Source organism: Piliocolobus tephrosceles, chromosome 4 (genome assembly GCF_002776525.5).
Source record: "Piliocolobus tephrosceles isolate RC106 chromosome 4, ASM277652v3, whole genome shotgun sequence".
In the NCBI taxonomy this organism is placed as follows: Eukaryota; Metazoa; Chordata; class Mammalia; order Primates; family Cercopithecidae; genus Piliocolobus; species Piliocolobus tephrosceles.
This window is the reverse complement of record NC_045437.1, coordinates 162328750-162390245: the sequence shown is the minus strand read 5'-3', so window position 1 is coordinate 162390245 and position 61496 is coordinate 162328750. Positions and strand designations below refer to the sequence as shown.

The window sequence follows — 61496 nt, the reverse complement described above, 5'->3', positions numbered from 1 at the left end:
GAAAGAGAAAGAGAAGAAGGAAGTAAGAAAGAAAGGAAGGAAGGAGAAGGGAAGGGAAGGGACGGGAGGGGAGGAAAGGGGAGGGGAGGGAGAAAGAAAGAAAGAAAAAGAAAGAAAGAAAGAAAGAAAGAAAGAAAGAAAGAAAGAAAGAAAGAGAGAGAGAAAGAAAGAGAAATCATATAAGTGAGAAGACAGTGGTGTATAATATTTAAAGTGTTGAAATAAGTAAAACCAACCTAGAATTCTGTACCCAGCAAAATTATTTTTCAAAAGTGAAGTACAAATAAATAATTTCTCAACAAATTTAAAAAATGGGGAATTTGTATCCAGTAGACCTGTTGAGCATGAAATATTTTGAAAGTCTTTCAGAAAGAAGGAAAATCATATAGATCAGTAACTCTGATTTACATAAAGAAAGGAAGAGCATTAGAGAAGAAATAAATGAAAGCAAAAAATATTTTAATTTTCTTAGTTGATTTAACAGATAACAGTTTATTCTAAAGAATAAACTGCAATATTGTACTCAGTTTGGGGATAGGGAAATGAAAAATAGTAATGTTGTAAGGGATGGGAGGAAAACATTGGGAATTTGCATTACTTGTGAAGTGGTGTAGTGTTATTTGAAAGTGTACATGGGTTACTTGTAATTGTAAATCGTTAACTCCAGGATAACCACTAAAAAATTAAAAAATGAAAGCATAATTTATTTGCAAAGACAGGAGAGAAATGGAATTGTATAAAACGTTTATCTAAAATCACATAAGACAGAAAAAGAGTGGAAGACAAAAAAAGGAAACAAAAAATAAGAACACTTAACAAAAAATAAGGGCAACAAACAGAAAACAGTAACAGTTATGGTAGATATTAATACAATTATACCAATAACCATATGAAACATTATTGTCTAAATATATCATTTAGAAATAAGCTCGCTAGAAAGGCAAAAATCAGGCCGGGAGCGGTGGCTCATGCCTGTAATCCCAGCACTTTGGGAGGCTGAGGCGGGTGAATCACGAGGTCAGGAGATCAAGATCATGGTGAAACTCCGTCTCTACTAAAAATACAAAAAATTAGTCAGGTGTGGTGGCAGGCGCCTATAGTACCAGCTGCTCGGGAGGCTGAGGCAGGAGAATAGCATAACCCGGAAGGCGGAGCTTGCAGTGAGCCGAGATCGCACCACTGCACTCCAGCCTGGGCGACAGAGCAAGACTCCGTCTCAAAAAAAAAAGAAAGAAGAAAGACAAAAACCATTTGGTCCTACTTGTATGAGGAATCTAAAATAGTCCAACTCATAGAAGCTAAAAGTAGAATGATGGTTGCCAGGGGCTGGTTTGGGGTGGGGTTGGGCTCTGGTGAGGTATTCATTAAAGGATGCAAGTTTCAGTTATGCAAGATGACTAAGTCCTAGAGATCTACTGTACAATATAGTGCCTATAGTTAATACTGTATTATGTTAAGTGTTCTAATTGCGTGCACGTGCGCGCACACACACACACAAATAATAACAAATAAAACATGGGAGGATAAATGAATGAATAAATAACCATTTAATTTACAGAGTATCACAACAAATTAAAGACAAGACCCAACTATATGTTGTCTACAAGAAACATACTTAAAGATACAGATAGATTAAAAATAAAGAAATAGAGAAAGATAACCGTGCTAATACTAATCATAAGAAAGCCGAAGTAGCTATATTAATGTCATTCAAAGCAGATTTTTAAGAGCAAGAAATGATGTCAGGGATAAAGAGATACATTACATAATGATAAGGGGTCATATGTCCAAGAAGACATAACAATTCTTAATGTATATGCACCTAACAATGCAACATCAAAATATGTGAGCCAAAAACTGACAGAACTGCAAGGAGAAATAAATAAATCTACTATTGCAATTAGAGACTTCAACATCCCTCTATTAGTAATTGGCAGATCCAGCAAGCAGAAAATCGTTAAGGACATAGTTGAACAGAACAGCACCATCAATCAACTGAATCTAAATTGACATTTATAGAATATTTCAGCAACAGCAGAATACAGATTCTTCTCAAGCTCACATGCAACGTTTACCAAGAAAACCCACATTCTGGGCCATAAAATACACCTTAACTAATTTAGAAGAACAGAAGTTATTAAAAGTATACCACAATGGAATTAAGTTAGAAATTAATAACAGAAAAATACTGAGAAAATCCCAAAATGCTTGAGATTAAACAATATATTTCTAAATAATACGAGGGTCACAGAAGTCCTAAGGAATACTGAAAGTATTTTGAACGAAATAAAATAAAAATACAACTTACAAAAATTTGGGGAATGCAGCAAAGGAAGTGCTCAAAGGAAATTTGTAGTATTGAATGCAAACATCAGAAAAGAAGATCTAAAATCAATACAAGGCTTCCACCTTAAGAAAGTAGCAAAAGAAGAGCAAATTTAATCCAAATTAAGCAGAAGAAAAGAAATAATAAACATAAGAGCAGAAATTAATGGAATTCAAAATGGGAAATCAATAAAGAAAAATGATGAAATTAAAAGCTTGTTTTTTGAAAAGATCAATAGAATGATAAAGCTCTAGCCAGGCTAACTAAGGAAAAATGAGAGAAGATACAAATTACTAATACAGAAATGAAAGATAGGGCATCATTCCTGATTTCATGGGCATTAAAAGATAATAAAGGAATATTAGGAACAACTCTATGACCACAAATTGGACAACCTAGATGAAATGGACCAGTTCCTTGAAAGACACAGTCTACTTCTTAAAAGTGTAACTCTCAGGATTCAACAATGAGAAAATACACAACCAAATTAAAAAATAGGCAAAAGGTCTGAACAGACACATCATCAAAGAAGATATATAGGTGGCAAATAAACATCTGAAAAGATGCTCAACATCATATGTTATTAGGGAATTGCAAACTAAAACAATATTGAGATATCACTACACCTACAGAATGGCTAAAATTCACGACATTGACAACACCAAATGCCAGCAAGGATGTGGGGGCAACGGGAACCCTCATTCAAAGTTGGTGAGAATGCAAAATGGCACAACTGCTTTGGAAGACAGTTGGGTAGCTTCTTCCAAAGCTAAACATGCTCTTACCTTTCAATCCAACAGTCATGCTTTTTGATATTTGCCCAGAGAAGGCCGGGTGCGGTGGCTCAAGCCTGTAATCCCAGCACTTTGGGAGGCCGAGACGGGTGGATCACGAGGTCAGGAGATCGAGACCATCCTGGCTAACACGGTGAAACCCCGTCTCTACTAAAAAATACAAAAAACTAGCCGGGCGAGGTTGCGGCGCCTGTAGTCCCAGCTACTCAGGAGGCTGAGGCAGGAGAATGGCGTGAACCCGGGAGGCGGAGCTTGCAGTGAGCTGAGATCCAGCCACTGCACTCCAGCCTGGGCGACAGAGCGAGACTCTGTCTCAAAAAAAAAAAAAAAAAAAAAAATAAGATATTTGCCCAGAGGAACTGAATACTTATATATACACAAAAATGTGTAAATTAATGTTTATAGTAGCTTTATTCGTAATTGTTAAAACTTGGAAGCAACCAAGATGTCCTTCAATAGGCTAATGCATAAGCAAACTGTTACAGAGTTATGCAATGGACTATTTTCCAGTGACATAAAAAACGAGCCATCATGTCATGAGAAGACATAGAGGAACATGAAATGCATACTACCAAGTGAAGGAAACCAGCCTGAAAAGACTACATAGTGTATAATGCCAAGTATACGACATTCTGGAAAAGGCGAAGCTATGGAGACAATAAAAAGAGCAGTGGTTTCCAGTTATTCAGGGTGAGGGAAGGAGGAATGAATGGTTGGAATATAGGGAAATTTGGGGGCAGTGAAACTATTTTGTACCATATTATAATGGTAGATATATGAATCATACCTTTGCAAAAACCTATAGAATTGTACAACACAGAGAGGGAACCTTAATGTAAACCATGTATTTTAGTTAATAATAATGCGTCAACATTAGTTCATTAATTGTAACAAATTTACTACACTAATGCAAGATGTTAATAATATGAGAAACTGTGATTGGGGTGATAAACAGAAATTCTCTGTATCTTCTGATTATTTTTTCTGTAAACCTAAAACAGCTCTAAAAAAAATGAAGTTTATTAATTAAATAAGCAAGAGAGAGAGAGTTTTGGAGCCTAACAAAAATTCAAATCCTGATTCTGTCATTTATAATTTGTGTGGGCTTCTGCCCTTACATTTTAGACATTGATTTTTTTTCTCATCAAAACATAAAGATAAAAATATTTACCTCCCAGAATTATTTTGGATTTGAGTGAGCTAATACACGAGAAGCTCCCAAGAGAGCCTGGTACACGGTAGATACTCAGCATTTATTAACTCTTCCAGCTTTCCCTTTCTTTATGAACATTAGTGCCTGATAGTTACTAAACAATGTAGGAGAAGATGAGCAAGAAATCGCCAGGAGCAGTAGCAGAAGCAAAAGTGTAGTTGAAGATGTCGGAGATTATCTAACAAGATCAACTCTTGGGGCTGCATAACACAAAAAACATTCCTGTCGAGAGACTACTGTGAATAAGAGAATATACTGAGCAAATGAGGCATTGAACTGCATTGACATTTATACACTATGTGGCATTTGAAAAACAGCAGGCAGGTACATCGTGAACTGACACTTTATCTTTGAATATTCCCCTCTCTGAGCGTACTTATGCAGTGCTACCCAACAGAATGTTGTAAAATGGTGGAAAGGTTTTTGTCCACTGTCCAATATAGCAGGCATTCACCAAATGTAGCTAATTAGCACTTGAAATGTGGCTAGTATGACTGAAGAACAAATTTATTTTGTTGTATTATGCTTTAATTTAAATTTAAGTAGTCATATGGGGCTGGTAGCTGTCAAACTGGACAGTTTAGACAGTCTTCAAAAAAATGATAAGCACATAGAAAGGAAAATCAGAAAATAACTTGACATGAAAGAAAATGAGGACACAACATAATGAAACTCACAGGATGCAGCTAAAGCAGTGCTTAGAAGGAAATGTATAGCTGTAAATACCTATATTAAGAAAGAAGAAAGGCCTCAAATCAACAACTTAACATTTCACCTAAGACAGTAGAAAAGAAAACTAAATGCAGTGCAAACATGGAAGAAAATTAGGATTAGAGCAGAAATTAATGAAACAGGGCCTAGAAAAACAACGAAGAAAATCAGCAAAACCAGAACTTTGTTTTTTGAAAGAACAGACAATATTGACAAACCTTTAGCTAAAATCATCAAAGGAAAAAGAGGAAACTTAACTTACTAAAATCGGAAGTGAAACAGAGGACATTACCTTACATAAATAAAAAGGATTATGAAGGAATACTATGAACAGATAATAATAAGTGTTAACAAGGATTTGGAGTAATTGGAACTCTCATATTGCTGGTGGAAACATAAAACGTTGTAGCCATTTATGAAAACAGACCGACAGTTGCTCAAAAGATTTGACATTGAGTTACTCTATGATCCAGCAATTAGACTCTGAAGTGTATACACAAGAGAAATGAAAACACATGTCCACATAAAAACTTGTACATGAATGTTCACAACACCCTTACTCATAATAACTAAAAAGTAGAAACAATGCAAATGCCCAGCAGTTGAGGAATGGATGAGTAAAATGTGTGTCATTCATACAATAGGATATTTTTCATCAATAATAAGAAATAAAGTACCGATACATGAATACATTTTGAAAATATGTTAAGTGATAGATGCCAGTCATAAAGGGCCCCATATTGTCTGATTCCATTCATTTGAAATAGGTAAATTGGAAAGGCAAATCTGTAGCAATGGAAAGCAGATTAATAGTTGCCTAGGACTAGGGGTGAGGTCTGCTAGGGGGATCGGCAGGTGATGACTAAGGGGAATAGGGATTCCTTTTATGGGTGGTGAAAATGTTCTAAAATTGATTACGGTGATGGATGCACAACTCTGAGTATACTAAAGCCATTGGATTGTATACTTCAAATGGATGAGTTGTATGTCAACTGTACATCTTATAGCTATAATTTAAGAAAAGAACAAGCCAAGTGGAGGGAGCAATACTTTAAGCACTAACAATTTACAAAACTGTAGCTTCAGCAGTGGTGGTTGTGCTTTGTTTCTGGGGTTCCTAGAAAACCCAACACCATGTGTTCATAATAAAGTTTCCAGGTTTCCTTGGGCCAGCCCAATTCCACTTTGTTAATTTCCTACTAACCTTCAACCTAATCTCACCCTCAACCATACACGCATACAGGAATTGAACCTGCATATGGAGTCTCATGAAACAGTCAATACTTTTTTCATTTTGAGGAAAAAAATTTCTATTTTCTACTGCTGAAATTAAATTCACATTGCTTAACGTTTTGTCAAATTTGGATTTGATAATCATAATAACACGCTGGCACAATTGAAGTTTTGATTTGATCATTATTCTTCCAAAGATAACATGGATGCAAAATTTCATTTTTTAAATTTGTTTTGACTTTTAAAAATGCTTACACAGTCAAGGTTTTATGTTAGAATTTTGTACAGGTAGGATTTTTTTTTTTTTTTTTTTTTTACTGATTTTTAGTTGATTCTTTAAGGAGAAATAAAATCTCATGGCAAAATCAGACTATTGGAGCGTCTGGCAGGAGTAGTTACAACAGTTGCCAAGATCTTTTTATGTCTGAAAACCAGAACAATTACCCTTAATATTGTAGTTTTATATTCTTACATCTTTGGCTGCTTGATGTGGTTTTCCAGCCAAAACCAGTTGTTGGTGAGTAATGTAAGAAATTTGTTTTTTCCTTCCCTCAAGCACTGTTCCTCTCTGCAGTGGAATGGTAATCAGTCCTAACACCTTATTCATGTTGAATCTATATACGTTCCAGTGAGCACACCATTCCTGTCTATTGTTCTTTCTGATAGAAGTTTCTAGTTATATAGAGCTTTACCTTGCCTATATTCAGGTAGAAGTGTTCTGATACTCATAAATGAAGAAGGCCCACATTATCTCTCTCTCTTTTTTTTTTTTTTGAGACGAAGTCTCGCTCTTGTCCCCCAAGCTGGAGTGCAATGGCGCGATCTTGGCTCACTGTAACCTCCGGCTCCCGGGTTCAAGCAATTCTCTTGCCTTAGCCTCCCGAATAGCTGGGATTACAGGCATTTGCAACTATGCCCTGCTAATTCTTGTATGTTTAGTAGAGATGGGGCTTCACCATGTTGGGCAGGCTAGTCTCATACTCCTGGCCTCAGGTGATCCGCCTGCCTCTGCCTCCCAAAGTGCTGAGATTACAGGCGCGAGCCACCACACTGGGCCATATATTTAGCTTTACAACAGACCTGTCTTCATTAGATAGGACAGCAGAAATCTCCCATTCAGAACATGAACTTCGCTTCACTGACCCCTTCATAGATTCCAACTTCACAAACTCCATATTCATTTCCAAGAGTATTCTTACAAAGTCCATTTTATTTTGCTCCTACAAATGTAATTGAAAATCATTGCTTCCTATAATGCTTCCTTGCTTCTCTTCACCAAAATTTCTGAAAATATAGATCCCAGATTTGCCCATGGCTGCTAATTTTTATAATGCCCTGCTCAGATTTTCTGTCGCAGTGACTTAGTTTTCAGCTTGTCCTAGACTCTGATTTTGACTCTCAGATTAGATGTTTAGATTGGAGATACAGACCAGAAGACTAGGAAGGGTCTTGGGAATCGTATTAAGCCTGCAGGTCAAGTAACGCAAGTGTCTCATTTTGAAATTTAAAGGTAAATACTACCACTGAGGGTGGTAGCTCACACCTGTAATCCCAGCACTTTGGAAGGATGAGGTGGGTAGATGGCTTGAGCTCAGGATTTCAAGACCAACATGAGCAACATAGTGAAACCCCTGTCTCTACAAAAAATACAAAGAAATTAACCAGGTGTGATGGGGTGCACCTGTAGTCCCAGCTACTTGGGAGCCTGAGGTGGGAGGATCACCTGAACCCAGAGAGGTTGAGACTGAAGTGAGCCATGATCGCAATACCACACTCCAGCCTGGGTGACAGAGTGAGACCCTGTCTCAAAAAAGAGAAAAGGTAGATACTACCAAAAATACATAATCAACTGAAGTGAGGTGGTAGCAGTCAGGAGAACCATGAGTGTATACTGTTTTCAACTTTTCTCATAGTAGGGAATCAATAGATGCTAATATATAAGGTCAAATATACAACATAAAGTAGTAGTTGTAAATATAACCATTAGTACAAAAACATGAACTCTCCAAATTACCAGACAATATACACATATACAAAATATTATAGATAATATAACAATTATAAAAAGAAAAAACTGAAGCCACAATATGAAATATAATATGAAATATATCAGATAAAAAGTAAACATATATGCCATATAAATATAGGTAAGTTGATTAATTCCTCATTTTAAAAAGTCTCAAATTAAATCATAAAGCAAAATGTAATTATATTTTCAAATTCAAGATATGTATCTAAGATAAAATAACTCAGAAAAAAAGGAAAACAAAAGAATGAGTAAAGGCCTATCAGACAAATGTAAAGAAAATGGTGAAGGATACAATCCACAACAATGATCTCATCATTATGTATATCTATGAATAAAATAACCTTGTATCAACATACTTAAAGCAAAAATTACAGGAAACACAAGAGGAAATAGAAATACATTAGGTACAGGCAGTTTTAATGCCCATATCTCAGTTCATGACATAGCAAGTAAATAAATAATAAGTTTGTAAATGGAACACATAAATAATGTAAGTAGTAAGTTAAGTTTGCTAACTAATTGCTTTGCATGGAATTAAAATTCCATGACTTCACATTCTTTTCACTTACCCACAAAGCATTGGAGTAAATTGACCATATTTTAGACCACAAATAAAACCTTAGTCAATTTTTCAAAATTAGAAGATGAAAATATGAACGAATAAGAAGTAAAAATATTGTAAAGGAAGAGTAAATAAAAGCAAATCAATTCATAAGCCATTGGAATCAAGCCAGTTCAGTAAGGTGACTGGTTACAAAATTAATATTAAATAAATAGCCTTCCTATACACAAGCAATAATCAATTAGAAAATTTAATAAAAGACTCTATTAATAATGGCAAGAAAAAAAGATTAAACACCTAAGAAAAGCTTATGAAAAATATTTGTCTATATTTTTGCCAGGCACAATGGCATGTGCCAGTAGTTCCAGCTACTTGGGGGCTGAGGTGGGAGGATGACTTGAGTCCAAAAGTCCCAAGCCAGCCTAGTCAATGTAGTGAGATCCTATCTATAAGACAATATAAATTAAAATGAATTTTTTAATCTGTATTTTAAAAATATAGGATCCTTATAAAAATACCATCTGAGTTTTATTTTAATATAGATGAGCTGATTTTAAAGATACAATAAATTTTGCTCTAGAAAAAAATTATATATGGCAACATGCACACACACACAAAGGCAGAATTCATATCTCAAAGAAGGCAAAATATTTGCAACATGCATTGCATATATAGGTCTAATTTTCTTATGGTGTGAAGATCTCCCATAAACTAATTTTTAAAAATCAATAAGATAATGTAAGATGGAGATCACAGAAAAAGAAGCACAAATAACCTTAAACACATTAAATAATTTTACTCTTAATATGATAAATACACCTGTAAATTAGCAAAGATTCAAATCTTTGATAACAAACTGTAGTTGGAGAAGAAGTAGGGAAGCAGGCACTCATACTTCACTGGTGAGAGTATAAACTGGTATGACATCAATGCAGAATGATTTGGCGATATCCACTGAAATTCCAAAGACACATATCATTTGATCAAACAGCTCTACTTTTAAGAACTTATTCTACAGATAATACTTGCACATGTGTAAAGTGAGACATATCTAAGTAGAATCAATATAGCATTGCTGGGATTAGCAAAAGATTAAAATGAACTAAATATTCAGAATTAATACAAGTTAAATAATCGGCAATCTACTCTATCCATGGAAGGTTTAGGTAAGGAGGTAGTAGAGTTGAAAGTTGAATGGGATCATGTTAGTACAATCTGAAATCTAAGCTAAAGGATTTGGACTTTATCTGGTAGTCAAGTGAGGGAAATCAAAGTTTTCAAGCAAGGATCATGTGGTCAGCCTGGTGGTGGTATGCAGAAATCTGAGTTGGGGTCAAGAGTTCCAGCACAGTCCTTAAATTTGCACCAGAGCTGTAGGGATAGTAAAGCCACTGATGCAAGAGGCCATAGAAAGCTTTACAGCTTCGGAATTCTGATGACTGTAGTTGGTGGAGGAGGGAGAGCTGTGGAGTATTATTTCTAATTACTGCATAATAATAACAGTATTAGTAAAATTAAAAAGGCAAAATCTGAAAATAGTTTCATGGATAAGGTAATTAATTTATCTTTTAGCTGATTGCATTTGAGAAGATAGTGAGCTTTCTATGTGGTTAGAAACTGGAACTGGCATTCTAGAGAAAAATTAGAGAGGGAGATGTAGAATCAAGTGTTTCTGTTAAAGCGTTGAATGTAGATTCTTTCTCTTGTATATAAGCAGAGAATGTACAATTGGCTTTGCCATCTTGTAAAGAGATATACCAAGAGTATGACCCTGATATGGTTTGGCTGTGTCCCCACCTAAATCTCATCTTGAATCGTAGCTCCCATAGTTCCCTCATGTTGTGGGAGGGACCCAGTGGCAGATAATTGAATCATGGAGGGCAGTTTCCCCCATACTGTTCTCATGGTAGTGAAAAAGTCTCATGAGATCTAATGGTTTTATAAGAGGAAACCTTTTTTTGCTTGGCTCTCATTCTCTTCTCTTGTCTGCCGCCATGTGAGATGTGCCTTTTGCCTTCTGCCATGACTGTGAGGCCTCCCTAGGCACACGGAACTGTGAGTCCATTAAACCTCTTTCTTTTGTAAATTGCCCAGTCTCAGGTATGTCTTTATCAGCGGCATGAAAACGGACTAATACAGACCCTTTCTGTCTAATGTAGTGGTGGGGCGAAGGGAGATAGATGGGGGCAGTTGGGTAGTGGCTGGTGATAATCTCTTGTGAGCCAAATGCTAAAAGTTAGTTGACTATGTACTGGTTCCTGCCATTCTCGACTGGTGCGGAGGAACGTGGTTTAAGCCCTGGTGTTAGCTCTCATAAGAGTGCGTCTGGGGACAGCAGAAATAAAATGTGACACAGCCATCCCTTGTTAAATGATTCCAGTGCCTGATACCCACGTGAAATAAGTATTTTTCGAATAAGAAGATAGGGAGTCCTAAAATAAAATAAATTTTGGAAGAGATAAGCAGAAGTTAAAAGGAAGTTGGAGAACAGATTAATGCAGCATCAAGAACCCAGAGGAAGAGAGAGTCTTGAAAAGGAATGGCCTTTTTTTTTCCATAAAAGTAATAGCCAGGCCAGGTGCAGTGGTTCACCCCTGTAATCCTAGCACTTTGGGAGGCCGAGGTGGGTGGATTACCTGAGGTCAGGAGTTCGAGACCAGCCTGGCCAACATGGTGAAACCCCGTCTCTAATAAAAATACAAAAAATTAGCCAGGCATGGTGACAGGCATCTGTAATCCCAGTTACTCTGGAAGCTGAGGCAGGAGAATCCCTTGAACCCAGGAGGTGGAGGTTGCAGTGAGCCAAGATCATGCCACTGCACTCCAGCCTGAGAGACAGAGTGAGACTCCTTCTCAAAAAAAAAAGTAATAGTGTATGAACAAATATAGAGAAAAACAAAACCGACACAGATCTGTTTCCTGACTGCCAGTTACAATGACTCTTCTCCCAATTACCCTTCTCTTTTCATACAACACTGTATAGTTATGCCATACAGTTTGTGTTCTCCCCATCATTTTCTGTGTACTTCTGTTATAGTATCTGGCATTTTTTATTCTTACATTTTTTGTGTTTTGATACATATATTTCCTACTGCCTGTAATCTCCTTTAGGGAAGGAATTAGTTCCTGTTATTTCTGGTCTATGGCTTCTAGCACAGTGTTTTACTCAATAAATATTGGTTGTGTGAATACTTTGAAATATTTCCAGGAATTGTAGCTTCTAGAAATTTAAGCTGTGGGCAATGCCACATGCCTATGCATATAAATTACGGAAGGAATCTTAGCTCCTATCTTAGATCATATTTGGAGGTCAAGTTTAATTGACTCACACTAAGTAAAATGAATTTTATGTATGTGAAGGAAACAAAGAACTAAATTATCTCTGGAATAATATTTTTGATATGATGGGAGCAAAATTATGAGCCTTTTGGAAAAGAATGGTAGGAGCACTCTGCAGCATCAGCAACTGCAGCGCACTGATGAAACTTTATGATCCTAGGTGCATTCATTTATTTATTCACTTAACGAAGATTGGCTGAGTGCCTACTAAGTACTTGGGGCTAACATTGGGGATACAGTGGTGAATGAAACGGACAAACTTGCCCTTGAGTTAATAAGCTTGTATTTATGGAAGATGGACAGTAAACAAATAGATTTATATTGTAATATCAGGAAGTGCTCAGTGTTATGAAGAAAAATGAAGCAGGGTTGATATGAGGAAACAGGACTCAATTCAGCAAGAGGGAGCAACTGCAAAGAGCCCAAGGTGTGAGGGGCTGGAAACAGCACTAGGCCAGGGCGATGGAACAGAGGGAGTGAGGGAAAGGGCGGTGGAAAGTGAGGGCAGAGTGGGGGCCAGGGATTGGGTCATGTGGGCCTTGCAGGCCACGGTAAAGCTCTGCAGAAAAGCACCATAGACAGGCAGACGTGGAGCAAGTGGGCCGTTACAATGCTAGTGAGATTTCCAAGTGACACTGGGTGAAGTCGGGGCTAAATGGGAGCAGAAGCATGGCGGGGGCGGTGGGTCAAACACTGTTTCCTCTATGGAACTCACAGAATTTGCTAAAGTACTGGATGTGGAGTGAGAGAGAAAGTGAGGAGTCAAGGAGGTCTCCAAGGTGTGTGTGTGTGTGTGTGTGTGTGTGTGTTTGTGTTTATAATAAACTCATTTTTGGAACAGTTTCAGATTCACAGAAGAATTGAAAGGATAGTACAGAGTTCCCATATACCCCATATCCAGTTTGCTTAGTATTAATAACATCTTACATAAGTATGGCACATTTGTTACAAGTAATGAGCCAATGTTGCTATATTTGTATTAATTAAAGCCCATACTTGTATTCAGTTTCCTTACTTTTTACCTAATGCTTTTTTCTGTTTCAGGATCTCATGCAGGATACCATGGAGAGACTGAATACCCAGTGGGTAATGACAGACCATATATAAAAAGAGAGCTCTGACCCCAAACCTGTAGCAACCGGTCTAGGAAGCTAAGCAACAAGCCCTATAGCAATTGGCCCCACATGGCCAGAATCTAGTAACAAACAGCTTCCCTAATTTTTGCTGCAGCTTCCAACTGAGGAAAAACTAAAGAAAGCCATTTAAGTCCCAGGTACTTAGGAGGCACTTGAGTGGTTGACCAATCTCTGTTGAATGAATGACTGTACCCCTAACCCTGCTTCTGTTTGGCCCACCTACAGCTTCCCCATGATAAAAGCCTCCAATCTGAAGCTTCTCTTTTTCCCACTCTGAAGCTTTTTCAGTGCTCTGAGTCTCTGCCTTTGGGTTTCCACCAAATGCAAGTGATGGTGGCTACTCCTCCGCGATAGCAAGCTCCAAATAGCCTTTTCTAGCTCTAATTTGGGTACTCTTTGTTTCTTCCCATAGCACAGTACATCTAGCTGTCATTGTCTCCTTAGGCTCCTCTTGGCTATGAGAGTTTCTCAGGCTTCTCTTGTTTTTGATGACCATGACAGTTTTGAGGTATACTGGCCAGATATACTATAGAATATCCCTCTATTCTCATGATTACACTGGGATTATGGTTTTGAAGGAGGAAGACCACCGAGGAAAAGTGTCATTTTCATTACTTTTTATCAAAAGTAATAAAACATTCTCTCAACGTGACTTATTACTGGTGATGTTGGACTTGACCCAAGGTGTTTTTTATCAGAGCAACTGGAAAAGTATAGTTGCCATTTACCGAGTAGGAAGAGTACAAGAGGGGCAGGATAGTTTGGGGAAACACTGAGAGTTTTAATTAGTCTCCTGCTTAGACACCAAAGTGAAGCTATTAAACAGTTATAGAGTTTAGGAGAGAAGTTATGGTTGGACATATAGAGATGCAAGTCATTAGCATACAGATGTCGTTTAAGGCTGTGGACTGGTGAAGATCACTGGGAACTTGAAAAGGAGTACAAGTACTACCTACTGGATCATTTCAACAGGAATTTTTACTGCAAATAAGGATAGTTGTGTTTTTTCCATGTTTAATTTTTTTTTAGCTCTTTTTACATTGTTACTTCAAATGAAAGGCTTCTATCTCACTACTTAAGTGTGTTGGCTATGTTATTTTTTACATGTCCATTATCAGGTTAATGATTGCTTCTATTCCTAGTTTAACAAGAGTTATGAATAAGAGTTAATTTTATCAATTGTTTTACCTGCATCTATTAGTATTATCAGATTCCTTTTCTTTATAAATTTGTTAAATCACCAATACGTTTTTCTGAAGTGGGACCACCCTTCTATTCCTGGGGGGAAAACAACGCTACTTAGTCACAATGTGTGTCATCAATCATCCTCGTCGTCACCATTATCATCTATCCCCCAATTCAATTTTCTAACATTTCATCTAGAATTTTTCTTTTCTTTTCTTTTTGTTTGCAGGGCTAGCTCTGAGGTAGTGTGCCCAGAGTCAGCCTTTTAATCTATGTTGATAAGGAAGAATGTCTTATTTTCTTTTGTCTAGTTAGGAAGCTAACCATAATGAATGCTCACTACAGAAATCATTTAACTATCCCTCACTCATCAGGGGAGGAGATTAAAGCTCAGAGAAGGTAACCCTCAGACAAGAGTTGCTTTGTTAATTAGTAGCAGAAGCTGTGCTAGATTCCTAATCTAGTGTATTTTCCACCTGACCCTGCTGACCTGCTTAGAAGCAGGTCTATGAGATAGGAAGCAGAAGGACACCAAATGGCTGTTCCCATGCAGTTGGTTTGATTGGTGAGTTACATAAATTGGACTCATTCACCTCACAGGCTCTCTTGTCAAAATTTCACTTCTAAGCGTTAAAGAAATGCTGAATTGTCAAAAGAAAAAGCACATGGCCCTGAGCTTCAAATATTGCTTGAAAATGAAGGTGCCTGTAGGAACAATTGTGTTATGTTTCCCTTTCTAAACTATCATAAAAATTAAAAGGGAAAAGTGGAATGTTCTGTAATTAAAAGTCTTGAGAAACACTACTACAGATATTAATATTTAGGAGTTATCATGCATTGAGAGTTATTGCTTGAAGTTATGCCAAATTTTAATTTTGTAAAAACACAAAATTCTAGAAAATAATTAGAATACTTTGTAATATGTTATTGCATATTAACAGGGATTCCTTGGCCAGAGAACTAATTTTAGTGGCATGGTTTCTTATTCAAAGGAAATTTCAAATTTTCCAAAAGAAACATTTGTTCTGTCTCCTACAAGAATATTTTTAGTGAACTCATATTTGGAGAAGAAAAAAGATGATTATGAGGATGTTTTGCAATGTGTGTACTGCACATGAATCTTAATAAAAAATTCACCTCAATTCAAAACATGTTTGTAGTATTCACTCATGTAAAAATTTGAATGTAGTGGTATTCTAAACCCCAAGTTCCTACCATCAAGGAACTCAAATGAATAGAGAATATAAGCATGTACAGCCAACAATATTACAATGTAAAAAGATTTTATGAGAGAAGAAAATTTTGAGCAAGTCCTTGAAAACTGAAGAATACCTATTAGTAGAAGGTGGAAAGGGAAAAACATGCTTCAGGTAAAAGGACTGATAGGGGCAAAGGTGCATGGCTTCAGGCTTGGGTAGGGCAGATTCTTGCAATGGGTGCCTGGGAAATACGGAGCAGGATGTAGGAAAAGGAGAAGAGTCTGGAAAGCAAGGGTAAGTTGAGTTTTTAAGATTTTACCATGTGAGCAAGAAGGAGTCATAGATGTTTTTATAAATATGTATTTGAGAAAAATAATTGCGTTTGCTCTTTTTTTTTCTTTTTTTTTTTTTACAATTTAATATTACTGTATTTCCTTGTAAGAGGAACGTTTCAACAAATTTTACAGGTGTCAATCAACACTTGTTCAAATTGGGCACATATCAAATCTAGCATTGTGAGTGTTTTATTTATTTGCAAGTGAATTTTAACTATCATTACAAATGTCAATATACTACACAAAACATCCACAGGAACTTTTTTCATCTTTTTTTTTGAATTGTACATAAACATTTCCTACATAATCCAATATACAACAGAGAAATGGTACATCTTTTTCTTTCAATTTACATACAATGGAAAAACAAGTATATATATCTATTTTACAAAGTGTAATAAGACACTAGAGCAAGTTGACAGTTTATAATTGAGAAATTATCTAATAAAAATATCAATTTTTTTCACCATCAGTCACTTCCATAACCAAGTGTTATTCTGATTAATAAAACTTGCTGCCTATCAGAATTCTGGTATATACTCATACCATTACTCAACTTGTAGTACTGCTCCCCACTTTAGTTCTTCACAACCACTAACATAGAAAATTGTTGAAAAGTAGGGGCAAGCATTTGCAAAAACAAACAAAAAACCGCCAGCTTATTGTAAGCATGAACATGTATGATGGAATTTCTTCCCAGCAGTAGGCTTTCAAACCATCAAGAAATCACCAGAACTAAGTTTGCCAAGTTATTTTGCCTACGTCCAAGAGGAGATGCACTTGTATATCCAACAGAGGAGCTGAAAATCAAACTTAGTGTTCAGTTTCGGGGTGAGGTGGGAAATTCAGCCACAATTTTAAAATGACTGTCTTAAAAAAAATGACCACCCAAAATAGGTTCATTAAATTTATTTTAAAAATCATAAAATGTTTCTTTAAAAAGAGCATTATATCCTGCCCACTGCTCTGAACAGATGCCAGGGACATGTGGATTATTGTTACTTTTCCTCCCTGTCCCACTCCCAAATGTTACAGTGGCCACAAAACAAGGTGTTCGCAATAATTACATGAGGGAAATTTTTAAAAAATCACCAACAATAACAAAAAATAAAATCCATTCACTCTGCTGCTGTTTCAAAATTTCAAAGTTCGTTTTTGGATGCCCTTCTCCCCAACCCTGTTTGTAAGGAACTAAAACATTACAATCGGTGAACAGCAAAGATTTCACTACACCTCAAATGCAGAACACCAACGAAGCAGAGGAATGTTGGCTTTCTAAACAGAAGCAGATAAAAAAACAAAACAAAACAAAAAAGATGCAGGACTCCTTCAGTTCTTCACTAGTCTTAGAAAAACTTCCCGGAATACTGCTTCACATTGTTCTGTATCTAATACTGTGCATTCTGTATCTGGTCCTGTGTTCCTGTAATGGTAATGATCCGATTTTCGGATCCTTTTAAAGGCTCGTCAGTTTTGATCATAGCTCCCAACTCATGACGGGTTTAATCCGCTGACCACTTTTGCCAATAATAGATCCAGTCAAATCTTTGGGAATAGTTACTTGTATAGTAATAATAGGTCCACCAAGATCACCCATGAGCCACGACCCCCTGCATGGGAATAATCATATCTGGAGCCACTCTGTGGTTCATAAGCCATCTGCCATTCTGATGGGCTCCATGGATCTATTGTACAGTTCCAAGTTTCATCAGGACTGAAACCAACCATGCCGTCCTAACGGTCTCTAGGTCTCCCTCTTCTGTCACAGGCCATTAGGTCTCCCCACTCTAGCTGGTGGTAGTGGTGGAGGAAGAGGAAGATTTCAAGCTCTGCTACTACCCCGGCCATCTCATCCAGGAGGAGGAGGAGGTGATCCTCGATGAGGGCTCATATCTCTTCTAGATGGAGGCATGGGATGCCCACCCCGACCAGGAGGCATTCTGTCAAAACCACCTCTTCCCCACATCGGAAATCCCACTGGGCATCCAGGGTGGTTATCAAACATCATTGCAAAACCACCATAATCATAGGTTTCATTGTAAAAATTGGGATCATAAGGCTATACAGGTCCTTTGATGGGAGACTCAGATATAAGATCAAGGATGATCTTCATGCACTCTACAACCCTATTGGGTGTTCCTCCAATAAGAACAGCTCTGTCAGTGGGATGAGAACAGCATTCCTAGAAAAGCTTGATGGTTGTTTGAGAGTTCTCTCAAAGTTCTTTGATTTTAGCACCTTTGACCCCAATATTCCTCCTGCTAGACTCTGATGAAACAACAGCCTCAACTCGCAGTCAAAGTCACTTCCTTTATAGTGTTGGTAATTTAAGCACTCAACAGCATCAGATTCCAGCAGGAGCTGGCTGGTTGCAGTGAGTAATGGCAACTTCAGGTCCTCTTCCAAGGTAGGGATGATTTTCTTCAGAATTTCTCCAATTGTTTCAATATCAGCACTGATATTCAGTATGTACTCGGGGCCACTGCTGTCTGAGACTGAAACACTAGCATTGTAGTCCGTACAGAGAGCCTCGATATTCTTGCCTCCTTCTCCAATCACTGCCCCAGCAATCTTGCTCTGAAGCAGAATGCGTAATTCAACCATCTCATCAGTGTTTCTAGATCTTTTTCAATGCTTGTTCCTATTCCATATCTTCTGCAGGGCGTTTACCAAATTCACCATTGGTTTCAGTGTTAGGGAAGGTTTCTTCTGGCTGTACAGTTTCCACTTGTATTAAAGGGACACACCAAGCTATAGGCCACAAATAAGTGGGACACAGGCAGAGTTTGCTCCTTTAAGGAGAATTAAAATAGATTCTAGTGATGATTATGTGTGTGGGGGCAAAGGACAGGTATTGAAATTTTCACACTAAACTCATGTAAAAATGAGTGACTTCTTGATATCTCTGTAATAGGATAACCCATAAGTTCTATTGCCCAAATTGTAACATTTTTTAGAATAAGAGGTGGCTACTTTAAAAAATAATGCTGGGACAACAATCCTAAAGTGGGAGTGTCCCAGACAAATTGAGAGGTAGGGTTCCACTATAGCTTATTAAATTTCCTTTAGTTGAAAGCAAACAAGCAAACAAACCTTGATTTGGAAATTACAATTCAGACTCAACCAAATAAAAGTCCTTTTGGTTTAAAATAGTTATCATGAGATGAATATTCAGGCAATTTTAAACTCAAAGAATAAGAGCTAACACTGTGAGTTAGGCACCGTGGTAAGCACTCCACACCTATTAAGTCATTTAATCTTCATACAAAAACTATGAGGTAGATATTAATATGACTATTTGCCCCACTTTATAGCTGAAGAAATGGAGAGACTGTGTTTAGTGGAAGGTCCAAGGTTAACTGGTGACCCAGCAGAGCCAAGATTCCAATCCAGGTTTTTTGGTGCCAGCTGATGTCCTAGTCCATGCTACATTGCCTCTCACACTCTAAGCTTCAGCCCACTTGCCTCCTAAATTTGAATTTCAGATGAACAATAATTTTTTTTTTTTTTTTTTTTTTAGTACAAATGTGTCCTATGCAATATTTGAGACAAGGCCCCTCCTTCTTCTTGGTTGCCAAAGGAGCTTACTTATCCTCAGCATGGTTGAGTGCTGAGCGTGGGTGTGGGCTTCTGATCTCTATGTCTCAGCCAGTACCCTTGGCGTTATCTGCTGAAGTGTTCTTTTTGGTTGTATAACTCACAGCCTAGTCTCCCAGCAGAGCCCATCATTTCTCAAGCCAGAATCAGCTCTGCCTCTACTCCTGGTTATGCTGCAGATGCCTAGTCTCAGCCTCATCTCTTATCCGCCTAGAAATATTCATATGAATATTTTTGAATGCTTGCATATTCATATGAATATTATGAACATTAAGGACTATCTTAGGAATATTTAAGAATAGGCTGGGTGCGGTGGCTCAGCCTGTAATCCCAGCACTTTTGGAGGCCAAGGTGGGCAGATCATGAGTTCAAGAGATCGAGACCATCCTGGCCAACATGGTGAACCCCCATCTCTACTAAAAATACAAAAATTAGCTGGGTGTAGTGGTGGGTGCCTGTAGTCCCAGTTACTCTGGAGGCTGAGGCAGGAGAATCGCTTGAACCTGGGAGGCAGGGGTTGCAGTGAGCTGAGACTGCACCACTGCACTCCAGCTGGTGACAGAGTGAGACTCCATCTCAAAAACGAAAAAAACAAAAAACAAAAAACAAAAAACCAAGAATATTTAAGAATAGACCTAATAAACCTGATTTGGGCTAGAAGAAAAGCCTCAACTCAAATGGGAAAGAGTTTTTGGTTTGCCTATGTTTGTGAGCAAGTAAAGCAAAATTCCACCATAGCACTTGCTCACTCATTATAGCTCACAAATGAATCCTATCATATGTTAGAGACGTCCTGTAAGGAAGAATTTGATGAGTTGTTAGCAATGACTGAAAAAATAACAAACTAAGCAGCTCATCGTTCTGCTATAATTTTCCATTGACTCCCTTCATTGTCTGCCACCTAAGAAGAAATCTTCTTACCTTACCACCCACAAAGCAGGCAAGCAGCTGAGGTACAGCCTAAGGATTCTAGGTTCCAACTCCAGCTCTACGCACCATTTTCATAGCCTTAGTTTCCACGTTTCTAACACTGGAATAATAATACCTGCCACATAAAGTTTTTTTGAAGTTCAAATGAAAAGTGGTAAGTAAAACATAAAATATAGTAACTGTAAACCAAGGTTAACTTCAAAGCTCATCTTATACCTCATTGTCCATGTAGTGGGTTGAATAGTGCCCACCCCCCAAGAAAGATATGCCCACCTGGAACTTGCTACTATGAATTTATTTGGAAACAGGATCTTCATAAAACCTACAAATATCTTGAGATGATATCATTCTGGATTTAGGGTGGGCCCTAGGCGGAATGAGTATGCACTTACAAGGAAGTATGCTTATAAGAGAAAGGCAGAAGGAGATTTGAGACACAGAGACACAGGGGAGAAGGCCATGTGGAGACAGAGGCAGAGATTGGAGGTATGCTGGCACAGGCCAAAGAACACCTAGAGTCATCAGAAGCTAGAAGGGGCAAGGAAGGATTCTCCACTCGAGCCTTTGGAGAGGCTCTGCTGACACCTTGATTTTGGACTTCTAGCCCCCAGAACTGTGAAGGAATCAATTTCTGTTGTTTTTAGCCAACGGAAACATTAGTTGTGGTAATTTGTTATGATAGTCTTAGGAAACTAATACAGCTTACCCCCAACCCATCAGTAAACCATGACAGCTCCATCTTCAAAATACATCCAAACCGTGTGCCACCCCCACCTCCATTAGGGACACTAAGCCACCATCATCTCATTACTGGTCATCCTGCATTCATCCTCACATGCCCTGTAGTCACACAGTAATCAGAGTATGATCAGAAATTGATGTCAAATCTTGTCAGTCCTCTGCTCAAAACCCTCCACGTGCTTCTCATTTCTCTCAGAATGTAACCAAAGGCTTTCTCATGACCTACAAGACTAGACACGATCTGGCCCCACTCCCTGTCCTTTCTTCTTTAACACTGTCATAGTCCTGCTTCCTTGCTGCTCTGCGCACATGCCGAGCACACTCCCTCCTTGAGTCTTTGCATGCTCTTCTTTCTGTTCGGATAAGCACAGGCCTGTTGCATTACACATCTCTGCTCACATCTCACCTCTTCAGAGAAGCCTTGCCCCTTCATCCTATCTGAAGTGGTCTACTCCAATTACTGTCAATATTACATCACTCTTTGTTGACTCCTCAAAATGTACATCACAAACAGTACTTACTTTATTTTCCTGTTCCTACCCTCTCTCCTATTATAAAGAATGCTCCCTAGGTATCAAGACCTTGTCTGTCTTGTTCATTACTGCATTTCCAGTACCAATGCTCAGCTCATTGCAGCCACTAATAAATATTTGCTGAAAAGATGGAGAAATCAACATACCTTATAGCTATTAAGGGTGTTCACCAGAGAGGATGAAGATGGTATCTGTTTTTAGCACCACCCCAAACAGCACGTTCCAGACACTAACCTGGATCTCCACCTACACACAGTCTTAGAGGTTAGGAGTCACCGCCAAAGAAAACCACCCATTGTAGTTGCACAGTGAGATCTGAAGTCAGAGTATTGCTACACAGTATTAACTTTTCAGTGAGGTGTTTTAGAATGCCTACAACTGTCAAGTTCAAGAGATAGATTAATGTTAAATCTATAAATGAGTTCCTGAAAAAAAATTGAGAACAACAAAAACAATTTTTTATATCTTTGATGAAAAACAGTTTAAAAAATGTTTTCCGATGGGTGCGGTGGCTCACGCCTCCCAGCACTTTGGGAGGCTGAGGCGGGCAGATCACGAGGCCAGGAGTTCGAGACCAGCCTGGCCAACATGGTGAAACCCCGTCTCTACTAAAAGTACAAAAATTAACTGGGTGTGGTGGCGTGCACCTGTAATCCCAGCTACTCGGGAGGCTAAGGCAGGATAATTGAGCTGAGATGGCGCCATTGCACTCCAGCCTGGGCGACAGGGCGAGACTCTGTCTCAAAAAAAAAAAAAAGTTTAAGAAGTTCTCATATGCTCTATTTTATTTGACTCTGTCACCTGCCTGGGTCAGGGATGGTGGACAGCGTTATTCTTACTTTTCAGGTAGAAATACGGAGACTTATGGAGACTAAGTGACCCGTAGAAGGTCAGACAACTGCACAACTGGCAATAAAGTCGTCTCAGACTCAAATCAAGACTTCTGATTTGAGGTTCCTTATTTTCCTCTATTGTACTCCATTAATTAACTTATTTAATGTACATTATTGAACACCAACTATTTCAGGTACTGTGTTAGGTGCAGCATATAATAAGAAAGTTGATAATCTGTCTGCTATTTTACAATGTTAAAAAAAGTGCATACACGTACTTGGGGGGAAAATCAGTACAGTAACTGCTATTCTTCTCCTCTCTCCCTCTTCTCCTAATCCCTCTCTCCTGATATAATCACTGTTACCTGGAAATCTTTGGCTATACAGGCTAAGTCCCCTGTATCTGCCGTGAGGTCCTTCCTGGAGGTGCTGACTGGACTAGATGACCTTGGTTAGATGACGACCAACTAGATGACCTTGGCTAACTCATCTCTATCCCTGGGGCGGCTGTGACACAGGATGAGTGAGCTACGCCTGGTAACAAGAGTGCCACTCTAGTGTAAGGGGGCTGCGAAGCAGAAAGGAGGTCAGCCCTTTGGAGAATGTCTCTAGAGGGTGTGGGCAGAACCACGTCTCCGTGGTTAGGCAGGTCTGGGTACCTAAGTTTAACTTGCCGCGGCCGGGCCGGGTTCACAGCGCGTGGGACAGGCGGGGCGTGGCGATGCGGGGCGGAGCTGCGGGGCGGAGCTACGGGGCGCGGGCGGGGCGGTGCGGCGCGGCGCGGCGCGCGGCCGACGTGGCAGCCGCAGGAGCATGCGCCGCCAGTGGCCATCTTGTAGGCGGGGACGCGCCGAGGTGAGCTCCAGTGCGCACCTTCGCTGTCTGCTTCAAGCTGTAGTTCTGCGTCCCGACCTGCCTAACATACCCCACTCTTCAGCGACCACGCAGGCATTTTCCCGGTCCCCAGGTGATCGCCAGGTGGCTGCGACGCGCGTGTATGAGGCGGGTGGCATGGCATGGCATGGCTTGCAGGCGCCAGAGGCAGACCCCGAGGGACGGTGTCCCTGGAAGGTGGGCGGGCCGGCCGGCGCCACTGGACGCCCATGTCGTTTCCTAGACCCCTAGTCGCGCGGTTCGGGCGCAGCTCTGGCGGCGTGCGGAGTGCAGCAGACTGGAGTGCACGTCGCAAGATGAGCAGTTTCCGCTGGGGGTGGCACGGTGGGCGCGTTTCGAGGGTCTCGCCCCGCGACACTTTGCCCCTCTCCAAGGACCAAGGCTGGAGCGCCCTGGCCCTTAGGCCCACGTTCCAGTGCGCTGACTTCAGGAGAGACTGGCGGCGACGCCGGCGGACTTTAGCCTGGCCCTGTCTGGCCTGGAGACGTGGCAGAGCCTGAGGGGAGGCAGCTGTCTCCTGAAACAGGATTTCGGCCGCCCTGGCCCTGGAGAGGCCCAGGAGGCTCGAGAGTCATCACACCAGGACCGGCAATGAAAGGAAGCTTATTTTCCCTGAGGTTACCCCATCGGTGCTTAGCGCCACTTGGGAGGGGTTTTGCATTCTCTAGTTTCTTTGTTTGGTCTTGGGACCTGCTTCAGTCAAATTTGCAGGATAGCACGTTTCCTAGATTGACAGACTTTATAGCCAATAGTGTTTTTGTCATTCGAAGTAGTTATTTTGAGAGACAACGTGCATTTCTGCAATCGTGGCACATCTTGGCATTCAGTTTAATTCAGTGAAAATTTATAAAATTTTATTTCGGGGTCAGATTAGGCTCTAGCTAACGCTCACTGTCTGGTAGTAGAGGCAATCTTGTGGCACGAGTAGGTCAGCAATATTTGCTCTTAATGCTTTAAAGTTTATCAAAGCTTCACTATTCCATTTCTTGTAAACTTGTAAATAGCCATCCACTTTTTTTTTTAACAGAAAAACCAAGGCATAAGCAAATTGGAACAACAGGGTCTAGCCAAACTGAGAGCTCAGTTTTCCAAATTGTTTTCTTCACTTTTTCTTTAGTGTTGATACATAAATAGTACTTTTCGTGACAAGACTTGAGCCGTAAAACAGTTACCGACTCTGACACTTCAGTGGTGTTTTATCATAATAGGTTTTTTTAGTAGGAGGCACTATGTTTATGCGTGTAAAATTTACCTCAATATTGCCATTATGCCAGTTTTCATATTTTAAGCCATTAAAGACAAATAAATTATTGATTCCACTTAATGGCTTTGTGTTCATTGTACAGTTTCTTTTGCAGACACATTTGTTAATGTTAGGCATTCTCTTACAGTAGGACTTCTACTAGTCATTGTAAGGATTGGGGAGCATCTGTAGTAGAAAGTTGAATGATCAGTAAAAAATTAAATGAAGAAAAGAGGTAGCCTTGGTTGAGGAGTGATAAAATCTCCAACGGGGCATTTCTGGCTCAGGTTATCTACCTTGGATGTATAGGTACTGAATGAAAGGATTCAGCCTCCCTGGATCCCTGTTCTCTATTTAGTGCCATAGATATTTCCTGTGTTCACAGCCAAACTTTTTGAAAGTGTTACGCGTGTTAGTCTCGCCTGCCACTGCTTGATTCAGTTTACACTGGAATCTTTCTTTACTCTTTACATGAAAACCACTCTCCCTAAATTCATCTCCAGTTTGGCAAATCCATTGAACTTCTCAGTATCCTATTTGGCTTCTCTGCAGCATTTAATACTGTTGCCCATTCATACTGTGAAACACTGGCTTTTGGACACCACAGTCTCCTGGTTTTCTTCCTTTTTGCTCATCTCTTATTCTCTGCAAGCTTGTCTTCCATCTTACTAAACTAGTAATTGGTTTTACATCATTTTCTCTTATCTCTTGGTATTTTCTTGCATAATCCCTCTCAAAACATGACGTTAGACTATCAGTACACTGATGACACCCACATTTGTGTGGTTGCTAAGCTCCAGACCAAGTCAGTGTCTCTACTTAGATGTTTGTTTCAAGGAACTTAAACAGCATGTCAAAGACTAAACATTTTATGATTTCCCCCATCTGACTCCCCCAGAAAGAACATCAAACACATTGGCCTTTTGCAATGTTTCCTATCTTTGTGCATAGCACCACCATCTAACTAGTTGTGCAAGTCATGCCTCCTTTCCCTGCCTCCATACCCAGTCGGTCACTGAATTTTGCCATCTAATCTTGTCTTGAACTTATTTACTTTTCTCCATCTCCACTATCATCACTTGAGTCTGGGTCAGAGTTTTTCAACTTTGGCACTGTTGACATTTGGGGCCACTTAATTCTTGCATATAGGCTGTGCATTGGAGGATTTTTAGTAGTATTCCTAACCTCTTCCTGCTATATGCCAGTAGTAGCCCTCTCATGACAATAAAAAATGTCTTGGACATTGCCAAGTGACCCGTTGGGGGCATAATCAGCCCCTCCCACTATGAAAATCATTGGTCTAGCTTGTTATATACTTCTGTTGGAACTACTTCTGTATCTTCCTTAATGGCCTGTCTGCATCTGCTCTGTCTGCCCAGTGGCCCAGTCTACATACTTTGCTCAGATCTTTTCAAAAAATAAATATGAATTGCCAATGACTGGAATCAGCCTAAATGTCCTTCAACAGATAAATGGATAAACTATGGTACGTCTATACAATGGAATACTATTCAGCAATAAAAAGGAACCAACTTGATATTTGCAGCAGCTTGCATGAATCTCAAGAACATTATGTTGTGTGGAAAAAAGCCAACTTCAAAAGGTTATACGTTGTATGATTCGATTTATGTAACATTCATGGAATGAGAAAGTGACAGAAAACAGAGCAGTGTTTGCCAGGGCTTGTGGCTGATGGGAAGGTAGATAAAGGAACAGCCTGAGGAAGCTTCTTTTTAGTGATGGAATAGTTCTATATCCTGGTTGAGGTGGTGGTTATATGAGATTGTGCATATGATGAAACTTCATAGAACTGTGCACATACACAGTAAATGTAAAAATGTGAAATACAAATAAGATCTATAGTTAATAGTATTGTACCAATTGTCAATTTCATGGTTTTGATCATTGTAGTATAGTTATTTAAGATGCTGTTATTGAGAGAAGCTGGGTTTGGGGTACTCAAGAACTCTGCTGTTTTTACATCATTTTTTGTGAATCTAAAATTGCTTCAAAACAGTTAAAACAAAAGAGAGTTATGCTACCCTCAGCTTGAATGCCTTACAATTGTAGAATATAGTAAATTTCTCTTCATAGGTTTTAGCCTGTAAACTGTTAAGTACAATGAGTTCTGAGATCTTCTCCAAAGAACCAATGTATCAGTATGTTCAGATCCCCTGTTCTTTGTTCTTCATTTTAAAGTTTAAATTCCTAGTTCTTTATGGCTCCTTGACCCTAGTTTCAGTAAACAACCCCCTTCTAGCCTCTATCAACTGCTCTGACCTTAGTCACCCTTGGTCACCTGCTCTGACCTTAGTAATCCTTGGTCACCTGCTCTGTTCTTAGTCATCCTGGGTCACCTGTTCTGTAACCATTGTTCCTGCCAAACTACTTACCCTGCTGCTCCGGCTCATACCCTTGCTGTCTTTAAAATAGCCAATCGGAATTAGGTTAGACTGTGTGGTCCAACCCTAGCCCATAGGGGAAAGACACAGCAGTACGGACTAGCTGCATTAGGATAAGAACCCCTTCCCCTCCATTGTTCAGGTGTGCTCTTGACATTGCTCCATCTGTGAGATGCACCCGTCTATAGAAGTAAAATTGCCTTGCTGAGAAAGGCAAGCTCGAGTGCTATTTATTTTGCGGCACTGAAAATTTATTTCTAATACAATGACATTCTGTTCTTTAAAAACCCAAGTTTTTTAACCTGGTGTATAAGGCTGGGCTTCTGTCTCTCCCTCCAGTCCTGATTCTTCCTTTCTCTCCCTTCACATGGATTTTCTTGAATGTATCTTGTTCTCCCCAGCTCAGTTGGTATATATATTTGCTATATGTTCACATTTTCTGAACTCTGCCTTTATTCCCTTTCCCAATTAAGTTCTTATCCTTCAAATCTTGGTTTATCTGTGACTTTTTTGGGGAACCCTTTCCTTACCTCCAAGTCAAAAATCATATTCCTGTTCAAACAAAACTTACCCTCAGAACACATAATTCAGCTACCATTCATTGTAAATTGGTTTTATTATTTGATTGTTTCCTGTACTAGACTGAAGTATCCTATTTGTTTTTACTAATCATTGTTATTTCCAGAGGCACTAGTATAGTGCTCGTCAAGCAGTTGGCCTTTGCTAAAATCTTATTAAATGAATAAAAATATTAAAAACAAATATAGCATATTTAGAAGTTGGTTCTGTACTTGGGATACACTTCAGGATTTGTAATTTTAAAGAAAGTTTTCTCATATTTTATAATCCATTGTCGTCTGTTAGGACCCTGCTATCTGATGGCATTTTTGCTATAGTTAATTTTTCTAAAACCTCAGATATGCAGTTTATCTGTTACTGGATATGCTTTAAAATGTGAACTAGGAAAATTGTGAGTTAATGTTTTTATCAAATGAAGCACATTTGATTTTATTTTATTGAGACAAGGTCCTGCTTTGTTGCCCAGGCTGGAGTGCAGTGGCATTCTCACTGCTCCCTGCAGCCTCAACCTCCTGGGATCAGGTTATCCTCTCACCTCAGCATTCTGAGTTGCTGGAACCATAGGCACGTGTCACCCTGCCTGGCTAATTTTTAACATTTTTGTAGAGATGGAGTCTTCCTATGGTGCCCAGGCTTGTCTCAAACTCTGGTCCCAAGGGATCCTCCTGCCCCTACCTCCTAAAGTGTAGGGTTACAGTCATTAGCCACTGCCTGGCTTTTTTTTTTTTTTTAATGTTAATGGGGATATCTTGTACACAGTGCTTTATGAGAGAAGAGGATGGCCTTCAAAAATACATTAAATAATTACTTATTTTTAGAGATGAGGTCTTGCTGTGTCACCCAGGCTGGAGTGCAGTGGTGCGGTAATAGCTCACTGCAGCCTTGAACTCCTGGGTTCAAGCCATCCTGCCACCACAGCCTCCCGGAGTCCTGGGATTTCAGGCATGAGCCACCGTGCCCAGCCTCATTGTTATTTTAAATTTAATAATGATTGAAATTTATGTTTATTTACTTGTTTTTATTTTTTAGGAATGAGATCTTGCTATGTTGCCCAGGCTTGTCTCCCAACTCCTAGCCTCAAGTGATCCTCCCGTCTTGACCTCCCAAAGTACTGGGATTATAGGCATGAGACACCGCACCTGGCTCAGACATAACTATCTCTAACATGCATTCATGTGGCAGAAATCAAATTAGTAGTTTACTGTTTGAATTGTAGTAGATAATTAGTTGTGTTGTTATTATGAAATTATTTCCCAGCTATAAAGTATCTACCTGGGAATGTTACAGATTGTTTGATATTAAATATTCTCATAGATTGCTTTCTTAGAAGTTTGGACAAACTCCTCATGTGGAAATAAGTTGCATTGTAAATAGTAAAGGTGGACGTCTATCTCCTGATGCTTTTTTTTTTTTAGTCGTTCTCTAACTATTCAAGCTTTAAAAATATACTTTTGGTTACTGTGTAATGTTTGTTACATTTTTATATTTTTACAGTATACCATAATTGAAGAAAAATGATGGAAGAGAGTGGAATAGAGACAACACCACCGGGGACTCCTCCACCAAATCCTGCAGGACTGGCTGCTACTGCTATGTCTTCTACCCCTGTGCCACTAGGTACACGTAGTTGTCTAATGTCTCATGTGTTTTGAGAATAGTGAAGATACTATCATCTTTTCTCAGAGTCAATTAAGAAAAGAATGCATATATTAAAACTTCTCTATTAATTTTTAGGATGAAAGGAAATAGCCTTTTTAATTTAAAGAGTAGAAAGACTTTTGTATTTAAAGTAAGAAAACATCAGTGTTTTGCTTTAGGTAGACTTTTGTTCTTTATGTTCATAATTTTACAAAACATCATTTATATTATGACAAAAATATCCTAAAAATCATGTGTTAGCTTTGTCTACTGTTCTTTTTCTTTTTTTTTTTTGAGATGGAGTTTCACTTGTCGCCCAGGCTGGAGTGTAGTGGTGTGATCTCATCTCACTGCAACCTCCACCTCCCGGGTTCAAGTGATTCTCCTGCCTCCGCCCCCTGAGTAGCTGCGATTACAGGCAAACTTGCCACCATGCTCAGCTAATTTTTGTATTTTTAGTAGAAAGGGGGTTTCACCATTTTGGCCAGGCTGGTCTCAAACTCCTGACCTCAGGTGATACACCTGCCTCGGCCTCCTGAAGTCCTGGGATTATAGGTGTGAGCCACTGCACTTGGCCTACTGATCTATGGCTTTGTGGTAATTAACCTATCTGAGCCTTCAGGGCATAGGTTTATATGCTCAAACTAGGGATGAGAAATTGCTTTATTTTATTAAAAATACACCAAAACAAACCAAAAAGCAAAAGCGAACAATACCATAGGTTCATACAGCTGCTTCTTTTACTTATGGGGCTTGAAAGTCATTTACACTCAGTTACATTTGTTGTATATTTTAAATTACACATTTTAAAATAATTCTTATGATATGCTCTGGTAAGTTTAAAAATTTTGCAAGGAAGTAATGAGACAGTTTGTAAACTAAATAAAAAACATTTCTAATCCTGTGGTTTTATCCTCTCCACTTTTTTCTAGCGGCAACCAGTTCTTTTTCTCCAAACGTATCCTCCATGGAGTCCTTCCCGCCACTCGCATACTCTACTCCTCAGCCGCCCCTTCCTCCTATGAGGCCTTCAGCGCCATTACCTTTTGTGCCTCCTCCTGCAGTTCCTTCTGTCCCACCACTTGTTACTTCTGTGCCACCTCCTGTTTCTCCATCAACTGCTGCTGCCTTTGGTAATCCTCCTGTATCCCACTTCCCACCTTCAACTTCTGCCCCAAATGCTCTTTTACCTGCACCCCCTTCGGGTCCTCCTATATCAGGGTTTTCTGTTGCTTCAACTTACGACATTACAAGGGGACATGCAGGGAGAGCTCCCCAGACACCCCTGATGCCATCATTTTCTACACCTTCAGGAACAGGTAATTCTCTCTTATTAATATTTTGAAATACGTGGCTATTAATTAATGTTTTATTCTTTTTAAAAATAATAGCGTTGTTGAGATGTAATTTATGTACTCTACAGTTCACCCAATTTAAGCATACAGTTCCATTGTTAGTTTACATACAGAATTGTGCATCCCTTGTCACAATTCTATAACCTTTTCATCACTTTAAAAAAGAAACCCTATACTTTTTAGCATCAGCCGCTACTGTCCCCCAAATCGTTACAGCTCTAGGCAGCTACTAATCTACTTTCTATGTATATAGATTTGCTTATCCTGGTCATTTCCTATAGACGGCATCATATAATATGTGGTCTTTTGTGACTGGCAACTTTCACTTAAATATTTTCACTTAACTATTTCACTTAAATATTTTCAAGGTTCATCCATGTTATAGCATTTGTCAGTACTTCATTCCTTCCCTTTCATGGCTGAATAATATTCCAGTGTATGAATATGTATACCACATTTCGTTCATTCAATTAATCAGTTAATGTTGGGTTGTTTCCACTTTGTGGCTGTTTAGATAATGCTGCTATAAATATTTGTTTACAAGTTTTTATATGGACATGTTTTTATTTTTCTTGGGTGTCTACCTAGGCATGGAATTGCTGACTTACATGATAATTCTACACCAAACTATTTTCTAAAGCAGGTGTACCATTTTACCTTTTTATCAGCATTGGGCGGGGTCCTACTTTCTCTGCATTAATGTTCTCTTTATTGCTTTCTTTGGTTTTCAGAGTTACCTGTCTCATGTTTTTGCCATTTAAATTATTAAAATAAGGCTGGTATAATTTAGTATATGATTTCTTTATGTGATATACAACTCAGTAGATGATTAGTATGGGATGTCAGAAAATTTCAAAATTTTGTCCTAATATTTGTTAATTTATAGAGAAATTTGAAGGTGAAGTCTGAATTTTTTTAAGTTTTACTGAAAAAATTATCAGGACTGACTGTTGCAGGGAGTAGTGTTTTTTTAGCCAGGTAAAAATTCAAAAACAAATAAAACCTCATGTATGCCAAAAGTTTGTGATATTAGGTCATTTCCTTTCCTAGGTCAGTTACATCTATTTGTTTTGTTTCTTTGGAATAATTGTTGCAAACGAGTTATCAAAACTTTGTGCTTGTCATCCTCTGCCTGTTGTTTCTCATTTTAGGGAAAAGAAGCAACTTTGCTGTGATTTCTATTATCTATCTTTCCCTGTCTACCTTTACAAATGAAACTTATTGCAGAGTACAAGTACTATATTTATGTCTATGTATATGTGAATTTTCTTTTTGAGTTAACATGAAGTATATAGAGTACGTGTAAGAATTGCATGCTTTTTTGTGATGAACTTCAGTGCTCAATTAATTTTATGGATTAAAGAGACCTGAACTACAGCTGTTCATATCCAAGTGCTGAATAGGACAGACCTGAAGAACTTTTGGATATATGCTTTTTGTCGATTTTCAGGATACTTGGTGTAAGACTATGTAAAGGGGAATACATTTCTCTTTGGAAATTCTGTTTAATTTGCATTTTATAAAGGTTTGTGTTAATCTTTGAGTTTATAACTCAGTCTTCAAATGCCTGAATATTAATATTAAAGTTGTTTGAGCTACTCCTTTTTATAGGAAAAAGTTTTTGGAATAAATTATACATATTAAAATTTTTGCCATTGACTAGGTCTTTTGCCAGCTCCTATTACTCAGCAAGCCAGTTTGACATCTCTGGCACAGGGAACTGGAACCACATCAGCCATTACTTTCCCAGAGGAGCAAGAAGACCCTAGAATTAATAGAGGTCAGGATGAAGCATCTGCTGGTGGAATCTGGGGTTTTATTAAGGTAAGAGGTATTTAAAAATTATGTTTAATTTTCTAATTTTAAAACTAACAGTTTTCGTTAGAGAAAATTTTGAAAATACAGAATGGCACAAGGAAAAATAAAATTCTTTTTTATTAGCAGTTTTCTGTAGCTGCTAACAGTCTCTTGCTTATGGATATCTGTGTAAACATTCCTTTGAATTAAAATCAAATTGAAGTAGTGACTGGTTGGATGGATACTATTTCATGTTTTCTGGTTTTTACTGAGCATATATCATGGACATCTTCCTGGCCATAAAATATTTTTTTCAGAAATGTATTTTGGTTTTTCTTGTGGCTGCTTCACTATACACGCTGTTGCATTTATTTCCCATGTTTTATTTTGCTATTCTGCCTATTGGCATTTTCTAATTATAATTATTTTTCTAAATTAGTTGATTTATTTTAATTGACAAAAATTGTATGTGTTTATTATGTACAACATGATGTATATATGAAGCATGTATACATTCTGGAATGGCTGAATTGAGCTAATTAACATATGCAATACCTCACATATGTACAATTTTTTGTGGTGAGAAAACTTACAAAACCTTAAATATAAGATTTTATATTTCAAGAATATAATGTGTTGTTCTTAACTATAGTCACCATGTTGTAGAAGAGATCTCTTCTAATTGTAATTCTTATCAATAAATCATCATCATGATAGGTCTGATGGTGACTCATGCCTGTAATCTTAACACTTTGGGAAGCCCAGGCAGGGGAATTGCTTGAGCCCAGGAGTTCTATATGAGACCAGCCTGAGCAACATAATGAGACCCAGTCTCTACCAAAAACTTAAAACACTTAGCCAGGCATTGTAGCATGTACCTGTGGTCCCATCTACCCAGAGGCTGAGGTGGTAGGATTGTTTGAGCCCAGGAGGTCCAGGCTGCATGAGCTGTGATCGTGATACTGCATTCCAGTCTGAGTGACAGAGTGAGACCCCGTCTCAAAAAAACAAACAAACAAAAAAACCCAAAACACTATGTGAGCACTGTTGTATGTAAATCTTTATGGACATCTTTTTTTCCTCTGAATTAATTCCTGATGAACATTTGAGTGAACATTTGAAAAAATTGGTACATATTCCACTCTTGGAAGTTTATACCAAAATACACTGGTATAGCATTTTTCACTTGCCAGCAGTAGTTATTAATTTAGACTAGGATATTTTCTGATTTGACAGGCAAAAAATCATACCACATTTTAATTTGCTTTCCTTTGCTACTGAATTTGAACATTTTCTCGTATGATTTTTAGCCATTTGTATTTTTCTTTTGTGAAATATTGGTTATGTTCTTTGCCTAGTTTTAAATTGGGAAGATTTTCTTTTGTTAATTTGTAGGAGTTCCTAATACAGTAAGAGTACTTTTCTGTATGCTCTCATATGTTGCAGTTTTCTCAACTTTTAGTTTACATTTTAATGTTACTACCCTTTTTGACAAAAAAGTTCTTCAGTTTCAGAAGTCAGTTTTATCAATCTCATCTCTTCTCTTCTCTTCTCTTCTCTTCTCTTCTCTTCTCTTCTCTTCTCTTCTCTTCTCTTCTTGACAAAGTCTTGCTCTTGTCACCTAGGCTGGAGTGCAATGGCACGATATTGGCTTACTGCAACCTTGCCTCCTGGGTTCAAGCAATTCTGCTGCCTCAGCTTTCCAAGTAGCTGGGATTACAGGTGTGTGCCACCACGCCTGGCTAATATTTTTGTATTTTTAGTAGAGACGGGGTTTCACCATTTTGGCTAGGCTGGTCTCGAACTCCTGACCTCAGGAGATCCACCTGCCTCGGCCTCCCAAAGTGCTGGGATTACAGGCGTGACCCACTGCAGGTGGCCTCTCTTTTTCTTTACATTTTTTTTCTTTTTTAATGCTAAAAAAGACCTTTTCCCACTATGATACTGTGATAAATGTTTTTCTATGATCCCTTTCTAATTCCCTTAACGTTTAATTTTTTAGACACTTAGCATTTAATATAGTTGATATTTCTTTACTATATGAGGTAGAGATCAAACTTAATTTTCTTCCAGCTACTCAATGGAGTCTTTCCATATCATATCCCCATTGATTTTTTGTGACTCCTTTATCTTCCTTAGGAAATTGTGTGTTAAAATCAGCTTCTGGCCTCTGTATTGTAGTCCATTGCTGTTTCCCTGTTCTTGTAGTAGAGCACACTGTTTTAATTATTTACTTTGTGTTCATTGTACTAATATTTGCTGACGTGGGGATGTGGAGCATTCAGTGATAAGATAGAAAGGACAGTTCAAGTCTGCATTTATAAATGTGTATCAGTATTTAGTTGTATAAGTTGTATGAGTGGCTGATTTCTCTTTTCTTCTGAATTTTTCTTTACTCATCTTTCCCAATTTTTTTTTCCAATGAATTTTGAAATCATTCTGCCAAGTTCCAATATTCAGCTAAGGATTTGTTTGCAATTTTATTGTTATAATTTATTATTATATTAAAGATTTAAAATTGATAGATGGTTGACTGATTTTATAGTATTTGAGCTTCATGTTTCAGGAATGTGGCATTTTTCTAAGCTTGTTTTTTTTTTAATACCCCTCTGTGCTTTAAAAAAGTTTTTTTTTTGCATACAGACTACAACATTTTGTCTCTTGTTAGGAGCATGTGTCAGTGTGTTTGTCTTGAATTGTAATACCCAGTTCAACTTTATAGGTCTTATAAATAGTAGTAAGTCATGATGTTTCAGCATATGGTTGGTTGGCAGTCTTAAATTTCAATTTTATGAACTAATCTTTTCCTGAGTCACCTTAGTTTAATGGCAGATTGGAAGATGGGGAATCCTGGCAGGTTAGTCAGAAGCCATCTCAGGAGGCACTGCTCCCTGGAGTGTCTTTTACCCTCTGTGAAATATTGCACAGGAAGGAATACTCAAGACTTGGTTCCTTCTGTCTAGTAATACTGGCTCTAAGAATCCAGAGAAATAGATCTGACTATAAATGGAGAGTTTGGGAATGTATAAAATGAGAAACAAAAAGTAGGAAAAAGAAGAAACTAGTCGAAGATAGCAAAATGTTGTGTGTTAAGGTAATAAGTAACTGTTCTGCCCCCAGATGAGAGGTGTTTTTACTCTTTTTATTTATCTTTTATTAAGGAACAAGTGTGGACTTATGTAGACACCTGATTGGGACCTTTATTTGGGACCCTAAGGGACAAGTTTTGCCCAATCTTTTATATAAATATGTAGAAATGAAATTATATATATGTAATAAATACATGTATATACACACATATATATGTATATATGTAGTATAGCATCCTTTCCATACCCGTGTTACTCAAAGCGTGGTCTGTGGATTGCTGCTGGTCTGCACACTGCTATGAGTCAGGAAGAAAAATTGAGAGTATCATTAAGAAACTTAATAGCCATTTGATATTGTCATGACCTTATATATCTTACAAAAGTACTGGTTTAGGATGCATTGGAAACTTAAAAAAGTTTCCTTCACAATCATGGTCATGGTATTCCTCACTTAGAGTGCATACTTATGTATTAATTTGTTTTATGCAGGGCGTGGCTGGGAATCCTATGGTGAAGTCTGTGCTTGATAAGACAAAACATTCAGTAGAAAGCATGATTACAACGCTGGACCCTGGCATGGCTCCCTATATCAGTATGTACATAAGTTAGACCAGTATCTGCCATTTTTTTAAAAGTGTATGTCCATGTCAGCCACTAATTGTAATTCTCTGTTTCCACTGATTGTGTAATCAGTGGAAATTCCTATTATGTTCTTGCATTAATTTGATTGTCAGTCTTAGTTTTTGGTGTTACTAATTCAACTTTTTTAAAAGTCATCATTAAATAACTTTTGAAAATCTCACAGAATGATCTTAGAAGGAGTAAAAGCCGTGAATTATTAGTATGCTTGCTGATTTTAATTTTAAATACAGGTTAACATTGCTTTATATGAATTTTACTTTATTCACTACTGACATTTGAAGTGATGCTTGTTTCATACTTTATTTTTACATTTCTTCTGTTATCTATTTTAATTAAATATGTTTATGTAATTGAGGAATAATATTTTTGGAGTAAGCAAATCTAGTTAATAATATCTGATGACTGGGTATATTGGGAAAGCTATTTTTAACCACCTCTGAACACTAATCATCCAGAATCTTCCAGACAGTTGATAGATACTGTCTGCTATTTAATTTTTATGTGCATGTCCAATATGTGAAAAAATACCACTTACAAGTCTCAGTGACCAATTATTAGTAATTCTGTAAAAGATAACTTTTAAGTCAAAATTTTCAGCAGGTACCTGAACAGAGATTTCAGTGGCAATAAAAAGCCAATAGCTTTCATAAGTCTTGACTATGTTGGTAGTGTACTGTCTAGTAAATATCAAAGGAGAAGGCCTAGCAATGGTTAAGTGTCTTTATTGAATGCTTCTGCCGGGCACTTTCTCATAAGAGCTCTGCAAGGTAGGTATTTTCCTCAAGTTTTGGATGAGGAACCTAGGTTTATAGGGATGTAAGTTATCACCCTAGATCACACAACTTGGTGAAGCTGTATTGAACTTATGTTCAAATTTTTTACAGTTAGCCACTTTGCTTTCCTTGTAGTAGAAAATTGAATCAAGCATGAAATCAGCTGAGTTGTTCTTTGTGTTTGTACATGTCCAAAGGATTCAAAATTGGACTCTGCCATATATGTTCTTTTCTTTGCAAGTACATGTTTTGAATGAAGGAAACAATATTTTTGGAGCTTTTGCTGTTTTAATGGCTGTACTGTGTTAGACTGTGAAAGCAATTACCTTATTTAATCCTTAGAGCAAACCCTGTGAGGTGCCAGGTGTTTTTCTTCTTCTTTTTTTTTTTTGAGAAAGGGTCTCACTCTGTCACTCAGACTGGAGTGCAGTGGCAAGATCTCAGCTCACTACAACCTCTGCCTCCTTGGTTCAGGCTATTCATGTGTCTCAGTCTTCTGAGTAGCTGGGACCATAGTCCTGTGCCACCACGTCCAGCTAATTTTTGTATTTTTAGTAGAGATGGGGTTTCTCCATGTTGGCCAGGCTGGATGGCAGGTATTTTTCTACAAAGAAACAAGCTCAGTGATTTCCCCAAGGTAAAGAAGCTGGTAAATGATAAAAGCAGAGCTCATACCCAAGGAAGTTTCTCAGAACACTAGTCTTCATGACGCCAAGAAAAATGTGTAACACTGAGGGGAAAAAAGAAAGGTACAGAAATGAAATTTCTATTATTAGCAAATGTCGTAACTTAATCAGCTTTAAAAAGTAATAAAATTGAATTCAAAAAAGCTGACACCTTTACTGACAGCAGAGCATCACCATTCTTAGCTAACAAAACAACTCAAAGTAAATCTTAAGGTTTTTTGTTTTTGTTTTTGTTTTTGTTTTGAGATGGAGTCTCACTCTATCGCTAGGCTGGTGTGCAGTGGCGAGATCTCGGCTCACTGCAACCTCCACCTCCCGGGTTCAAGCGATTCTCCTGCCTCAGCCTCCTGAGTAGCTGGAACTAAAGGTGCATGCCACCACGCCCAGCTAGTTTTTGTATTTTTAGTAGAGATGGGGTTTCACCATGTTGGCCAGGATGGTCTCGATTTCTTGACTTTGGAATCCTCCTGCCTCGGCCTCCCAAAGTGCTGGGATTACAGGCATGAGCCACCGTGCCCAGCCATCTTAAGGTATTTTTATACAGATATTCTAGGAATCACTTGGTGTAACAATTTCAAATGTGTCAAGAAACTCAGAAAGTATTAGAAATGGCAGGACTGCTCATCACAAGCTGAAAAGCCATTTTGAGCTGAAGCTTAATGGAGCAGTACTTAGCTAAGATCAAGAGATGTGTCCCATGTGGAGGAAAAAAGTAAAAAAAAAAAAGTATATTCTTCTTTTCTTTTGTGTTCTAGTAACTTCTGAAGTTTCCAGTAAAGATGTGATCTGTGAAACATTATGTCAGTCAGAAAAAAGAGATCCATTGTTTTTAAAACCCAAATATTTGAAAATACCTTTCACTGTTCCACGTGATATTTATTAGGGAAAAACAGCCTTGTTTCTAGGGCACAATGTTTTACATTATAAACAATTTTCATGAAAAATCTTTTTTGCTATTAATGCCAAATATCAGAAAGTGCCATGTTTAGAACCAGGGCTTTGAATTCATTGTATCACAGAAACGTTAAGGTTTCTATTTGTGGTATATGCTCAGAACATTGTGGGAATATTTAATAAAAAGCTTGATGACCCCATATTTAAACTATTTTCTAGGTAAAAAGTATATTTCATGGTAGTCCTTGTTTAGTGCATAACTTCTATGCAGCTCTTTGACAAATCACTTACTATCAGTAAGTCTTTATTTTAATTTTCCATAAATAGAGTATACTAAATGTGTAACTTACACTTAACAAGCCAGATATAAAATTTCTGGCTTGTGATATGTAATGTCAGTTTTAAGTCCTGACATTAGTACTAAGTAGATATGTTACCTTGGGCAAAACTTTGTTGGCCTCAGTTTTCTCAACTATATAAAAAAGATAATGATCTGTAGCTTGCATGGTTTTATGAAACTGGTAATAATTATGTAAATTAGATGTCAGCACCTGGTATGGTAGTAATTATGAGAATTTCATTAATTTGAAATTTAAATTTTCCTCTGGTCTTTGTAGAATCTGGAGGTGAATTGGATATTGTAGTGACCTCAAATAAAGAAGTAAAAGTTGCTGCTGTCCGAGATGCCTTCCAGGAGGTCTTTGGCTTAGCTATGGTTGTGGGGGAAGCTGGACAGTCCAATATTGCCCCACAACCAGTGGGCTATGCAGCTGGATTAAAAGTGAGTAATAGAATACCATTTTCAGGACATAGAAACTGGCATGTAATTTTTTCATAATTCTGATAATCTGTTGTCTCTATGGAGCTAATAGGCTTTTCCATACTGAAATAGCGATGAACTTTGGTTTTAGTGGACAGCCCTATTGTATTATGAAGATATAGTGGAGTTTGAATTTAAAGAACTCTAAGATAGGTTTTGATTATTGTGGGAGCAAAAGAAACATTGAGAGAGCACAAAAAGAGAGTAGTTAGTCCTAAACGAGATCTTAATCCAGCCTTAACATTCAAATCAATTACTGAGATGATAATATCCCTTGAATCCCATAAGCTTTTTGTTATCCCTATTGATAATGCTTAAAAATGTGTAAGTTCTAAGAATTCCATCCTCTCTTTCATACTTTATTTTCCTCTCTTTGTATTATTTCCAGCATACAGTCATACAAGAACAAATGAACAGTTCATTGGCATACAAACATCTTTCCCACCTTGAAAAATAAAGAAAAAACCAAAGGAAACCCCAACAAATTCTTTGACCTCCCTTCCTCTATAGCATAATGACCTGTTTTGCTTCCTTTTGCAGCTAAACTCCAAAGAGTTGCCAGCACTTTTCTTGTGTCCTTTTCACATTCAGTTAAGTCTGCCTCAGTTAGGCTTTCACGTCCAGCACTCCACTGATAGTGCTCTCAAGCTCATGCTAATGTTCTCCATCTTATTTGACTTATCAGAGGCTTTTGAGACAGTTGATCATGCACTTCTCTTTAATGCTTTTTTCACTTGACTTCCAGGATACCACACTTTAGTTTTTCCCTCCTTCATTGATTGCTCGCTCCTTCTGTACTTCCTTTGCTGATTCTTCCTCTTTCCAGTCTTCTGACGGTCACCTTCTCCTTATCAGTTAACTCTCAGACTATCCCATGGCTTTAAATACCATCTCTGTGCTGACAGTACCAAATTTAAATCTCCACCTGAGACCTTTCTGTAGATTCTTGATTTATATATAAGTTGCCTTTTTGACAACTTTACTTGAATATCTCAAACTTAATATGTCTAGAACTTAACTTCTTTCCTCCACATTTGCTCCCTCTAGCCTTCTCCAACTTAATTGATGGCAGCTCTGTCCTTCCGTTTTCTCAGGCAAGAAACCTTGGAGTCAGCCCTGACTTCTCATTACCCACTTCTCATTCATCAAGAAATCTTATTTGTAAGACAGACAATTCTTGTTTTTCAACATAATTATGTTCTATAAGGTTGCTACACACTGAATTCATGAATACTGAGCCGTTGCTCCCAGGGGAGATATGATGGTTAGGTCCCTGTGGGCCTCTGGTCACATTTTTGCCATCCTGTCAATACGTAACTTTGTTTTATGCTTCCTTCTGTTTAAATACATTTTTATACACATACATGCACATATTTTTGATTCATTAATATTGAACTCTCACAGTCAGCAGTACTATAACTCATGCTTGAATGCAGCTTATTTAACACACTCGTTTTCTCAGTAAGGCATATCATAATCTTCTGCTTAGCAACATTACTGCGCTCCAGCACTACACTTGGGGGCCATTTGAAAACAGCAGTTAACATCGACAAACACAAAGATGCAAAAAAGAGGTGCTAAATAGATCCCAAAAAGGATACCTGTTTACATTATGTCAGCTGAAAGAAGAAGACAGGGCACCGCCTTGTTCAGTGTCAGCTAGGAGTGTATGCATCAGGCGACTCAAATTTCTCATAGCTCTGTGCATGTCCGATATTGAGGTTGTAAATAAATTTCAGTGTGTAGTCAACTTCACAATTATGTAGAATCCACAAAAATAATAGGATCAACTGTATTTATGTTTAAGGATAAATGCGTTTTCATATATGACATTCTGTTACTTAAAGGAGCTTATAATAGCCTGCATTTATTGAGAACATCCCATGAGCCAGGCACATAGACCCTTTACCTGCATTCATTTAATGCCTGTAAAGCATTGGAATGAGGTAATTGACATAGCATATTTCACTGGGGAAAAAGTCTGTTGCATTAATTATAATTAGTCACTAAACACAAACCCACACTGACACTAGATTATTTTTAATTCTACTAGGTAGTGCTACATAGGTTTGAGGTGCTCTTTGAGTTGTATTTAGTACTTTATTTAAATAGAATATGAAATGCGTTTCTTTTACACATATGTGTACTCACTGCAAAACCACTTTTCTCTATTAGGGGTTATTAGGCAGTAGTTATACTCTAAGTAAATGTAATGCATTGTATATAATATGAATTAAATTACATGTTTTCTGCCTTTTCACCTTTGACAGTGGTCTGTCCTTATACACACAGCAGAGCTGCCAAAAGCACATGTACTTTGAAATGCTTCTTTTCTGTAGTAGGTTTCTCTTGAATTCGAGCCCTAGTGTACATTGCCAATAAGATTTTCTTTGGTCGTAGGTGTTTAGACTTAATAAAATTTTGCAAAACTAACTGATGGCTGTAGGGTTTGAATTAAATCTAGAAATGAAAAAAAAAAAATACAGTAAATGGGTAAAATAAGTATGTATACATAATTGTACCTTAAACCAGTCATATATATATACACACATATATATACACAGACATATATATGATAAATCATAAGCATTTATATGGGCGATTTTTAGTTGAAAGACTAGAACATGTCACATACTTAGATTGAGAATGTATTTCAAGATTTCCCAGGAGGTTTTGCAAGTTGGAAAGAGTTTATAGGTCTAAGAAGGAAGACTTTTCAAGATTTAGTTGCAGAGAGTAAACTGAAAAAAATCCTAAATAGAAATAGGTTATTAGACAAAATAGTGAGTTCATTTCACTGAAATTAGAGACTAAAATGAGGGTTTTCTCTAAATTGTGAAGCATTATATAAATGTGATATGGAAGTTGGTAACCTTATTTGATGGAAATTATTGTAGTTGCATTTATCTTGTTATAATAGCATTTGACAGATTATTTTACTGCTGATTTTTATCCTTCAAATTTACACATATGAATTTTTCCCACAATTTTCAGTACAAGCTCAAAACTAATATGTAAGAAAGTGATTTGTAAATTTGTCAGCTTTTTTTTTCCCCCCAGAAACAGTAGAGGGAGCTAATGAGAAGAAAAATAATGTAGAATCTTTTTTTTTTGGTTGTTGTTGGTTGGTTGTTTTTTTTTTTTTTTTTTAATTATACTTTAAGTTCTAGGGTACATGTGCATAACGTGCAGGTTTGTTACATATGTATATATGTGCCATGTTGGTGTGCTGCACCCATCAACTCATCAGCACCCATCAATTCATCATTTATATCAGGTATAACTCCCGAGTATAAAATTTTAACCTGTTTTTGTTCTCCCCAATCAGATTTTATTTGAAGTAAATGGGTTTTCTGAACTAAACTTAAGTTGCCTTTTAGAAATAGGAAATTATTTAAGGAAGTAAATCAGTTCAGCTAAAATTAAAGTTAGGAAGCTTCTAGAACTTTTATGCTATTAACTTTATTGAAAAGCCAGTTGTAGTTATGACTACTGTTTTATATAGTTTTATATTCAAATATAGTATCTATAAGCATTTATGAAAATATATCAAATTTTAACTATTCACTGAACCAAGTTGCTTAGTATAAGCTCTTACAGTATTGTTCTTCATTTCTGAAATGATTATTTTAATATGGTCTCTAAACTACCTGATTCTTGATCTCTTATATTGCTAAAAAATAAAATTTCATTCTCAAAACATTGGTAGGGACTAATATTAAAGTATCTGTATTTGGAACTCCAAAAGAGGCCATGTTTAATTAATGTAGTGGTCAGAGGAAAAAGAAAGGCCAGATATAACCCCGTTTTCATTTTCTTACGGATTTTATAAAAAAAAAAAAAAACTTGTCTACCTAGCTTATTATCCTGTTTCTTGCAGGAACTAATTAATTTTAATTGTTTTGTGAATCCTGTGAAATATAAAGCTCTGTGCTGTAGGATAGTGAAAAATGAACAAACTGAGTCTCTGTTCCCTGGAAGCATAAAATGTAGGAATATTTTGTTGTAGTGCATAGTTGAGATATCACCTTCAAAGGGTTCGAGGATGAATCTCTTTACATCTTACTAATCCCTTAACAGTTTTTACTGAATTAACGTTTACTTAAGCTTTTTAAAAATCAAACTTTAGCCATAACTGCCTCATGGGAGGAGTGAATTAAGCAAATTTGTAACATCCAGTATAAATAATTAAGTTCATCTTATCTGTTACATTGCTTTCAAAATCAACAGCTGCCTCTTTAAGTGTTATTAGATTTGGTGATGCCATATTTACACTATTTGTATTCTTAACATTGACCACATAGGCCTTCAGAAGCCTTTATTTTTTTCTTTGTTCAGGTTTTTTATGTGGTAAGTTCTTACTGAGAACACCTATTAAGTTAGGCACTTTGCTGGAAACTAGAGGTAGAAGAGTGAGCAAAAATATACAGTCTTGGTTTTATTGTACTTTAAATCCTATCATCTTCATCTTTACAAGCCAATATCTTAAATTGTCTTACACATTCTCGTTCAGTTGTCACTTTCTCTTCTTTATTTCAGTTGTCTCTGAAATAAATTGTTTTCTCGAGATGTGTCCTAGCCTTCTTAATTTTCATTTGCATGAGAATTGACCATTTAATCTGATATTCTCTGTTTAACTCTGCTGTCCTTGTAAGAATTATCAATGACTACTTTTGTTCAGACTTTTTATCTTGTGTTTTGAACACATGTTCATCACATTGTTCGTGGTTAGCTTTTATGAAATGGTTCAGATGAAAGCAAAAAACAGAAACTTTTTCCCTCAGTAATCCAGCTTTTAGTTTTCTATTACATATAATCAGTTCATGATTTTGAGTTATCTGTACAGTGTTCTCAGCCATTCAGTTTTGCTTCTTTAATGATAATTATTTTGTTGAATAAGCTGTGGTGTAATGTATACAGTGTATACATTTGCAGCTTTTTATTTTAAGTAACTGGTCATTTTGCTGCATGTATATTTAAAAGGAATCAGAAGAAAGAGAAAAACGTATTTATTATTGATATGATTGTCTACCTGAAAAATTCAAGAGCGAGTTAACTGCAAAACTGCTAGAGCTGATAAAAACTTTGTATGTAATAAGATGACCTCTTGCCAGATCAACATTAAAAAATACAGTTTTCTTAAATTATTTAATAGTAACAATCAATAAGAAAATGTAATGTAAAAATAATCCACAGTAGCAACCAACGTCATAATGCATATGGAATAATTTGGAAAGTGTACCCCAGACTGTTGATACTGAGGAAATATAATTGTACTTTGTCATTTTTTACTCTATATTTTTGTATTGTTTGAATGTTTACAGTGAGTATATATGTGTTTGCCTATAAATGTATGCATGTATTGTGTAATCATAAATTAGTATATTTAATATTTAGTAATTTGAAATGGTTTCTAACCTCTGCCATTGCTGTTTAGGGTGCCCAGGAACGGATAGACAGCTTGCGTCGAACTGGGGTGATCCATGAAAAACAGACAGCTGTGTCAGTAGAAAACTTCATTGCAGAATTGCTGCCTGACAAGTAAGAAGGTTATTATGTTTCTCTTGGAAGCAGAATATAATTGGGTCTGGGAGTTGACACTGAATACTTAGCAAAAAGTGTCTCCTGTTTTATGACCAGAGAGAAAAGTATATTTTGATGCTGGCTTATATCACTTAACTAGCTGTGTGTCTTGCATGGCTTAGCTGGCATTTCTATCCTTGTGTCTCTTTTTTAATTCTAAAATGGAGATGGTCATGCCTGCTTTCTGAGATCATGCTAATAATTACTTATTAAAATGGCAGTAAGTATAACATGATAGAGTTTGTGTGGATATAACTGACCATGAGTAGCAAACACAATTATTCACATAGTTATTCAAAGTCATGGAATGTATGGGCAAGAAGGCCTGATGGCATTCACTAGGTTTGAGTTACTAGTGAGCACTGCCTCTCCTGTGCTCATAATAGTTTAGAAAAACCTCCAGACAGCGTAATTTATAATTGTTTTTGAGGGCTATGTATTTTTAATAGGTGGCTTTTTATGGGAAACATTTTTAATTTGCTTAATTGATTTATGTTAAAATAACTTCCCTTTGTTGAAATCTACCTTCTTTGGTAATTGCATTGTGGTTTTGTTGTTTTTATTTTTTATTTGTTTGTTCAATGTTGAATAACAATGGGCATAGCATTTTGTGGCTTGTAATACGCAAAATATATCCTCCAACTTTGAGGCATATTATAGGCCAGTGGGAGAGAAGATATATGTAGTACACAGATGAGCAGTTTTAAGTAATTATATAAAAAGAAACACAATTTTATGCTGACAGGAAATATGTAAAATTTCAGTGGAGGTAACTGTGGAGATAGTGTCAGGTGAAATTCATGAATAATTAGGGCTTGAACCGGATTTTGAAGAGGAAGTGAAACTTGGCCACATGGAGCTCTGAATTCTAGGTTGATAAGTTTCAACTTTCTATGTAAGCACTGAGAAACCATCCAGCGATTATTGTGTCACTTTTTCTGTTAACTTGTTATTGTTCATTTAATAATTAACATTAGAAATTACAATATGCCTTTTTGATGTATTATAATAAAAATTGTAACTTGTGATAATGCTAGTACTACTATTAATACTATTCACTCCCTTTTCACCTTTTGTGGTATCATTGTTAAGTATTTTAATTCTGCATATATGTTAAGCTCTTAAAACAACTGGTAGTGTTCTTTGCGGTCAGTATTTGTTTATTCTCTGAATTCTTTCCTGCGTTTCTGTTTTTCTGTCTGGGGTCATTTTTCTTCTAAAGGAAGCCTAAAGTACTTAAACCTGAATTCAGAGCTGCTCACTACCAGTTCTCTCAGCTTTTGTTCATCTGAAAGTGCTTTAATTCACCTTTATTTTTGCTGGATGTAGAAGTCTAGGTCGGCAGTTTATTTTCTTTCAGCACTTTAAAAATGTCATGATATTGTTTTCTGGCTTCCGTCATTTTTGTTAAAAAGTCTTCTCTCCATCTTCTTGTGTATTATCTCTGTGAAGATAATATGTTGTTTTCTCTGGCTGCTTTTAGGGTTTTCTCTGTTGTTTTATTTTTTGCAGTTTTAGCGTGGTATGGTTATATGTGTTAGCTTGCTTCCTTGCTCTCATAATTATTTTTTGTGGATTCGCTGAGCTTCTTGATTCTGTAGATTAGTATCTTCAGTTTTGGAAATTCTTTACAATTATATCTTCAAAACTTGCTTCTGGCCCATTCCTCCCTCTTCTCTTTGTAGGACCTTAATTACATGCCCATTCACCTTTGACAGTGTCTCACATTGTCAGATTTTTTTTCCCACTCTCTTTTTTCTCTCTGTTCTTGAGTTTTGACATTTTCTATTCACCTGTCTTCAGGTTCACTAATCCTGCCTTCTGCTGTTTCCAGCGTGTTGTTAAACTCTTACATAGAGTTCTTACCTTTTAAAACACAGATTCAATTTATCTCTTGAATGCTTATATCTTTTAATCTAGTTGGACTATCTATACCTTTCTTTTCTTGAATATATGAACCATAGTTACTTTTAAATCCTCATTTACTAAATCCAATATCAGTCACTTGTGGGTCTGTTTTAGTCTCCTTTTTCCTTTTGGTTTGAATATATGGTGCTGTCTCTCTGAACGCATAGTAATCTTTGAAAACCATTGTTTAGAAAACAAAACAAAACTCTGGAGTCTTTAAGTGATCCTGAGAAGTTTCATCCTTTCCTCTATAACAATAAACACAATTGTAGGGCTGAGAGGAAGGGAGGGTAATGTAGTGTACTTCAGTCACAGTCTGAGCTGAGTCAAGGCTAGGTCGTTGTTCTTAGATATATTCACTGGCATCATAGGAAAAACTCTCCTCATACCTTCAGTAACACTTTTTAGGATGTCCACACCTGAAAGCTTGGTTAGTATGTTATTCATCATAGGCACAACGGTCTGCAAATTATGCAAAACAAAGCAAAATAAAATTTAGCTAAGCTTGACTTTATGGAGGCTTCACAAATACATTATCTTCATTGAGAAAGTTGTTGTAGTAAAATGCAAAATATCTATTAGTCTGCCAAATAAAATAAATGTCATTATTTAATGTTTTTAATTTTAAACAGTTTTAGGATATGAACATTATAGACATTATAAAGTGCCATTTTAGTATTCAGCAAAGTTACTTATGTTACTCTATAGTTTACTTCGTTGTTTTTTTGAATGTGTAAATGCAAGTCTACTAATCCATTTTATATTTCATTGCATTTTATTAGATTTACATTAAAAATAGACATGAAATATTTTCCTGCTTCATATCCTTTTATTGTTTAAATTCATGTTTTGAGGGTATCTGGTTGTTTCATGATTTGGGTTAGCTAAAATTTGGGTGGTACTACAATTGTTTTCACTTAAGTCATTTTTAAAATTTATCATTTTGTATAATATGTAAGTCTTTTTAAATGAAGAGAAGTGTCCTGAATTTCATGAGGCTGTTTTCAAAGACTGACTCATTGTGAACAATTCAGAAATTGTGATTAGAAGGATTTATTAGTAATGAAGAGAGTATTTGTTAGTATTTCCTCTGAGCGAACTTGGTTTTTAATTTGTTATTAACTTAGTTGGGTATATATTCATGACAGAGTTGGTATTATAAAATTTCCCATATTTTAGCAAGTGACAATTGAAAAATATTACTCATTATAAGCAATTTGCATATACAATGTATGTAAATTTACTTGTTGCATATTTGAGTACCCTTACTTTGATTATTCTCCATTCCCATGGAAAGGAAGCTTTCCATGATAAGTATTTTTAAATTATTTTTTCTTTGTGGTTATTGTCTATTTTTTCCTCTTAGAATTGATACAGAGTAATTTTTTCTGTTGTTTTTATGAGTTGTCCTTTTGCAAGTTGATAAGAAAAAGATTTCCTTTTTGAAATCTGTTCTATCTGAATAATAGTACTTGTTTTCTCTTTGTCTATTCACGATAAGTTTTATTTGGCATGTAAACCATCTGAACTCGTATTTCTGTTGCAGATGGTTTGACATTGGTTGTTTGGTGGTTGAAGATCCTGTCCATGGCATTCATCTAGAAACATTTACACAAGCCACACCAGTGCCTTTGGAATTTGTACAGCAGGTTGGTTTTCTCCTTTGCTTTTTCATTATGCTCCAGAGAAACTTGCAATATTGTTTTCGAAATAAAAATTCGTGTTCATTTTTTTGTTAGAAATATGCTTGATTTTGTTTCAGTCATTTTTCTTTAGTATTTTTCTTTGCTTTTTAATTTCCTGGTTCTTCCATGTTGTTTTGGTACCTTCCTCCTTTTGTTTTCCAGGTGTCTTTGAAAGGCAGTACATTACATGGTTAATCATTATTTCTCTCATTTTTTTCTTTGTTTTTACTCTGCGTTCAGGAAAAGATTTACCTTTTCTAGTTGTTTTATGTCTACCTTTCGTTTGCTTTCCCTTTTATCTCACATTTCATTTGCACTGTTATCTCCATTTGCCGTTCCTTGATTTGATTGTCCTCCTGTTCATCTTTAGTGTTTTTAGTGAGGTTAACATTAGAAACCTTATAGGCACGTGTCTTTAGGTTTTTGGCTGAAAAATGGACCTAATAGTGTACCTATCCACACGGTTTCCAGGAGAATGTAAGTATAAATGATAATCCTTATTCCTCTTTTTTTTTTTTTTTTTGGTATGTTTTCTCTAATCCTTTCATGAACGAAATGGAATATAAATATATACTTGCATTGGAATCCCTGTGATCTTAAGTGGTATTCTATTGACTTTTTTCTGTCATTAATTTCATAAAATTTTTGTTACAATTGTACTTTGTGCATTGTTAAATATCATTTCAAAACTGCCTTTCAAACTTATTTGGGACATGAAGGCATTTGAGAATCTAAGAAAACTATTGGGCTGTTTTCCAACAAAAATGCATGTGTGTTTACTTTCATGGAAATTTGGCATATGTGTTCATATAATCCCTAAAAGTAACCTCTGGCCTACTTAGACATTTACAGTTTAGAAAGGGGGCTAAGAATTGATGCTTAGAATTTGAAATTTTACTGAAACTTTTATTACATAATTTCATTGCAGAAGTTCAAGAAAACCTTTTTATAGATATTAACATTAAACTCATTTCACTATGAAGGTGATTAAAGGACTGTAAGTGAATACTATATATACTGTTAATGCCAGTAAATTAGAAAAATTAGATGAAAGAGTGGATTTTCTAGGAAAATAGAAATTTTGCCGTAGTTAAGAGTATTAGGTTGAACCAGATGACATTGTTGCCTTTGAGGGTCAGAAATAGTTATATATTGTCAGTTTCATATGATTCCACTTAATTGAAGCATTAAAATGGAAGAACTTTATGTAACAACAAAAAAAAAATCACTGAGTACTGATGGTGTTATAAGTGAGTTCCACAAAATGTTCAGAGATAATTCTCTTGCTGTATGAGGTATCAAAAATAGAGGTAGAGAGTTTTCCAGTTAATTCTGTGAGACTAGCCTCTTTTAACTTCAAATGAAATTATAGTCCAAAGAACTAAATGTCAAAGCCATTGGTAAAATTAATAAATAAAATTCAGAAATGTATAAGAACATTGTATCCTGACCATGAAAGGTTTGTCCCAAGAACAGCAGAATGGTTCAACAATAGTACATTTATGTAATTCAATACGTGAACATCTGCATTGAAAGGAGAAAAAAGATTTTGATAAAGTTGAAAGTATTTGCTAGAAATAATCATACTAATAGCTCTTAGCTAACTAGTATTAGACGGGTATGTGTGTACTGCAAAATCAAAGCAAACTTCAGATCTAATAAATAACGTTATAATTATGAGGATGCTCCCATCACTGCCACTGTTAACATTGCTGTAGACCAGGGGTCAGCAAACAGCGGCTCACAGCCAAATCTGGCCTGCCATCTATTTTTGTAAATAAATTTATTGGAACACGCCCATGCCAATTTGCTTACTTATTGTTTGTAGCTGCTTTTGTACTATAGTAGCAGAACTCAGTAGTTGCAACAGAGAATGTCTGGCCCACAAAGCCTAAAATATTTACCATCTGGCTCTTTTCAGAAAAAGTTTGCTGACTCCTGTGTTAGATGTCTGACCATTGCAAAGGACAATTTTTGTCTTGTTTTTAGTAATATATACTGGAAAGAAGTAGACATGAAAGAATGAAGTGGACTTGTGTGTACCAGTACCAAAAGATAGCTATTACATATTGCCGAGTAAAAGTCAAAAACAGCAATCTAGTATGATCCCATTTACTAGCAGGGTGTGTGTGTGCGCGCTTTAAAATTTTAGTAAGAATAGGGAAAAAGGCCTGAAAAGATACACAGCAAACTGTTAATAGTGGTTAATTCTGAATAATGGTATTTAGGGTGTTATTTGCTTTTTGCTTTGCTTTTTATTCTGTTTGTTTTATTTTGTGTCATTTGGTTTTAAAATTTAGAAGATACAAAACTGTGTGCGTTGAAATGTCTTCTTTTTATCCTCAGCTATTGAACTCTCCTCCCTGTTTCTTTTTATTCATTCTGAAATGTTTTACACTTTTTTGTTGGAATTTTTATCAGCCCTTCAGGTAATTAGAATTATCAGTATATATTAGTAAAAATCTGGAAATAAATTTCATACAATTTGTACTTGGTTAAACTTAAGTATAAATGATTCCCCACCCCTGTAGAAAACCCCAGCTTGTCTGGATTTTTGCCAATAATATCAAATACCTTGTTTCTAAAAAGTGTGGTCCTTGGCCTAACATCATAAGCATCACCTAGGAATTTGTTAAAATGCAAATTCTGAGGTCCTAACACAGGACTAGTGAATCAGGAGCTGCATTTTAACAGGATATTCTGGGGATTCATATGCATGCTATAGTTTGAGAAGCACAGTTTTACTGGTGTCTCCGAGGACCTTAGTAGTATATCTGCTGTTTATCTTCTTTGAAATATAGTGACATACTGATACTGTGGTATACACGTTGGAAAAGAGTACCTAGAGCAGGGGTTCCCAAGTGCTGGACTGTTTGCATAAGATTTACTTGGAAACAGTTTTATGTATGTAATACTGTACTGTTTCTCTTGAAATCAGCTGTAGAGTTTCCAATTCAGTTATCTTGGTGTGTCAGTTATCTATCTTAGTGGGATGTGAGAAACTGGATATTGTTAAAAAAAAAAAAAAAGAAAAGAAAAAGAAGACACAAGAGCTCCTCAGGTGATGGTAATACATGGCACATTTGGTAGTCGTATAACTGTGTAGATCCATTCTAGATGTGGCTATACTCCTCTGGACTATACCTAACACCCTAAAACAGAAAAACCACATCATTCTTGGATATCAAGCAATGAGTTTATTCTTCTTTCATTCCTTTGTAGATGAATAAATGATATGAATAGGAGCAAATACAAGTTGAGTCAATTAGGAATGTTGCATCAGTGGTTGATGTTGTCCTGGACTGGATATTATTTGATACATATTAATAAGTGAATTACATTTCCAGAGAGAATTTCCATAATTGAGCAACTCTTTTCTGAATGGATTTAAGCCTTAATTTGCAATTTTCTTCTTTCGGGTTGAAATTTTATTACTATAAAAGATAACTTTAGCACTGATTTTAGTACCAATCTTGCTATTAACCTGAAGTGACGCTTAATTTAGAATAGGAACTTAGACCTTCCGACTGTTAGCCCCATCAATGGGGATATTTTTAAAAAAGTAGATGTGTGTAATATTATATTGATTGTGTTCTAGCATTGTAACTTGATATAATTGGCAGCCTAGCTGTATTTCTCAGAGTGTGTTATAATCTATATTTAAAATAACATGAAATACTTTGAAATGTCACTTATAGCTAGTTCCAATGATATTTTTAAATGTATTATAAGTAATATCAATTTCATCTTTCCATAGGCTCAAAGTCTAACTCCCCAAGACTATAATCTGAGGTGGTCAGGCCTTTTGGTGACAGTGGGTGAAGTCCTGGAAAAGAGTTTACTGAATGTCAGCCGGACTGATTGGCACATGGCATTTACCGGGATGTCTCGTCGGCAGATGATCTACAGTGCAGCCAGAGCAATAGCAGGCATGTATAAACAGCGCCTGCCACCCAGGACAGTGTGAGAGGAGACTTACTTAGGAGACTGAGATTTTCCCCCCACTTTTAGCTTGGTGTTAAAGAAGTGGTTGTTCCTTCCTAAATTGAATAGCCTAAATGAATCCAGTAGTTTTTATCGTTTTCCTGTAGGCTGCAATTTTTCTTTTTCTAGAAAGGCATTGTGTCATTCCAGTAGACAAAAAGAAACAAATCCTTTTTACAGTCATATCATTTCACCTATCGTAGTTCTCAAAAAAGAAAATATACAAATATATTTACAGCACAATTTAACATACCAGATTTATAAGGTGGAAATTCACATGCAAAGACATTTAACTTAACGCCATGTACTTGATTATTTTGTTCTTTAAAGAAGACATTGTTAAAGAACATGTTGGCTGAATGTGTATAAAAGCGTGATTTCTTTTGGCTTCATCTCTTCTCCCGTCAGTCTTTGATGCCTTTTGTATGTGCACACGATCTCAGGGCTGGTGCTGAGCAGCCTGCTCAACAGTCAACCATAAGACACTTACTTGTAGGGAGATGTTCCACATTTCCGTGCGTGTTTTCAGTAATCTGGGCCAAAATAATGGAATTGATCATTTTCTTTTTTGGCCATCATGTACACACATAATCTGGAAAATCATACCTTTTTCAATTTTAAACATAACTTTTGGCATTCCCAGATTTATACTATGAACATTGGGGTAATACATTTTATTTTTTCATTGCTATATGACAGCTAAAGGGCAAATGATTCAAGTATATTTTAAATCAGAAGTATTCTAGTTATTTTTGTATAATGCTGTTCAGTATTTCCAAGAATAAACTCTGACAACAGCCATTGTTTCTGCTTCCACTCATACTCTCTAAACATTTTAATAGAGAAGTTTTTGAGAGGGGGTTACTTTATTGCTTGCTGTATAGTATGTCTCTTACTTTAATTAAGGTTACTTACTTGGTTTGCCTTAAGCATTACTTTTTTAACTTTGTGCCATTTGGCCTTTACTTTTTATAGATGTTTTCAAAGAAACTTATTTTATATTCAGTCTAGTTTATTTGATCTATTGTGTTTCTATTTAGTGGAAGCCTTTTCCCCTCAAATAATATATTTTATCATTTTTGGACTTACATAAATCATAATTAAATTTTTTTCGTAATACTGTTGAACTTTGTATATACAAGTTCAAATAACTTTTTCGAAGATAGTTTCTTATGTAAATGTAATTTAATTTTTTTACTCTTCTATACAGTTCTTTAGATATAAAAGAATTAGCACAGTCTCTGGCAGTTTTATAAAAGCTGTTGAAGCTCTTGTCCTGCACTGTTTTTAGGTATCAGGTTTGCTTTGTATTAATGCCACTTCAAGTCATTATTTGGTTTCTGCTATTTTTTTACCTGAGGACAAGAAGAATGAATATTAAATTTGAATATTAAATATATGTTACTTTTCAAGCGCTGTATAATGACTGTTCAGTGAATATCAGACTTCTGTGTCATTAAAAGTCATCAGAGACAGCAGAGAGAGGTTACAGGTTGCCTTGGTGCACTTTTGTCCAGGAGTAACAGGGACAGAATAGTTTCTTTTCCTTCCTTCAAGTACAAGAAGCCTTTCTCTACCATTTGCTTCTATACTTTATTTTAAAAGCTATCCTTTGCTAGTACTATTTTATCATGGCAATGGCATGATGACAAAACAGTCTTTCATTACAAACTGAAGGGAAGCATGTCCTTACTTAAAATAGTTCTGCTGCTTTCCCCCCTATCGTAAGGAAATTTTACAGATTCTAAAAATATCTTAGTTTTTTGATTTTTATTTTACCAAGTCACAAATGTCTTTTTGATGTTTTGAGAATTGTTCTCATAGAATCACAAACATTGACATTTCATTAGATGATTATTTTCCTAGAATCCCCAAAGAGCAGTGGCAGAGTTACTGTAGCTTGGTTGAAGCTAGATAATTTTCCTGCCCGTGGTGGCTTGGTAAGCCTTCTGCTCGGAACAGTGTGAGTGGGTGAGGAAGATGAGAGACGGGCAGATGGAAGAGAGAAATACATGAACTGGTCTGGCCTCTCTGGTTGTTTTTGGCCCAGAGTTTTTGAAAAGCAGCAGAGCATGACTGACTTCACATGCTCAGCTTTCTCAGCCTTTTGTTTATTTTGTTGTCCTTAGATTTCCCTGTTGTAAAAGGGGCAAGAAAAGTAACTCATTATCTCTAACACACCATGGCAGCTTAGCCAGATAGTCTTGGTGGTGGTGTAGGCATAAGATATGCTGATCATCAATCTGAGGCCAGTTTCCTTCACTCATCATCTAGCCCAAGTGTTCTGTTCTCTTCCTGCCCGTTTCCTTGTAACTCCTGCTCTAGCCTTGGCGGAGCAGGAGTGCTATTTGCTTTTGTTCTCCCTCTGTCTTAGGAAAAGCCATCTTTAATATAGTTCTTCACCACTGTTGGGGTTGTTTTGTGTTTTTTTTTTTTCTTCCGAAGAGCTCTTGTATTTTATATTTTGTATATAAAATTTTGTATTTTAATCCAAATTATTGCATTTTATAAGCTTGTACACATATATTTAATTAGTGTGAAAGGAAACAGAATGCAGGAAAAGTAATTTAATATCAACCTCAGTTGACAAGGTGCTCAGATTACTCAGTTCGGGATCCTCCTTTTGTTAGGTTTTTGAGACAACCCTAGACCTAAACTGTGTCACAGACTTCTGAATGTTTAGGCAGTGCTAGTAGTTTCCTCATCCGATTCTGTTGTTATTACTTTCCTATTCTTTGTTCCTCTTTCTTCTGAAGATTAAAGAAGTTGAAAATTGAGGTGGATAAATACAGACAAAAAGATAGTGTGATAGTATAAGTAAAAGTGCAGATGAAGGTGTGTTGTCTACATCCATTCAAAATTATGCAAGTTAGTAATTACTCAGGGTTAACTAAATTACTTTAATATGCTGTTGAATCTACTCTGTTCCTTGACTAGAAAAAATTATAAATAGTACTTTGTAATTCGTGAAGCCGAATGGATAATATTCTATGTTCTAAAAGTTGTTGAGCTATACATAAATTATTAAGAAATATGGATTTTTATTCCCTGGATATGGTGTTCATTTTATGGTATTACACAGGATGATGTATTGGGTAAAATCAATTTTGTAAGTATGTAAATATGTCATAAATAAATAATGCTTTGACTTATTTCCCAAGTTGTATAGTGATTTTTTTTAAATGCTAGTTTATATTGAAAGGACACATATTTGTTTTTTATCTAAATTTGTTACTGGCTGCCAAGAATTCTTACACAACAGCAACTTAACCACCATATTTCTAGTGGAACTGTAACATTTACATATACTAGAGTTGTTAACTTCAGGGTCCAAGAACTCAAAATATTTAGAGGAGAGGATACATTGGAGATAAAGATAATAGGCAAGAAGTTAAGGCCTATGGTCATGAGGACACTTCTTGAGTATTGGGTTTTTGAGTAGTTTTATTTCTTAGAGTAGTTTCAGTGCACAAAAGAATTAATTAAAAGGAGGGAAAGTACAGAGATTTCCCATATATCCCTTTCCCCTGCATATGCATAGCTTCTTCCCCCATTATCAACACTCCCCACCAGAGTAATCCATAATCAATGAACAATAAACCATCGATGAACCTGCATTGACCTGTCATCTCCCATAATCCATTGTTTACCTTAGGCTTCACTCTTAGTGTTGTACATTCTTGTGGGTTTAGTCAAGTGTATAATGACATGTATCCATCATTATAATACTGTAGGAGATTTTCACTGTCCTAAAAACACTGCATGTTTTTCTGTCCCCCAACCCCTGGCAATCACTAATCTTTTAACTGTCTCTATAGTGTTGCCTTTTCCAGAATGTTATATAGTCGAATAATACAGGATGTTAACGTTTTCAGATTGGCTTCTTACATTTAGTAATACATATTTAAGATTCTTCCACGTCTTGTCATGGCTTGGTAATTTATTTCTTTTTAGTGCTGGATAATATTCTATTGTCCAGATGTTCCACAGATTACTTGCCTGTTTGCCTACTGAAGGACATCTTGGTTGTGTCAAGTTTTGACAATTTTGAGTAAAGCTGCTACAAGCGTCTGTGTGCAGGTTTTTGTATGGACTATTTTTAGCTCATTTGGTTAGTAAATACCAAGGAGTGCCATTGCTGGATGTATGATAAGAGAATGCTTAGTTTTGTAAGAAGCCACCAAACTGTCTTGTATAGTGGCTGTATTGTTTTTTTCCCCCCAGTTTATTTTGTACTATATTTGGTATTTTGAGTTTATGATCTCAGGACAAGAGATTTTTGTCTTGATTTGGCCAAATTTGGGGCAGGGGAGCAGGAGATACCAGAAAACAACAGAATATTGATTGGGGGAAGGGGCTGCTGGGTGGGGTTTCTTGGTTGGTTGTCGGAAGACAATAATATTGTTTTAAATAGACCAGAAGAATACCAGTTCAGGACCTGGGAAAGACCCTGTTTCTTATATTTAATTTCAGAATTAACTGGAGGAAAAAAAAATATGTTGGCAATAGAAACAAAATTGACAAAACAATATCAAGGAAGTTTAAACATTTACAGAGGAAGGAAATCCTATAAATTATACTAAAGTGAGCTTATTTTAAGAAAAATCTCACATTTTCTTAAGAATAGTGGTAACACTCGTTTTTAAGAATTTTTTTTAAAAAAATTTTCTTTAAAAAAAGCTGTAAGGAGTGAGAAACAAACATGTAAGTTTCTATTAGGCACTGGAGTAGAAACTTAAACCAACATTATGTTATTGAGCCCGCAGATATTTTTACTTCTGTTTTTATAGATAAGGTAACTGAAACTTAGATTAAACTACTTGCCCAATATCACAAAACAAATGAATCACAGAGAATTTAAACAGTACGTGACTTGCTGAACCAGTCTCTTCCCACCATCCTGAATATTTACTTCAGGAAGTTATGGGTATGTAGTTAATCCTATATTTGTTGATTGTAAGTGAATTCAAATAATGGCATGAGGACTTTTCCTTAGTTTACTTTTAATCTTACACTATTATGTTTAGTGAAAACTATTTCTACTCCATATATTTCTTTTGAGTTTGACAGGGCTGCTTTGGGCTTTCCTGCTGGTATGAAACTATGTTCTTGACATTTGGATATCCTCCCCAATTTGAGAAACCATTAACTAGGTTTGAGTATCATTTTTAGGATAAAAGCCACAAATGTTCTCTAGTGACATCAGGAAGGTATTTGAAGAAAATTTCTTGTTAAACTAGTCTTCAAGCAAGGTACTGAACACATGTCTTTTAAAATATTTAAGAATTACTCTTGTTATTGACATGTACATGTAGGAAACTACATAAATCACAAATGAATTATCACAACATGGATACACTCAGGTAACCACTGCTCCAATAAAAAAAAAAAAAAAAATAGACCAGCATCCCAGAGCACCGTTAGACCTCCTGAAATCACAGTCCCCACCTTACCTGCTAAGATAACCAATACCTTAAATTCTAACAGAGATAGTCTTGCTGGTTGTTGAATTCAATATAAATGCAATCCTAAGATGCATTCTTTTACCCCTGACTTCTTTTCTTCAACATTACGTTTGCATAAATCATTTGTGTTGTATATAGTGGTATTTGCTTATTTGTCTTGCATAGTGTTATGCAAGTTATAGTGTTCTGTTGTCTGAATATACTACAATGTATTTATCTTTTGTTGCTGAACAATTAGGTTGTTTCCAGTTTTTTTGGTTGTAATGAATACAGCCCTGGTTATCTTGTACAATTCTTTTGATCCACATATGTGACATTTGTGTTGGAAATACAGATAAGATGAATTGCTGGGGCATAAAGTATGCATATGTCAATTTTAGTAGGTATGGCCAAAATATTTTCTAACTATGCCTAAATTTACCCTCCCATCATTACTATGATGTTATTTCTACTTGCTGTATATCCTTGTAAACACTGTATCCTTGTCAAAAGACTTGAAGTCTCTTAAAATTAATTATATTGTGGTTTTAATTTGCTTTTCTCTGACATTAAGGAGAAAGTTGAGCAACTTTTCATGCATTTGCCATTTGGATGTCCTTTGTGAGGCATCAGGTTTCCTGCCCATTTTTCCCTTGAGTTTTCTCTATTTCTTAACTGATTTTTAGAAGTTCTTTGTATACTCTAGGAACTATGAGTTGCTGATGTCTCCACTTTTTATTTCTGTAGTGATATCGTTCAGCGAGCAAAAGTTTAAAATCATAACGTACAGGTGGTATCGCTCTCTTTTTTTATGGTTAGTGCAGTTTGTCCTGTTTTAAAAACACCTTTTCTTACCCCAAGTTCTTAAAGACATTCTATGTTGACTTATAAAAATTTTTATTATGTTTTAGTTTTCACAGGTGAGATGGGAAAGTCTCCTGGAATTATTTTGTATGCCTGTGCGTGGTGTGAAATAAGGGTTCAATTAAAAGTGTTCCCCTCCAAAGTGGATATCCTGTTGTCTTGACATCATTTATTGAAAGGACCATCCTTGGATTTATTGGACACATTAACTGAGTTGACAATCTTCTACCATGTGTGTTCCCTCCTCACCCTTCTCTAAATAATTCTAAATGTATTTAAAAGTCTCAGTATACATTATTGGTTTTGTGTAGAGTCAACATTGATTTATATTTCCTTACATTTTACCCTTCCCATTGCTCTCTATTCCTGTATTTCTCAGCTTCCTCTTGTGATTACTTTCCCTTTACCCTGAAGAAAACCTCTATAACGTCCTTTACTGTAGATCTTATGGTGATGAACATCCTTGCTTTCTTGTTTCATTTGAAAATGTTTTTATTTCACACTCATTTTTGAATATTTTCAGTGGATATAGAGTTCTAGTTCATTATATAGCCTATCAATATCTGTTTTTGTTTGTTTCTGAGATGGAGTTTTGCCCTTGTTGCCCAGGGTGGAGTGCAGTGGCGGGATCTCAGTTCACTGCAACTTCCGCCTCCGGGGTTCAGGTGATTCTACTGCCTCAGCCTCCCGAGTAGCTGGGATTACAGGTGCCTGCCACCATGCCCGGCTAATTTTTTGTATTTTTAGTAGAGACGGGGTTTACCATGTTGGCCAGACTGATCTTGAACTCCTGACCTCAAGTGATCTGCCCGGCTTGGCCTCTCAAAGTTCCGGGATTACAGGCGCGAGCCACTGCGCCTGGCCACCTATCAATATCTGTCTTCTATTGATTCTCTTCATGAACCAATGATCAGTCTTATTGTTGCTTTGAAGCTGATACACCCTTTTTCTCTGACTGCTTTTGAGATTTTCTGTCTGTGCCTTTGGATTTCATCAGTAGTGCTGTGATGTGATTAGAATGTTCAGCTGCCAAATTCTGTATCACCTCTCTTTTGAGACTGTAATTATACATATGCTAGACGTTTTCCCTTTTTCCCATATGCCTCTTTTCTGTTTCTCTCCTTTCGGTTCTGAACTTCAGTCTGAGTATTTTCTTTTGGTTTCTCCTCTGCTTCACAAGTTCTAGCTTCACCTGTGTCTACTTTCCCACTGAACTCATCTGTTGAATTCTTGGTATATTCTTCAGTTCTAGAATTTATTTCCATTGGATTTTTTAATAGTTTCCATGCTTTGGTGAGATTCTCCATTTTTGTTTCTTAATTCCTTGAAAAATGTTAATTCTAGTTATTGTAAAGCCCATGTTTGATAACTGTATCTTCCGAATTTCCTGTGGCCCAGTTTCTCTATTACCTGTTCTCATCTCTTGGTTTCTGGTGAAAACTTGTCTTCCTGTAATGGTAATGGCTGAGGATTTTGGGGTTTTTTGTTTGCTTTTAGAGACAGGATCTCACTCTATTGCCCACCCAGGCTAGAATGCAGTGGCACAATCGTAGCTCACTGCAGCCTCAAACTCCTGGGCTCAAGCGATCCTCCTGCCTCAGCCTCCTGAGTAGCTAGGACTCCAGGTGCAGACCACCATGCCAGCTAATTTTTTAAAAAAATTTTGTAGAGACAGGGTCTCCCTGTGTTGCCCAAACTGGGCTGGTTATTTTTTGTTGAGGGCCAGACATTGTATATGAACAGCTGTTGAGGTAATTTGAGGCTCTGACATTATTTTTCTTCAGTGAGCATGCATTTTTGCCTCTGGCAATCAACTAGGTTAGGGGTATATTTGTTTAATCTCATTAGACATCAAAATAATTTAAGGTGTTTTTAGTCTTCTTAAGGACTGGACTGCTTTGTTTTTGGTGTACTCTTACTCTTGGTTTGTACCTGAAACCCTGAAACCTGGGGCAGGCCCTGCACTCTAGTTTCTATCTCCATAGTCCTATGAATCTGTCCACATCTCTTCTCGATTTCTTACCATTTCAGCCACTGTTTTCATTTCTCACAATATTTCTAGGGGGCAAAATGGTGCCATGCTTAATGCCCTTTGTTGTCTCTCTTCTCCTGGACCTTAGTCCCACAAATTCTCATTTATTTGGTAGCTTTTTGATGATTTTAAACAGACATTTTTTATATGATATTGATCTGGCTTTTTCGTTTGTTTCTGGTGGGAGAGTTGAATCTAAAAAACCTAGTTCGTCCTTGCTAGAAGTGAAACTTACTTTGTTTTTTAAAGGATGGCTGTTGCGCTTTTAAACATACCGGGGGCTGAGAGGGCGGGAGGTATAGGGTTTATGATTTAATAGAACTTTAGAAATGAATAGTTCTTTGTAGAAATCTGTTACATTCCAAATAAGTTCATTTACAATGTAATGTGTCAGAACAAGTGGGACTGTAGAGGAATTAGCTTTTCTGTACAGCCAGGTCACACCTCAGCCTGTGTACCTGCACACCTCTGAGGCTTTCACTGGGGAG

At 36.8% G+C, this 61496-nt stretch overlaps 1 protein-coding gene and 1 pseudogene across 2 annotated transcripts; one reads left to right on the top strand and one right to left on the bottom strand.

Annotated features, from left to right (window-relative positions):
• Positions 1 to 17408: 17408 nt before the first annotated feature.
• Positions 17409 to 24217, bottom strand: LOC111530736 (annotated as a pseudogene).
• PRRC1 (proline rich coiled-coil 1) lies at positions 23460 to 55825 on the top strand. 2 transcript variants are annotated; one of them, XM_023196938.1, is made up of 9 exons: positions 23460 to 23663; positions 29309 to 29431; positions 30385 to 30771; positions 32471 to 32631; positions 36183 to 36285; positions 39306 to 39469; positions 44946 to 45049; positions 48546 to 48648; positions 52442 to 55825. In XM_023196938.1, exons 2-9 carry the CDS (start codon positions 29329 to 29331, stop codon positions 52649 to 52651), a joined length of 1335 nt encoding a protein of 444 aa, XP_023052706.1. In that variant the 5' UTR covers positions 23460 to 23663; positions 29309 to 29328; the 3' UTR covers positions 52652 to 55825. The 2 variants fall into 2 exon arrangements, with proteins under 2 accessions (XP_023052706.1, XP_023052714.1); XM_023196946.1 differs by having other exon boundaries at positions 23532 to 23674.
• Positions 55826 to 61496: the final 5671 nt, after the last annotated feature.

Excerpts from the sequence above, each read along its gene's own strand:
- PRRC1 (XM_023196938.1), top strand. The coding sequence starts at position 29,329 with ATGATGGAAGAGAGTGGAATAGAGACAACACCACCGGGGACTCCTCCA. Across the intron at positions 36,286-39,305 it reads TGGCATGGCTCCCTATATCA|AATCTGGAGGTGAATTGGAT; the intron begins GTATGTACATAA and ends TGGTCTTTGTAG. Across the intron at positions 45,050-48,545 it reads GCAGAATTGCTGCCTGACAA|ATGGTTTGACATTGGTTGTT; the intron begins GTAAGAAGGTTA and ends TTTCTGTTGCAG.